This window comes from Chrysoperla carnea, chromosome X (assembly GCF_905475395.1).
Source record: "Chrysoperla carnea chromosome X, inChrCarn1.1, whole genome shotgun sequence".
NCBI lineage: Eukaryota > Metazoa > Arthropoda > Insecta > Neuroptera > Chrysopidae > Chrysoperla > Chrysoperla carnea.
The window spans coordinates 33,989,001-34,061,089 of NC_058342.1; the positions used below are offsets into that span (position 1 = coordinate 33,989,001).

Here is a 72,089-nt window from a genome sequence, read left to right on the forward strand (position 1 = left end):
AAGTACTCGAATTAAGTCAGCCTATTTAGTTTAGTAACTGTTTCAGTAACAAGAACTGAGATTTTTGTGATTAAAACTTTAAAAACACAGAAACTTTTGAAATATTTTTACAAAAAAAAAAAAAAACTATATTGAGTGAATATTTAACAGTTTATACTGATTGCATAAAACTAATTTTATTACTCATTCGAGTGACTCAAGGCAACGGAGCCAATTACTCACCCAACAAGGAATAATTGGATCATTCAACAAAATTAACTCACACATGGGAAAAATGTTTCAAATATTGAGGTAATTTTAAAATATTTTTTGTTAATTTTGTGTGATTTTCGGATCCTAAATGATTAATTTACAGTTATACAATATTGAATATTTGAATACCTGAATATCTGAATACAGAGTGATGAACTCGGAACTATACAAAACCAAATATTGTTAAAAAAAATCACATGCATACTTTTTTGCATGTACTACGATTACGCATGCGTTATAATCAATTTTATTAGAAAAATTTGTATTCATAACATAAATTTTATGTTTTAATAATATTTCAAGAAAGAATTTTTTATTGTTGTAAAAAAGAAATATAGTGAAAACCGGTTACAATGACATCGTTTATAACGACCAATCAGATATTACAATTATTTGGCAAGATGTAAAATAGATTCAAATATATCGTCAAAATATATACGGAGTGCTTTTTTTAAGTTGACATATGCTTGAAACTCATTTTTCGTTTTAAGCATTTTTTCGATAAAATTTATTTATCAAGTTTCAAGCATTTGTCAACTTAAACAAGTGAAAAGAAACAATTGACTGAGTTAATTCTTGAAATACCATGCATAGTCAGTGTTGATTTCTTTATCACATTACACATACAAACATGTGACACATACATAACTGATAATCAAGTATAGTACATATTATAAAATTTCCGCCTAATTGGCGCCCTCACGGGTAAACAGTGATGTTTACGAAAAAATGTTTCAAACAAAAGTTGTTTAATTCTTGATAAGGAACATTTTTTACATTTAAACTTTTGTTCTATCTCTAACGGTTTACAAGATGGGTCCTACGGACCCAAGACCCAATTGACCTATGATGCTCATTTACGAACTTGACCTCACTTTTTACGTACTGAATATCTTTTTTCGTTTTTGAGTTATCGTGTCCACAGACGGACGGACGGACAAGCGGAAATGGACTAATTAGGTGATTTTATGAACACCTGTACCAAAATTATGTTCGTAGTATCAATATGTTTAAACATTACAATCTTGGGACTAAACTTTGTATACCTTGATATATTTCATATACATGGTATAAAAACAGTAGGTAATTTACTTCCCATTCATGGAATTACCCTAAAAATAAATTGGAGACAACTTTTTGGAAATTTTAACGTCTTAAAGTAATTTTAATCCCAAATTTGAGTTATACCTACGAAGAGTGATATTTTGAAGCGAACTCGGAAATACAATCTCAATTTTATTGACAAGAATAATTGCGATTAACTAATTATAAAATCATGCTAATAACGACTACTTTGTAATCGAAATCTAATTTAAAAATTAATGTAGATTTTTTGAGTAAAAAATTTAAAAATTTCACCAAAATAAAAAATAAGATTGGAATAATTTCGAAATAGATCGAAAACGAACATATAGAAAAATAGATGGAAACGGTACAGACGAATATCTAGGTAACGCGTTAGAGTGAGGGCGTGTTCGTTGGTAGCGTGGAGAGGCTCAGGCGCGTACATATCCCGGCATTGTACTTGTATATATATGGTCCCGGTTTGGACATGACTGTTGTATCTTGTATAGTGTATAGGTAATACATATATAAGACAGGGTTTAAGGGATGAGACGTCAAGGGGTGTGTTCGTTGTTATCGTAGTGAAATTGAATACAAGGGGTTGACAGAAAAATATCAGTATAGCGTCAACTTTGTCGGCACAGGTCATAACGTTTGCGTATCTATGTAGTTACACGTTGCAATATCTCTCGAAACAAAACAATGATTCTAATAAAAATATCGAATTGAATTTCTCGAAGATTCCACAAAACAAAAATATTGTTTTGATAACAACGTTCAACAATTTTAAACGTAAAACAATTTGAAACAAATTTTGATAAAATGGACTTATTACGAAAGTATGTTTTGCTATTTAATTGGATGTGTATTGTTGATGTTTTTGTAAATGTTTGGTGATATGTGCCCCCTAGTTCAACAATGGAACCAAGATTTAGAAACATAAACCTAATCAACCTTTTTACCATCCAAAATTTATGTTGTAAAGCCTGTTTAACTTTGAACCCAAACCCAACAACTCCAACACAAATTCCAACTCCAAACCTATTACTGTCAGTGTCATTTTTATTATTTATCATTTTTTCTCATAATGGAACCAATTTTTTACTGCACAGGTGGGTCCTTAATATCTCTTTAATTGTTTCTATTGATTTGGTAATTAATAATTATATTTCTTGTTTGTTAAATTATACATGAATTACCATAAAAATACTCTTACGTCGTTTTCATTTATTTTTTTTCAATATGGAGTGTGGGGGGAATGTGTGGGGCGTAACGAACGGATCTGTACGATTTTGATTAATCAGTTTTTTGTGATGACAGGATTACAGTATGAAGTTCAAAAAGAATCCTCAGGAATTACAAACGATCATACGAGGGATCATTTGCCAAGTGATAGGATTGCGTATGGTTGCGCATGCGTACATACATCACCACATATTGGTGGCGGGAATCGAGCAAATAATAAATCTGTGGAAGCGGATAATAGTACTGATAGTCCCAGTGCATGGACACAAATCTGTTTATACAGCGGTGGAGTCAATTATCCTGGCTCGGTTTGTGGTACCGGTAAGTTGAACTCGTTTTTGTTTATTTTGACTTAAGTATAATTGAAGTGATAATTTTTATGACCAATTTTAATGTTTTCGACTGAAGATCAAACAAGACTGTAAGATTCTCAAATAGACGGTCTTGTAGTATTTGCAATAGTTGTAATTAAAACCGATCGAGCACAACTAATCGCGGAAGGCGATATAAAGTGTTAGTTTGGGCAGTGTCAGTTCAGCCTTATCTTAATACACTTAGTGACTGTTTCAATATTTAACGGTAGATAGTATGAACATATTTTTCCTTCGACTAACCGAAATTGCAATAAAAGTCGATTATCTTAAAATATATAAACGTGCCACAGCAAGATTTTTCCAATTAATTGGATTATCCAAATACATCAATTTTGGTTTTGATGCAATTGCGGTTTTGGCTAGAAGAGAGGGATAAAAATATAGATGGCTATAAGAGTTATCACTTCAAAAATATGAATTCGATTTCAAAAGAATATGAAATTATTTTGTCTTTTGTTTCGAAAGTATTACCTAAAAGATTCTTATTGTAGAAGATTTAGTGGACCCCCGGTAATCCGGCCCCTGGCTAGTCCGGCGCCCCTTTAATTCGAACTATTTTTTTCTATTAAAAGATGATAAATAGATGGGTATGGGGTAGGGGTATGGAGGTTAGCGGGCTATGCTCGTGCATCGGGCCTCGAAGCAATGGTTCAGAGCACCTAGCCAAATAGATCCTTGTACTCTATCCTCGCTACGCTTTTCAGTGGCTATTATAACCAACTGATGTACTGAAACCCAGGATTTTCCTAGCGCTGAGTTTCCTAATTTCTTCTGGTTCGACTATGGCCGGACCAAACCATTTCCTTCGCTGCTGTATGAGCGCCGTGCAGTAACAGAGAAAGTAGATCGATGATAAATAAATAATGATAAATAGATACAAATTATTGAATATAACTTATGGAATCTTATCATTGGATTTGTGATTTATTCCGGACTATAAGGGGTCTTAGTCATTACTTTACAATCCGACAAATTCGGTAGTCCGACACAGCCCTGCAAAACGTTTGCCGGATTACCGGGGTCCACTGTAGTTTTAATTATTACTAATTCGATTGTCGCGTTTGTTACTTAATGGTAGTCCCTGCAAAAGTAATAGGGGTGCGTTAATTATTGTGACCTGGTTAATGAACCTCTCATCAGGGGCGTAGTTACCGCCGTATCAGCCATATCAATGATACGGGGCCCCCGAGCTACAGAGGCCCCTTGCATATGCAAGCAAAAATTAATTTTGTTTCTTTTGTGAGAAATCTTTATTTGGGCCCCCCAAATAATTTTGATACGGGGTCCCTCCAAGGCGAGCTACCCCACTGCCTCTCATATAACAATTTTGAGGGCTAAAAAGTCGAAAATTAATTATTAATCCCGTCAACAGTCACAGTGATTACTTTTTACTTTTCCTTTTTACTCTATACCACTTTGGGAATCACTTCTGTAGAGGAACAATGCACAGTGTGTAGACCAGTGTAGACGTAACTCAAAAAAATCTATAATCGTGTTTATGTCAATAAAAAGTTGGTTATAATGAAAATTTCCTGAATTTTCCAGAATTATAGAAGAACCTAATTTAATTGTATACAAATAATAATTTTATTAATTGGAATCACTACAAAAGTATGAAATAATTTGAAGGAAATTTATATAATCAATTCACTTATTGAACCATTAATCCCGTTGAAAAATTAATAATACAATATTTGTTTATGAAAACTAGTTTATTTATGCGCGTGCTATAGAGTTCTCAAGTTGGGAACTCTGCCCTGAGGAACTCTCCCCTGGGAATCTTTGCCCTGATATCCATTTCAATGTATTGTTCCCTAAAATTTGAAAATGTACGAAAAAAAATGACAAGATATGATATTAAAATTAATTATTATTCTTGCAAAACAACTTTTGTCACAAACTATGACGTCACCACGTGCTATGTTCCTCTCTTTCTATTTGTTCATTTAATTCCTCCATATTTTTATAGTTTTTGATGCTACCCAAAAATTGATTTCACACGATTTTGTGGCTAAATAACGAACGTCGATTGAGCCAATAAAAATATTTTTGAGCAAGAACCTATTCGAAGTACAAGTATTCAAAGTGAGGTGAAGAGGGTTACATTATTCCTACATTATCGATGCTTGGAAAGCTTTAAAACTTCTTGGCATCATGCAAATTTCTCTAGCCTGGAACGAAGCTGAAATAAAGCCGTGTAATATTAGTTAACTTAGCCTTAAACAGACTTTAATGTTTCAAAATAGCTTTGTGTGTTTCAGTCTAATTTGTCCTAAAATTTAGTAAGATATTTGATAAATTTTTGTATGTTTGGCCGTCGAGCATATAGCATAGAAATTCAAGAAAATTGTTTAGCCAATAAATAATATTGATTTGTAAATATTTAAAAAAAAAGAAAGAATGTTATTTTTCATTTATAATTTAATTTTCTTAAACATAATTTCATTTATCCAAAATTTCATACATATTTAGGAATCCGTAACACAAATGCATATAGGTACAGTTTTCTTGGAAATTTTCGAACATTCAGTTCATTTTCGAATAAAAATCAAAATTAAAACTATCGTGGGGTGAGTCTGCGAATCCTTGAGGTTCACACGAATAACTTCCCAGTATAAAAAACGACTTGATCGAAAATTATGTAATTTTTTTTTTGGAATCATTTCTATCTGTTATGGTTTAAAAGATGGTTTCTACGGATCCATGACACACTTAACCTATATTGCCCGTTTACGAACTCAAAGTCAGTTTTTACGTCCTGAACACGCTATAAAAAGTTCGGGTCGATAGCTGTTTTCGTTTTAACTTATCGTTACAGACTTGAGACTAAATTTAGTATACCTTGATGTATATTTCATAAACACAAAAAGAGTTTCTGCCTGAGGAAAGCTATAAGGTTGTTTGCGGCCTGCTTAAATTCGCCTCTGGTTCTTGTCGGTTGCGTATCGGTATCGATGCAGTACGAGTGCAATAAACGATGAAAATGAAATCATTGTTAACAAATGATATATTTTCCTTTATCAAAGGAAAATACATAGTCTAGAAAATTTTATCGGTTAATTGATGATCAATTTTTTTTTTCTAAGTGAGTAAACACACACCATTTAATACAATTAGTGTTTACCCAATAGATTTTCTGTATACATTTTTTTTAACTTCCATATACAGACCATACCCCAATAAATAGAGGTTATACCCCGTGTTTTAAGGACGTTCCCAAAAAGTAACGTTTTCTAAGGAACATCTTTATCTTCACGTATATGCATTCTCATTAATCCCTTAAGTACGAAAATTTTTCAATATCACTTACAATGCTCAAGTTTGCGTTTTAAATCATATAAATCATATATTAAAGTGTTTCAAAAGGGATGTTTTACTATGTAGCAAGGTTAACTTTCTTAATATTATTTTGAAAATCTAATATTCATGAGATAAAAACGTGACAAATATTTTTCTATCAAAAAAATTATAACAAGCGGCACTTGTTTTTCCATAAAATACATTTACGCTGATTGTTTCCCTACAGTATTGTAAAAAAGTCTTGGTTTATTGCACGGTACATACATATAAACCAAATACATGCTTTGTAGTCAAGTAATGTGATTTTTTTTAGCTTTAAAATACCACGCAACTACAAAAATATATAATATATTAAGTGCAAGTGATGCTTATAAATTTGATAATATAGATATCGCTCTTCAATCATCAATACTTTAACTATAGTCGTCTTTGTTCATCAAATGATGGATTATCGATGAACTCATAATTTTTTCATCATAGATTTTTTGATATAGAAATATCCAATTGAAAAGGATAACCTATATGATTCTAATAGAATCCACCTTCAAAATTTGAAACGTAAGTCGCAAGAAACGTAAAATCGAATAAATAGCGTAGCAGTAACTCAATTTAAACGCGTCAATTGAGCACAATCTTTTGTCTACAAGCGTGGTCTGTATATGGACGTTATACAGTTGATCACACCAGACTTTACATTTTAAACGTTCAAGCATGCTGCCTGCCTACTTGTAATGAGTACTAACACTAAGCTGTTACAGGTTTACTCATATTTCACATAAACTTTTTAATCGCATTAAAATCGAATTAATTTTATTGCTTTTTTAACGCCAGGCGAACCTTTTCAAAAATAATAAATACTTGAAGGTTTAAAGCATTGATATTCAAGTACATGGACGGCTAATTCCCCATATTCGATCAACAATTCTGGTAGAAGTATTAAATTTTATCATTTTTCTAGTCTGCGGTTAGCTTATAGATCGAAAACGAACCCTTAGCGAAAGAAAAAGGTTCTAAAGATTCTCTTTGTCTATTTTTTTCAAGTTTCACGATTTTAATCAAAATTTCATCATACACTCGAGATCGGTTGCAATAACTCAAGTTTTAATAGAGATATTTGAAAGAATAAAAAAGAGTCTTTAACTAGAACAAATTTGCAATTTTCTCATATATAATTATTTGGGTTTTCTTTCGCTAAGGGCTCGCTTTCGACTTATTAACTAATAACGGGCCGAAAAAATGATAAAACTGACCACTTACAATCGTGCTTGCTTCGTTACTATTCTTCGGTTTATAACAAATCCCCCCCCCTACTCTGATCGATAAGCAAGTTGAAAATTCGGATTCAGCGGCTCAAAATACGTCGAAATACACTCCATGTTCGGTAATACCTGTAAAAGCATAGGAAACCCACTGAACGCCTACACAAATAGATAAAAAGAGACAAATAGGTAAAATTTGTGTCAGTTAGAAACATTTTAAAATAGACAATTCTATATTACATCTATTATCAATGTTTTTTTAATAATATTTAAAATAATAAAGCTTTTTAATGGACCTTATTCTCATAGTCAGTGGCGGATACAAGAAAAAAAAGTCCAGGAATAGGAAATTACTTTTATTGTGCTAACAAGAAACTAAAAAAAAATATTTCTTATGAGTCACTCATACTTGACTATTCGTAAAAGCTTGAGACGCTCTGAACCATCCTGAATATTTTATAAGCGTCTCCAGCTTTTTTTTTGGTTTATTGCACGGTACATACATATAAACCAAATACATGCTTTGTACTCAAATAATGTGATTTTTTTTAGCTTTATAATACCACGCAACTACAAAAATATATAATATATTGTGTGCAAGTGATGCTTATAAATTTGATAATATAGATATCTCTCTTCAATCATTAATAAACTAACTATAATCGTCTTTGTTCAACAAATGATGGATCTTCAATGAACTAATAATTACATTAAAATTTAGATTTGATATAACCGACAGCCTTATATTTTGATGGTAATTTTTTCATCTCTCTAGATTTTTTGATATAGAAATATCCAATTGAAAAGGATAACCTATATAATTCATCACTTTTTCAGTCAACTTTGAAGGATAAAAAAATTAATAAAAAGCTCGGGATGACCTAGGAATTTTTGTGATTTTTGTAAACTTTGTTAATCAAAAAATGTATTTGTAAAGTTTTATTAAAATCCCTAGAATTATTCAATCCTTGCATATCTCCTTAAACATAGGTGAAATTAGTAAAGAAAGTTTCAAATTTTATGATATAGTTAATAGTTGGGTAGGGGCCCAAGTTGGTCTTTAATTCACCTATTATCGACCGCCACTGCCTTACTCTTTTAGTTTTCGTAATCAATCTAGTACTAGGCACTAACATAGAACATTACACTGGTACAGCTACTGAACTACAGTGGTACAGTGGTACTAAAGTACACTAATATTCACTACCAACCAGCTCCCGTTCTAAAAGTGAATATATTTAGTTTCAGTCATCAAGCATCAACCACAATAAACATAGCTGGTAGCTCAAAGCTCATCAGAATCAGAACATCACTAACACTTGCTCATCAGAATCAGAACATCAAAATATATGATTCAAACAATGTTAGCTTTTTTTTATGAACAAAGCAAATATATTGTACAGAATGTTTCAGGATGTTTTGTGCACTAAAATTTCAATTCTGTAACACTAAGTAAAGGAATGTGTGTTGAATTTGATGTTTTCATGTGAGTCAACATTCTTTGTAAATTTTGACTTGCTGAATTCGAATTTGATCCAAAAATTGGTTAATTAGATCGAGATTTGTAGAAATTTTTGAAGTTGGCTCGCTATGAATAAATGATGAGAGTGAATGTTTATGATGCGTCCGCACATGGTGACACGAAAACTACATGTTGAAATTAGTTACAATTTTTAAACACCATGAAGTTAGTCGATAAATGAAATGTCATGACAAGGATAAATAGATGACAGATTAACTTGCCAGTATTCGCTTTAACTGTTCGGTAATCTTTCTGCACATGCGTCAAATATTTCGCACGTTAAATATTATTTAACTTTGTAAATCATAACCTCTACATAATTATACCATGTATATTTGTAATATATGTCAAGGTATACTAAGTTTAAAACCAAGTTTGTAACGCTTAGAAATATTGATGCTACGAATAAAATTTTGGTATAGGTGTTCATAAAATCGCCTAATAAGTTCATTTTTGGTTGTCTGTCTGTTCGTCTGATCGTCTGTCCATCTGACAACACGATAACTCTAAAATTCAACCACATATACCGTTGGAAAGTTTTTTTTCTCACCTCCGGGCAGAAAGTGTCAACTTTCATCCCGCTTTGCAAAACAAAGTTGTCGTTTTCTGCCTCCGTCGGGGAGAAAAATAGTATACACACCACGGGAGCAAGTAAAAAAATATCTCAGATCTAATTTTTATCACCCTCGGCAATGAATAGGAGATCTGACACAATCTTTACTTTTGCTCCCTAGATGTGTTTAACGTTCATAACGCAAGTACACAATTAATTGATTTCTTCTGCATGGTTTGCGCCCGTAATCCAATTTTTCTGCCTGGCCCTGTAATTTTAAGACACTCTGTATAAAGATAATGCATTGAGTAAAGGTATACTGTACTGTGTACCATAGAAGATATTCTGTACACACAATAGTAAAAACCGTACGCTATTTGTAAGTTAGTTTTTAGAGCAGAGATTATGGGTTGAGGCGGGGGGGGTGGGTCGTATGTGTGTGTATGAGGTTCATATGGGCTACGGGCAAGTACCTATATACTATAGTAGCTCTATTTTATCACAGGTTTCACATCATGTACAAAAAAACCAACGATAAATATGAGCTTTAGCACTCGCATCAATACCTTTTAGTCATTATAAACGATATGCCATTTTATCCTATGTTGTTATAAATGATATGTTTGTATAATTGTTGTATGTTGGTAATATTGGTCGTAATAATCGATTCGTTATTGTAAACAAAGTCGCTATAACCGACTTTAATTTTACATAAAAGTTATAATAAGTGGTATGTTGGGATATGGTGTAGAAATTTAAATTACAACGTATTAATTTTACTTTAAAACAAGTGAAAACAAACAATTCACTGAGTTAATTGTTTAAATACCATGTATAGACAGTTTTGATACTACAATAGCCACACATTCATAACTGATATTCCCATATAATACATACTATAACCTTTGTACATAATTTGCACCCTCGTGGATAAACATTGATGTTTAAGCTAAAATGTTTCAAACAAAAGTTGTTTATTTTTTTATAAGGAACATTTTTTACAATTAAACTTTTGTTCTATCTCTAACGGTTTACAAGATGAGTCCTACGAACCCAAAAGATCCAATTGACTTATGTTGCTCCTTTAAGAACTCGGCGTCTCTTTTTACGTCCTAAGCATGCTATAAAAATTTCAGCTTGATATCTCTTTTCGTTTTTGAATAATCGTGATGACACACGGACAGACAGACAATGGGAAATGGACTAATTAGATGATTTTTTGAACACCTGTACCAAAATTTTGTTGATAGCATCAATATTTTTAAGCGTTTCAAACTTGAGACTAAACTTAATTTAATTTTTGAACATTGATTACAAATATTCAACAAAGAGACCCAGACCAAAGATATTTTTGTAACAAGATAGCATAAAATAGACCTTTTTGATTTTGGTTTTCTGGATGAAAACAGTATGTTTCTATCAGAAAATGGACAAAAGCAGGTAACGTTAAAAGCGTTACCTGCTTTCTACACGTTTTGCAGCGCGATCATGTATTTCATCTCTCATAACATACACATACATAATTGTTACTAAATTAATTTCATAAAATTTTACTGTTTATTTACTGTATTTTTTGTGTTTCCAATTTAATGTTATCTTTCACAAGAATATCGTGGAACACGCTGTATTGAAACACCCTCAGTAACTACTTCGAGTCACCCAATTGTTAAATGAAAAGTGATTTTTATATATTTTTTTGGATAAAATTACCTTAAAGAAAATTTTTGTGATTTCGACAAAACTCATAGACTAAGAAACGAAGCACAAAAATTGGTCAAAGTTCGGAAAATTTGAGGCGTCAGGAAATTTTCTGACCTAGTCTGATTTATAAGAAATTAAAAATATGCAATTAGAAGAATTAATATACATTTTAAATTAACCGTTAATATTAAATTCACAATTCGGTTAATAATGATGAAAACGATTTCAAATTTGTTGCACGAGGGTTTTTGTGGTCGGTAATTCTCAATTATTTCAGTTTATAGATACTCATATCAGTTTTCGTACTTATAGAGGTCATAGAAACGAATTCTAATTTAAATTCGAAATTAAAGAACAGTGGTTTTCTAGACATGAAAATCATTTTAAAAAGTTTTGGTTATGTGACTTCCATGTATTTTATAATTATATGTTTTATATATGTAATTGTTTAAAAATACGTGATCATGAGCGTATCTTTTTCTCCAAAGAACGGGGAGGGCAAAAAATAAATGAAATATAAGCTTGACCACCTAAAATTCGAATTAGGGCGCCCCATCTTTTATTTAATTAGTGAAGTACCTAATATTATTTGATCCTTGCATATATCTTTAACCAGTTTTCACTGTACTACATGAACACGATTTTTTACATTTAATTGACAGATAATTATGTGTAGGTGGGAGTAAAAAACATCAATCAATAAAAACAAAATACTTGTTTATGAAAAACACAAAGGAATAGGGTGATTATTACACCAGTCACAGGTGGCTTTTACAAAATAACAAGTGAAACCAAACAATTGACTGAGTTATTTGTTGAAATACCAGAGTTGATTACTCTGTAACATTACACATACATACATGTCACACACATATAACTGATATACCCATATAATACTACAATTTGCGCTCTCACGGGTAAACATGTTTACGTAAGAATGTTTCAAACAAAAGTTGTTTATTTTTTTTTTTACATTTAAACTTTTGTTCTGCCTCTAACTTTTTACAAGACAGGTCCTACGGACCCAAGACCCAATTGACCTATGTTGCTTATTTACAAACTCGACCTCACTTTTTACGTCCTCAGCACGCTATTCAGCTTGATATCTCTTTTCGTTTTTGAGTAATCGGGATGACAGACGGACAGACGACAGAGAGACAACCGGAAATGAACTAATTACGTGATTTTATGAACACCTATACCAAAATTTTGTTCATAGCATCAATATTTTTAAGCGTTACAAACTTAGGACAAAACTTAGTATACCTTGGTATATTTCATATACATGGTATAAAAACTCTAACTTTTGCTATTGTTAAACAAAAACAAATTTTCTTTGGCCTTCATTGATATCGAATTAAAAATTCTTTGATTAACGTAGTCCAATCATATTACTTCTTTTTAAACTTCTCTTTTTTTATGTCTAAAATGAAATGCAACTAATCCGCCGGCAATTTCAGGTCGAATAAGTATATACATTTTACAGTGAAACCTGGTTGAGTGTGACATTAAGGGACTTGCAAATTTGTTTCTCTTATAGAGGTATTCCACATACCCAGTGTCTAAAAAATCCAGGTATAAATAATTATCTGTCTCATCCAGATATACTTCCATTCCAGAGGGTTATATTAATAGAGCTCAGAATACAGGTTCTTTCAGTTATAGAGATGCGATTATTAAGATGCGACTGTGGCTCATATCGGTATGAGCCATAGACCATCAATTAGTTCAGTGTAGACAGCTGGGTATAATATATTAATAGATAATAAGTATTTATATTTATTATAATCAGATGTCTATGAATATATCTGTCAAACTTATTTGTGTTATTTCGTATAATGATACCGATATTCCGTCATCAAATTGGATGCCCACGTTTTTGACAGTTTAAAGAAGGTTTAAAATTTAAGTTTTTGACAAGAAAGTTTGTGTATTTTTCCGAAATAAATTTTTGGTGGCTTTTTATTAGCAAAATCAACATTTTGAAGTACTTTTATAAAATAGAGGAATACCCTATTCAGTGCCAAAGTGCTGGGACCACTGCATAAGTTCCAATCATGGACGTTTCTCACTTATCCAAGTCCCATTTAACCAAGTTCGATTTTTATTGATCGAGTTGTTATGAAAAACAGTTTCATTATGGGTAATAGCTGAACGACATTGCCATTGCTGTATGCTTAATAAATCTGCTACTCAAGTTTAGACGTAGCGTAGAGCGGCTAATCGGCAATCATGATAAGCGTTTGATGTAAATAATTATTAATTACAAACAATTATAATCGAATTATAAAATAAAACAAATTCTAGTCTAAACAAATCAACAGCTTATGACAGTAGGAAACAATATTTTTTTAGATTACAAAGCCCGAATAAAAATAATCAAAAATAATAATAATTAATTATTAATCTTAAATTTATCTATAATCACGATTACAAACATGCAAAACAATTTCGTTATGGGTAACAGCTGAACGCCATTATTGGACGTTTAATAAAACTACCACCCAAGTTTAGAAGTATTGCCGAATGGCTTATCGACAATCACATTTGGTTTAGTATTACCATGATAAAATAAACAATTAAATAATTATTAATTACAAACAATAATTATAATCGAACTTAAAATAAAACAAAACTCTAGTCTAAACAAATCAACAGCTTATGACAGTGGGGAACAATAATTTTTTTATATTACAAAGCCCGAATAAAAATAATCAAAAAAAAAATTAATTAATTATTAATCTTAAATGTTGAATTTATCATTAATCGCGATTATTTGTAATCTTGCATCATAAAATTATTTAAAAATAAATGTGTATGTAATGCGTAACTTATTTCTGTTCGTCAAACTAGAATAACCATTTTGGGTCACAAAGAAACTTTTTCTCAATTTTTTCATTTTCACTTATATTACGACTCGTTTTATTTATTAATTTTAACAAACCTTTATCTGATACTAGCTTGATACCCACATAACACTCGAAGGGATTGTTTTACACAGCTAAAATATATGCATAATTTTCAATTTTTTTTTAAGTCTGAAATAGTCATAATTCATTGAGTATATCAGAATAGATGGCCATGAATTTTTATAGAAATCTTTAATTTTTGGTTCAAAATGATGATAATAAATTATAGCTCACGTGTTATTCTGATGTATGAGCTGTATTGTTGTACAGTTTTATTCAAATCCATTCGGTAGTTTATGCGTTAAAGCATAACAAACAAACATACTTACTTTCACATTTATAATATATAAGGATTTCAATACTCAATCGAATTAAACTCACTAGCGGATTATTTGCAATTCGATTTTTTAATTTAAAAAGGTTCTCTCTAAAAATAAGCTTGATATATTTTCGCAAATCCACTGGTTTTTATCGTAGTATGCTTGGACTAATGTGTCAAATTACAAACAGAAGAAATACTAACACTCTTCAATTGATATTGAAAATACAAAAAAAAAACAATACGATGAACCTACGAATAAGTGGAGTGATTCCGTACCAAAAGATCAAAAACTATCCTTATATATGTTACGAAAATGTTTCTCCATTTTCTTTGTCAAACGTGTTTCTTTCCAATTTTTCCATATTGATTTTATTGAAATATCTAAAAATATCTGTATTTTATCGTAATAAATAAAAAATACTTGTAAATTTTTGGAGAGTTTAGAGCAAATTTTAACCACGCAAAATCTATCTGTTACTCCATTTCTGTCTATCCGACCTCTTGGCCATATACACGGTATGAAATTTTTTAATATGATTGTCCAATGCAAATTATTAGACCTTAAGAATTCAAAATTGTTTTTTAAAATTTTTAAACAATTGTTTTTATTAGCTAAGGCCAAATAAATTGAACTGACTTTGCGTGCTTGCAATTGCACAGCGAAACGGGTATATTTTAACATTTTGTTATTAAAAACAAGCACCTTATTTAAAATCAATAAATACTGAATCCTGAAATAAACACTTTAGAAATGAATTATATGAAAACAATAAAAGATGATTTGTTTTTTTTATATTGGCTTTACAAAGAATCATGCCAATACTATCAGACCTAACTTAATTATTATAAAATTTATTGATTTTTTTTAATTAAATCATATTTCCATAATCAAAAACATAATAAATTATTTTCATCGAAAACAGTGTGGCGTAATTTCGTATATTTTAATGATTCGTCGAAATTTTTTTACCATTTTAAAATTATTTTTTCCATCAAAATGTTACTCTGTTAATATTTTTTAGTTACGATTGTTTTTTGTTGTTGTATATTCAAAGAACAGAACAAAATTTTAACATGTTTTTTAATTAAAAAGAGAAACTGTTTTAAAGCCACAACGAACTGCTAATTAGTTTTAGTATATGCAATGACTATAACATGTAAGGCTTGCAAGTTGTTGTACAAAAAAAAAACAAAATACCTAATTACCTATTTTTTTTTTTAATAAAGTATAAGGTCACTGGTTTGAGGTATACTTGTTAAAAATATTTTTAAAGTAGAGAAAATTTTATTACAAAACTTGTACAGTCAAAATCGATTTATTTCGATACCGAAAAAATGATAATGATCCCAAAAATTTGAAATTTTATTGATCAATTAAGCATCCTATTATACGTCTTTTGTGAAAAATTCATATCGATTCTGATTTAGGGGAAATTAACTATCAAAGTTAGTGTTTTTACCGAATAAAGTTTTTCATTTGTATGCATAGTTCTCAGTTTTGGCATGATTTTAAAATATAAAACTTGAGGAATATTGATTAAAGTTTTTTATGTAAATGGTAAACCGTATTTGCCGAATATAACATTAACATGTAAAGAACTGCAAATTAGTCATAACAGCGTCCTTTATCGCCAAAATTTTCCACTGGAAGCATCGATTTTATTGTCCCTACCATGACTATGCACACAACGAATAGAGAATGGACTTGAAATGGTAACACTTTCGTTTTGGTATCGAAACTCCTTAAAACGACATAGCATAAAACCTTATATATTGGATATAGCGACTATAATGATCTGTCCTTATAACCGATTTTAGCTTTTATACTCATTAGAAAAAAATAATAAAATAGAATTTCTTTTATAATGGAGTTTCCAGTTACCACTCAATTGTTTAAAAAATATATGTTTGTTTTGTTTTTAGGTGGAGGCCTATTGGGAGCATCTGGGGCGGCTGCCGCTGCAGTGATGAGTACAGTAGCAGGAGCTGTTGGACCAACGGGAGCGAGCAGTGTGGCAGGCACAGCTGGTGCCGCCAAAACACAGCCCGCTCCCAAGAGGCCAGTGCGTCGTGGGGGCAAACCACCGCCCGATCGACCGCAAAGAGCGTTATTTTGTTTACCTCTTAAAAATCCATTACGCAAAATGTGTATCGATGTTGTAGAATGGAAGTATCCTTTTTTTTATGTGTTTACGCTTTTTCGAAGGGTTATTTAAGGAAATCGAAGGGTTTGTAAGTAGACCAATAGTGTCGTTGCTGGACTGCCATTCAAAAAGCCATTAAGTTATGAAATTTTAATTATTCATACTTGATTAATTTAAAAATTAAAATAAACAAGTGAAAACAAACAACTGACTGAGTTAATTGTTGGAATACCATTTATAGACAGTGTTGATTACTCTGTCACATTAAACAACATACATGTCACACATATATAACTGTCTTCACGGGTAAACAGCGAAAAAAAGATTCAAACAAAAGTTGGTTATTTTTTTATAAGGACAGTTATTCCAAACTTTTAAATTTTCACTTGTCTCCAGGACTGACCCCCATTTTTTATGAGGCCAATTTAAAAACCTGACATGAAAGAAAATCGACGAGTTAGTATTTTATTGATATTTTCCTTAATTCAGAAATTACCAGACCTTTTGAATTTTTAATCTTATTCACAATTTTCGCCAACTGCGTTGCCTTAGCTGTTTATACACCATTCCCTGCGGGGGATTCAAACTCAACAAACGCATATTTGGTATGATATAATTCAAATCCACAAATTTCCTTAAATTTTCCAATTTCTATAGCAAATGTTTTATTAATTTTTCAGGAAAAAATTGAATACATTTTTTTAGTAATTTTCACAGTTGAATGTGTTATGAAAATTATTGCATATGGTTTCATGATGCATCCAGGGGCGTATCTCAGAAATGGTTGGAACTTGCTAGATTTTACAATTGTAGTTATTGGTATGATTAGTACAACTTTATCAAGTATAATGAAAGATGGTTTTGATGTGAAAGCTTTGAGAGCTTTTCGAGTATTGAGACCATTGAGATTGGTATCAGGAGTTCCCAGTAAGTTTTCACTGTTTCCCTTTCAATCGGGCATGAGCAAACGGGACTTACAGAAGTCCCTCGGGCTCCTTACCTAAAATACGAGTAAGACAGAGAGACATCATTTTCATTTCTACCTGTCTCATTACTTTTAGAGAAACTGAGATAGGTAGAAGAGTAGAATACTCGTCTCGCTTCCTCCTGTATGAGCAATGTGAACTTGGATAAAGAGACACACAATAAAGTTTATGACACACAATAAAGTTATAACAATGGTGACTTCGACTTAAAATTATTCGCCCATAAAGTTTAAATAACAGATAACAGTGATTAATTTGATGTAATTCAATTTTTTTTAGGCCTTCAGGTCGTTTTAAATTCAATTCTTCGTGCCATGGTGCCTTTACTACATATTGCCCTTTTGGTTTTATTCGTCATCATTATTTATGCTATAATTGGTTTGGAATTATTCTCAGGAAAAATGCACAAAACATGTTTTAACAATGACACAGGTAATTCAAAAAAAAATTGATAGAAGAACTTTGAAATTTTGGAACCTTGAATCCAAAATCCAATTATTTATAATGTTACAGATACACCAATGGAAAATCCACATCCATGCGGTGAAAATGGTTTTAATTGTTCGAATATAAGTATGGTGTGTAAATTTTATTGGATTGGTCCAAATGACGGTATCACTAATTTTGATAATTTTGGACTTGCCATGTTAACGGTTTTCCAATGTGTTACCCTAGAAGGATGGACTGATGTACTTTATCATGTAAGTCTCCAATAAAATATTTTTTCGGCACACGCGTCAAATATTTATCGCGTTAAATCTAAATAACTTAATTCATTTTAACTAATTTTATTATATTTCTATCATAAGTTTTCTTAATTTACTAGTACGACTTATACTAAACAAACAATAGTACACGAACAGGCCCGAAGATTTCCGAAGTTAATATTTTTTGCTTACACCTTTACTCTCGTGATGAGAGAAATTCTCACAATTTCTGAAGAAGTTGAAAAAAAATATACTTTTAAATATACCATTTGAGCAAAATGATTATAACGCGAGTGCTGACGGGATGCTCATAATGCGTACTTTACCAATTAGTCGCTATAACCGATTTTGACAGAGTACAGTTAAAGACAAATAAAACGTCTTACCAAGTTGAATTTGATTCACAGATTGAAGATGCAATGGGTAACACTTGGCAATGGTTATATTTTATATCAATGGTCATCCTTGGAGCATTTTTCGTAATGAATCTAATTCTTGGTGTGTTAAGCGGGTAAATTTTCTTTTTATACAACCCTCCTTATTTTTATGCAGTGTATATAAATTTATGGAAAATGTTTTGGCTTTCAGAGAGTTTTCTAAAGAGAGAGAAAAAGCTAAAGCTCGTGGTGATTTTCATAAATTACGGGAGAAGCAACAAATTGAGGAAGATTTACGTGGATATCTTGATTGGATCACTCAAGCTGAAGATATTGAACCAGAAGGCGAAGAACAAATCAATCAAGATGGTAATTAATTTAGAATAACCTCACTTGATCAATATTATCGATATTGATTATCTGATGCGTATATTGATACAATTATATTAATTAAAAAAAGTATTAAAGACATAAAACGTCAATTTTACCTCATTCAGTCAATATTATTGAGCCAATATCGACACCGATCAATATATTGATCGTCTGATGCATATATTGATAGTCTGAAAAGGATATTGAAACAATAATATTGATAAGAAAAGTATTGAAAACAAAAAAATGTCCATTTTATCTCACTCAGTCAATATTATTGAGTGAATATCGATACTGATAAAATCAGGCGATTTAGTGTGACTTGAATTTCTAAACCATTTGTACGCTATTTTTAGGCAAATTATTAAATGAAATGGAATCTTCCAATCAATTAGAAGAAGGGGATATACCACAGGAATCTTGGTATAAAAAGAAGAAAAAGGAAATTGATCGTGTAAATCGTCGTTTGCGGCGTGCCTGTCGAAAAGCAGTAAAATCACAAGCATTTTATTGGCTCATTATTATTTTAGTGTTCTTAAATACGGGTGTACTAGCTACCGAACATTATAAACAACCAGAATGGTTAGATCAATTTCAAGGTAACCATTCAGAATTATTTTCGAACCATCTAGAAAGTACTTATTTTCTCTAAAATCGAATTTTGTTTTTCAGAAGTGACAAATGTATTTTTCGTAGCTTTATTTACAATGGAAATGATGTTAAAAATGTATAGTTTAGGATTTCAGGTAATTATTTTTTATTTTTTCAAAATTTAAGCAGAAGAAAAGGTTTCTTAAAGTTTAGAAAATATGTCTTAAAAAGCTAACTTAAATCTTAATGGCATACTTTTTACAGTGGCGTAGCGAGCGTAAGTCGCGCCCGGGACAAAATTATTTTTTTTCTTAAATCCGCCACTGTATTAGAAGATGAGCAGGACAGTGAGCTGCTTGGTCCCCTCCCCTCGGTGCGCCACTGACTTTTTACCATACTTATTTACCACAGCTACCCCTAAAAGTCAATTTCTACTCTGAAGAACCTTTTTTTCTTAAATCCACCACTGTATTAGAAGATGAGCAGGACAGTGAGCTGCTTGATCCCCCCCTCGCGGCGCCACTGACTTTTTACCATACTTATTTACCTCAGCTACCCCTAAAAGTCAATTTCTACTCTGATGAACCTTTTTTTCGTAAATCCGCCACTGTATTAAAAGATGGACGGGCAGTGAGTTGCTTGATCACATAATAATTGTAATTTTGATTGGTTTTAGGGATATTTTGTATCGTTATTTAATCGTTTCGACTGTTTCGTTGTTATTGGCAGTATTGGTGAAATGATATTAACTAATACTCATATAATGCCGCCATTAGGTGTTTCCGTGTTACGTTGTGTTCGATTACTTCGTGTTTTCAAAGTCACCAAGTGAGTATATCAGTCTTTATTAAATCTTAATCTTTCATAAAAGTTTGGAGAAAATTGGATGTCTAAAACTAAAAGTGCTAGAAATCTCTTATTGCCACTTTCAGTCAATTCTGGCCCTTACTACTCCGTTAAACCTGCAATAATGCACACTTAGGGGCTAAAATTACTAAACAATTATCTTTTTTCGAGGAAAAATGCAAGCCCGATCATCGAAATACAAGTTTAAACACGAAAGAACACTTTTTTATAGATTTGTTGAAATTGAAAATAAAAATTGTATTTCTGATTTCGAAAAGCTTATTGTATAAGGTAATTTTGTCCCAAAAAATACAAAAATCTCGGTTATTTGAAGATTGGGTCAGTAGTTTCCGAGGTATAACCTGAAATCGCTGTGAAATGATCGATTTCTTGAAAACGGAATTTTTGGACGTCCAATTTAAAGTGATGAAGTATTTATGAGTGCAAGAAGTACGTGTGAGTGCTGATGCAAGACAGAATGATGAGCTGTAGCCTGAATCAACAGTTACAAAGATAAAACATTTCTGATTCTGATTCTGATTTCTAGATATTGGCGTTCATTGTCCAACCTAGTAGCATCATTGTTGAATTCCATACAATCGATTGCATCTTTATTGTTACTGCTGTTTTTGTTTATTGTTATATTCGCACTGCTTGGAATGCAAGTATTTGGCGGTAGATTCAATTTTAATCACAAAGTAAACAAACCAAGATCAAATTTTGATAGTTTTTGGCAAAGTTTGTTAACTGTCTTTCAAGTAAGTATCCATGTTTTTGAGGTATTGCGTGTTACGCCCACTGCTAGCTACAGTCAAGTCTCCTTTCATTACATGGAAGTACTCCCTCCCCCGTACCATAACGAATAGTAACATTATAATTTGACCCCCTCCTACTCCAAAATTTATTACGTAATTTAAGTACAGCACCTTATATAATTAAACTATTTTTGTTGTTTATAGATATTAACGGGTGAAGATTGGAATGCCGTAATGTATGACGGAATTCGAGCATATGGCGGTGTTTCTTCTTTTGGAATTTTGGCGTGTATTTATTTTATTATATTGTTCATTTGTGGTAACTGTATCCTTTTTAAAAGAAACAAAAATACTGTCAAAATGATTTGTGTGGGCATGGACGTTTAAATCCAAACAGACATTTGACGCAAGCGCGATTACATATACGCTCATTTTAAAGAGATTTCAAGCTATATTCAGGAAACTATTGATCCAATCGGCAAATAAACGCGATTTTTGTATTTTTTGGGTCAAAATTACCTTATAAACTGACTTTTGTCGAAATCAGAAATCAACATTTTTTTTCCATTTTTTTCAATTTTTTTAAGGGGTACCCCTTTGAAAAAATCGAAAAAATCGAGAATAAATTTTTTTTTCCAATTTCGCCAAAACTCACTTTATAAGGTAATTTTGACCCAAAAAATCCAAAAATCGTATTTATTTTACGATTGGATGATTAGTTTTTAAGATTTCGCTCATTTCATAGCGCTTCCGGTCTATATTTCGGAAACTATTGATCCAATCGTAAAATAAATACGATTTTTGAATTTTTTGGGTCAAAATTACCTTATAAAGTGAGTTTTGTCGAAATCAGAAATCAAATTTTTTTTTCCATTTTTTACAATTTTTTGAAGGGGTACCCCTTCAAAAAAAATCGAAAAAATCGGGAAAAATTTTGTATATCCAATTTCGCCAAAACTCAGTTTATAGGGTAATTTTGACGATAGAAATTCAAAAATCCTATTCATTTTACGACTGGGCGATTAGTTTATAAGATATCGCTCATTTCATAGCGGTTCCGGGCTATATTTCGGAAACTATTGATCCAATCGGCAAATAAACGTGATTTTTGAATTTTTTGGGTCAAAATTACCTTATAAACTGAATTTTGTCCAAATCAGAAATGAAATGTTTTTATCGATTTTTTACAATTTTCTTAAGAGGTATTTCGACATATAACCTTTTTCCATAAATACGATAAAATCATTTCCAAAATAATACACAACTAAAAAATAAATTTAGTATTGACCTTAATCCAAAAATAAATAGATATCTTGTTAAACGTTTTCTTGGCCATCGCTGTCGATAATTTAGCTGATGCCGAATCTTTAACTGCAATTGAAAAGGAAGCCGAAGAAGAAGTGAGTATTTTAAGTACAAACCAACTTTCGAGAATTTACCCAAAAATTAATTTTAGGCAGAGAAACAAGGCAAGTCGCACAGTCCAACACCAGCCGAAAATGAAATTGACGATAAGGGAATGGACTCAGAGCACAGTTTAGAAGATGAAGTTGATGACGGTCAAAATTATGATACCGAAAAGTAAGCTACTAATAAAAAATTTTCCGGAAAAGTGTAGTTTAAGTGAGTCATTTCAGAAAAGCGGAACATTTTAAAGGTGTTTGCCACCATTGCTTACTCAATCGAAGGCCTATTTGGCGTACTCAAGAAGGGGGGACTTCGTGATGAGACAGAACTGATATAAGTATTCCTCCCCCCTCATTGAAGCCACATATTTAACGAGCTCATATCGACAAATTTTTTTTGACGCTACATCTCTGGCGATTTATTGGGGTCAAAGCCCCCCCCCCTTCCCCTTTTAGAACGCGTAATAGACTTACGATTAAGGTTAGGTTAGGTTAGAGTGGCTGTCCTGGAGTGGGACACACTTAGACCATAGAGTCCGTTATGATACCGAAAAAGGGTTGGTTCATCCCCGGCCACTACTCCATAAACCATTTGGAGCTGTTTAAGAACAGCAGGAGAGCTTTGACGTCGATGGACTCCAGGTCGGAGAGGTGGTCAAAAAGAGGCTGGCTCAAGTAAGTCCATCTCCTCATGACAGAGAAGATGAGACATTGTCTCCTCCTCGTCGTGATACACTGCCAGGCCCAGGCGTTCGCTTACGATTAAAGACGCAGTAAAATTTTCAACCTTTCTGAAAGAACCCACTAAAAGCACCCTTGACTGGAGACCTATAATTACCATACTTATTTTTGAATTAACAGTTCGGAACGGGATGACGAAACGGAATCACAAGCTCAAACCAATTATGAAAATGATGAAGGCTATGATGAACCATTAGGTGATCAAGATGATGGTAATTAAAGCGATTTATACGATTTATATAAAAATTCTTTAATAACTGAATCGGATCTGTGTTTCTAGAATACATGGAGGAAGAAATAGAAGGTGCTCGACCTCGCCGAATGTCCGAATTCAACACAGGATCAACAACACAACCTATCCCAGCTGGGTCCTCGTTCTTTATATTTTCCCAGACCAATAGGTAACTAAAATTTATTGAAAAGTAAGCAAAAAAAAAGGAAAAGTTTTAAAAATATTCGTTTTATTTACAGGTTTCGAGTTTTTTGTCATTGGCTTTGCAATCACGGGTATTTTGGTAACTTAATTTTAGTTTGTATCATGATATCATCCGCTATGTTAGCAGCTGAAGACCCAATCAATTCAAATTCACGTCGAAATTTAGTAAGAACATTTTCAACCAATACAGTTTCGAAAACACTGTTCTGGATTAATGACGTCAGGTCGTGAACACATTATCTATATCAAAAGTAGAATAGCCTCGAAAAATTAAAATTTTAGAAACAAAACGTACAAAACTTGGAAGCAGTTCGAAAACTGGATAAATTTGAATTTTGATTTATAATTATTATCCCAAGTTTGTTATTATGTCCCAAGTTTGTAACGCTTAAAAATATTAATGTTACGAACAAAATTTTGGTATAGATGTAGAATCAGCTAATTAGTCCATTTCCGGTTGTCTGTCCGTCAAAAACAAACAGAGATATCAAGCTGAAATTTACAGCGTATTCAAGACGGAAAAAGTGAGGTCGAGTTCGTAAATGAGCAACCGTAGGACCCATCTTGTTAAACCGTTAGAGATAGAACAAAAGTCAAATGTAAAAAATGTTCCTTATAAAAAAATCAACAATTTTTGTTTGAAACATTTTTTCGTAAACATCACTGTTTACCCTTGAGAGCGAAAATTATGCGCAAATTGTATAGTATGTATGTTATGGCTATATCAGTCATTATGTGTCACATTTAATGTGACAATCAACACTTTCTATACATGGTATTACAACAATTAACTCAGTCAATTGTTTGTTTTCACTTGTTTTTGAATAATTTAAGAAAAATTTAATTGAGAAGAAAATATGACATTCCTATTGGAAGCTCTACTGCTCACGAATTGTAGTTACTTTTAGTTATTCTAATATTTTAAAAGATGGCGTTACAGTTGTGTTCACTACCTTACGTCATCGTCATGAAAACAATATTTTGATCAGAATTATGTATTTTATAATTTTTTTCTTAAATTTAGATCCTCGAAAAGTTCGACTACTTTTTCACCAGCGTATTTACAGCGGAATTATTATTAAAAATGATTTCATACGGATTAATTTTACACGATGGTGCATTTTGTCGTTCCGCATTCAATGTATTAGATTTGGTCGTCGTTTTTGTATCATTAATATCAATTTTTATAAAGTATGTCCTATAGATACTGGTGTGTCCCAGAATTTACTGACAATCTGGTGGCTCGATTTCACTCATAATCGATCGTTTGTACCGATTTCGATTGTAAAAACAAAACAAGTATTTTGCATAACTGTTAGTTGTTTTACAAACATTCCGTTATGCAAGACAGACAGCTGAAAGATGTTTAGCGATGACCATGGACGTTGCCTAGGGGGAAGGGGGAGTAAGGGTAGCTGCTCTCCATTAAATTACCGTTTTCCTTAAAGATTTTTCTAAACTAAACCAATTAAATTTTCTAAACTAAAAAAAATCCGATTCATGAATCAGAAATTTCCAATTCAGCCAATCGGAATGAATAGGATTCAATTGTAAAAAAAGTTTTAATTCATTCCCATTGAAATCAATTAAAATTTTGAATCGAAATTTAATTGAAATGAATCGGGTTTAATTGGAAAAAAATTTCCATTTCCATTGGATTGAATTGGAATTCAAGAGGAATAAATTGAAAATTTGAATCGGAATTCAATCGGACTTTTTTATCAGGGCGAACACTCGTCATTAAATCACCTTTCAAACGAAACCAAAAAAATCGAAATCAGTTCATCCGTTTGGGCGCTACGATGACACAGGCAGACAGACAGACACACACACACACATAGCGGTCAGACTTATAACACCCATTTTTTTAGTTCGGAGGTTAATCAAAGACTAAGAAATTATTTTCAAAGAACATTCAAGAGTGTTATGCTTAGCGGAACTGTTTTGTAAAACAACTGATTCAATAATCCGTGTGTGACACATATAACAGCGTATAAAACAATATTTCGGTTATAGCAACTAACTATTGTCATGTCAGAAATCATATACTAGAATAAACTACCTTTCGATGTTTCAAACCTTAAATGATAATGATTGCCCATGAATACTGGGACACCCTGTTTTATACTATAAATTCGAATATTTTATAAATAAATGATTTTTTTGACTGTAATTACAGAACAGCCGCAATATCATTCGTAAAAATTCTTCGTGTTCTACGTGTTTTGAGGCCTTTAAGAGCAATAAACCGAGCAAAAGGCCTTAAGGTAAAACTTAAATTTTATATAATCGTCTGTAAACCACCAAAACCACAATCACTCACAAAAACAAAATTATATTATCGATATCATTGAATTTGAATTATGAACGGAGTCCGTAGACATTCACTTGTATCTTATTAAGCACCGTAGCGCGTAGCCATAAAACGTATACAATACATATCGTATAGACTTCACAGCACACAGCTTCGATAAAAGTTTAAATCGTAAACTATATCTCAATAATTTAATATAAATTATTTCTATTGATAAAAATCAATAAAATGAATCATTCATACCCCTTACGTATCCCCAGACCCCAATCAGGTCTAATGAACTCCATAAATGTTCTTCGTTCGAAACCATCAAAGTAACTGCTTATACTTTATTCCCTGTTTTGAAGAACTGTTCACAAACATCATAGAAAAGTAGTTTCAGTAAAATTGGCAAAATTTTTTTAAATAACTGTTGAAGATATCGAGATAGACGATTAAAGATATAGGTAGTCAGTAAAAGGGCAGATAAAATCTAACAGTGAGGTAGGAAAAGGAAACAATCTAAACAGTAGTCAAAAATTTATCAATTTTTTAAAGGCGAAAGGGGTCGAAGTAATCAATATATATGGATTAACCCAAGAACATATATATATAAGGACATGAAACTCCTATACCGAGCTATAAGCGCTCGTGGCTGAATTTACAGCTCCTATCTGGGCGGGGTCTAGTCATCGGTCGTTGCGTACTTTGTACTGCTCATCAGACTGTCTAAGTAATTGAAAACAATTGAAATTGTTGACAAAAATTGAATACAAGAGACAGTCTGACGCGCAGTACAAAGTACACAACAACCGAGGACTAATCCTCGCCCAGATAGGCGCCATTTTTCCTGCTACCCTCTCCACTCGAGTTTCACGTCCTTATGTGCATATATTCTTAGATCAATCATTAAAATTAGGCAAAATAGGGCCCCACACTCGTACAAAAGAAATTGAAAATGCTTCATTGCGAGAAAATTTTGATCCTCAATGACAATAGGTACTATTGATTTTTTTCGGCGCCTGCTGTCAGTTGATGAAATACTTCATACTTACAAAACAGAACCATCTAGTATCGAGTAGTTGAACTGATGATTTACAAACGACCGAAAGGAGGCCTAGAGAATTTCATTGCCTAGGGGCCCCGACATGATTAATCCAACCCTGAGAACATATATAAAAATTAGCCAACTTAACTGAAACCGAATTCCACAGCCTCATACGATTGTGCCATATTCCTTTTGAGATCACTTCAAAACCATGTTAGTTTATTGTCTACGGATTCTGACCAACATTCTAAAAAAAACAACCGTAATTACAATGCAAAACGAAACTCATTACAGTTAATTTTGATATAATTTATTCAGCATGTAGTACAATGCGTAATAGTTGCGGTTAAAACAATCGGAAACATTGTTTTGGTGACATGTCTACTACAATTCATGTTTGCAGTAATCGGAGTTCAATTGTTTAAGGTAGGAGATGATGATTTTGGAACAAAAAAAAAAACACCCCCTACCAATTTTTAATTAAATGTGTTCGTAATTTGTTTTTTTTTTCTTTTGTTTTTTTGTTTTATCTTTTTGTTTTTGTTTTTTTTTTTAATAAACAAATGCACCTTTGAGTCTCTCTCAATTTGCCCAATATGTGTACTCCCAAGTAATATTTTTATTTCCTAATGCCTCGTATCTTAAAAACCAGTGTGAGTTCAAATTTATAGGATGTCTTGTTAAAAAAACGGAGATGTAAAGATGACATCTTTTAAACTCCGATTCTTTTTGAGACATTCGCTACTATCATAGCCTCAATACTGACATATTTAAGGTTATGATAACAAAAAGGAAAACGTCTAGCGACAGTCAAATTTTTGGAACCTAAACATGATAGTTAATACTTTTACAAGTATTACTTCAGAAAAATCTGATCTGAAATTATTTTGAGGGTTCCGTCATTAAAAAAGAACTGCAAAATAGTTTAGGGGATACAATCCTAAGAAGAAGTCCATTATAGTTTTTGGATCCGATAAACTGTTAATGAGATACGGCTTCAAGTTATACTTTTTTAACTATGCAGAGATGTCGAAAATAAAATTTTTGCAGAGATCTCACCAATATTAGCAAAAAAATCAAATATATTTCTGGATGAAATCAATCTGAATTATCATTAAAAAAAATCCCTGAGCACGCTTGACTATTTTCCAAACTTGAACAGGACCATTACCCAGCTAAGCCAAGTTTGTCTATTCCTTCCATTTTTCTTCTATTTCATTGCTACTTTTGATACATGGCTGCTAATTTGCCACTGACCAAGACTACCAAACATCTCAGAATGAACGTCGGCAAAGTTTAATGTCTTGATGTGGATGCTGCGCCATCAAGACATTCCAAAAATGGCCCAGGCTCACAGACTACTCCTGAATGGAAATAGAGTCAAAAAAGGTCAATATTAAGTGAAGAGGGAAACGTATTTCTGACACTGCAAAGCACATATAGTCAAAATACAATCGAAAGTCTTCCGGAATGATTATCTCCCTGCCAAGTCTGCCTATACTCACCGCCCGAGTTCTCGCTATGAGAAGATTGATAGCATATTTTGGTCAGCCATTCTTTTACGACCTTTCGAAGGTAAAACCGTTCAACGTTAAATATGAATAGCTCTGAATGCTTCAATCGTTTTCAACTAGGAATGAATGAGATTTTCGATTCCATCAATAGAAAATTTAAGATTTTTCTAAGATCAAAATTGTGTTTAGGTACCAAATTTTTCTATCACGAGACGTTTGTAAGAAATGAACTGTTTTTTGTTTTCGTTTTCTTTTGTTTTGTTTAATTTTTTATAGTTTTTTATTTAAAACAAAGATGGCAATTCGTTAACAGTTACAGAAGAATATTAACCAATTGTGATTTGTGTGTTGTGTCATTGTGACCTTATATTTTAAAAAAACCAAAAATATGTTGGCGCCACAAGTATATCAGTAATCAGTAATCAGTATATCCATTTTGAATAAGAACCACAATTAAAAACTAATACGCATGTTTTTGGAATGTGTTTTTTATTATACCGCTAAAATCAAATTTATTGTTTTATTTTCTGGCATTTTTTTTAATTTTGTTTACCGTAGACGAATTCATTCGTATCAATGGAGGGGAGATTACCTAATAATATAAACTTTCTCCCCTTGCACCTTTTAAGTAATATATAGATGTTTAAATGGATATGCGCACACTCAAGCCTATTCTACAATTGAATATGTATGTCGTTTGATGAGTGCGCAATATAAACGCATGCGCAATATAAACTATATTTGACATTTGAGTAATATGGCGTAGGTACCGAAATATAAACCATCATACTGTCCATCAGGGCTATGTCTTTGTCATTCGTATATTAAAGACATAGCCCTGATGGACAGTATGAATGTTTGGTGGCTTGTATTTAGGATCAGATCTATTTGCTACAATTAAAATATGTTTTATACAGCACATGCGTTCTACACACCCATAGAGCTACATACGACTTGTAGAATAGGCTTCAACAAGCGAAAAAAAAACACACACTTTTTAATTTTGAATGTGCCTGATCACATAAAAAACATTTTTGGTAATTTTAGGACAATGATACAATTTTCCAAGGTACAACTCATATTTTCATAATAATATTTTTCTCGCATTCATAACGATATAAAAAAAATTTAATATCTCATTTATCACATAACGAAATCAAAATTGATTGGCTTATAGGACTCTCTTAATGGCGAAAATGCTATTTTGGTGTTCGGCATCAATTAGTAGCTTTGGTTTTTTTTTTCCTTTTTTAAGTAAGCTACTAGTTTCAAAATCGTTATTATTTTTTTTATAAATATTTTTTTATTTAAAGCCATTAGGCAACTCAGGGGTGCATTTGATTTAATTAAAATAATAAAATCGCTGATCATCAAAATAGTTGAAAAAGAATCCGATTACTGACAAAAATCTAAACAATTTTACTATCATTCTCTCAAATCACGGCTTTTTTAACACTCAAAAATTCATTTATATTTCTCAGACATCTGGTGATAAAATATTTAACTAAATATACTTAAGAATGACCTGGTCACCTGGTGCTTAAATTTTACTCTATAATAAAAGCAATTCTAAATTGGTATTAGATAAGTAGTTTTTATGAAAGTAGGTTAAAGTTCTTCATTTCTAGACTTTTAGAGCATAAAAACTTCACTTTAAAATAAATTTAACCTCACATAATGGCTGCATCCAACCGAAGTCAATCATACTGAGTGGAAAGATAGTACTGGCACCTTATGTATCTAAAAACTAGAATTGGCATATTTAGGGGTGCCGGTACTACCTTTTCTTAGTCAGCGCTCAATAAATCAACTAAGCGATCACTTCAGCTAAGCGCAGCCACTATAGGAACAATATATATTCACAGATAAATCTAACATTACTGATCGCACAAACAGGAGTGGATTTAAAAATTTCACAGGCATAATATTCTAAAAACTCGGATTTTGTTAAAGGGATTGTAAAATTTTAAATATAGGCAGTAAAACCTGCCTTCAGGAGTATAAATCTGGCATTATTGTGCCTGAGAATAAAGTCACTATTCCCACCTCATTCTTAAAAAAAAAAATCAGAGTTTTTAGGATTTTGTAAAGAATATTCCTGAAAAATTTCATCTGCTTTAGCTCTGAATATTTAGTGAAGTATTCGAAGGTTAAAAATGAATGTGTTAATAAAAAGTCACCAAAATTACAATTTTTATGTGGACCATCCGATTTGAAAAAATAAAATTAAAAAACACATAATATTTCGTCTGAAATTTTCCAGTATGTTGTGAAGTGTGTCATTGTCGCAATCAAAACCATTGGCAATATTATGTTAGTTACATATCTGCTACAGTTTATGTTCGCAGTTATTGGAGTACAACTGTTCAAGGTAAAAACTAAACTCATTTTTAAAAACTCAACTAAAAATTATGTAAATTAAAAAAAAAATTCTATTTCTAAAATTTATCAAAACACAATTTCACAATATTTCTTTTTTTTTCTAGACGTATCTTTTCTTAGTCTTCAATTCGCATGTGTTATATTTTTATGTACAGAAATATATTTTATTGGAAAATGTTCAATATATAAAATTTTCGAGGGAATTTAATATAAATATGTATTTTTAAAGACATTCAAATCCAGGCTCTTGTTACAGAATGAAGAAGAGGAAAAAACGATCTTCTCTCTCTCTTCTCTGTCATTTCCAGCTCTTTCTATAAGGAGATGGGCTTAAGCCAGTCTATCTTTGGCAACCTCTCTGACACTTAAGTCCGCTGACGTCAAGGCACTCCTCTTATTCTTAAGTAGCTGCAAATGGTTCATGGAGTAACGACCGGGAGTGGGTCAAACTTTTTTCGAATATCACAACGGACTCGCCGGTCTAAGGTTCCCCACTCCAGGACAACCACTCTAAACTTACAAGGACAAGTATTTAGCAACTTATAGCATAGAATAAGCAAGCACATATGATTTCGTAAAGCCAACAATAGTGGCGCTGTTATCGTTGCGTTGTTAGTTCATCTAATTTGAACTATAATGCCTTAAAAAGGAAATTAAGGAGGTTCCCCTGTGTGACAGCCCAGGAATTGTTTTTGACAAAGATCTCCTTACATAAATTGCAACTAAATTCATTCTGTAAGCATAGATATTAGCAGCCGTGTTATTAGAATGTGGTTCCGGGAATGTGGTTTCTCTGTGAAACGAACTTCACAAAGAGTCTCAAATCTCACTCCAGTGGAGGGATGTCGCTAGCGGATAATAGAATTTCACGAGTCTCTCTCATCTTGATTTTAATGTCTTTATAAAATTACAAACTTAAAAGGGAAAAATAATGGTGGTATAAATAAATAAATGAAGGGAGAGAGAGAGGTGGGGGGGGGGTTATTAAATGTCAAAATCACAATGTATATAACAAAAAGGCTTATTTTTCGTTTTAGTAAAAATTTTGATAAACTTTTGTCATAACATAGTTTTTAGTTACAACTTTTTAGAAGCTAAGGCATAAAAAAAAATTGTATCATTTTCAAATTTTAAGGCACATTCTTACTATATATATTATTTTTGTTTATGGTTCGGGGTAGTTTTGGTATGATATCGTAATCGTATGGCATGGTCCATGGTCTATGGTCCCCACCCATGACCCACCATGGTAAATCAAAAGTGTATCGAATCAAATTATATTATTGTGACACCTGACCCCAAAAAAATAATCTTGGATTTTGGATTCAAAGCATGACTAGCCATTGCATGTGATTTTTAATCCCAATTTTATGGATAAAACATATTTATTCACACACACGCCAAGCATGAACTCTCATCACACCTTTTGTTTTGTTTTTTTTTTTCTTTTTTGGACGTATTTTTGAACGAAATTTTCGAATACTTTGGGTATTGTTATTGAAATAAATACCACGATACTCGAAATAAAATTGTATATTAAGAAATTCTATTTAAAAAATACAATTAAAAAATATACAACAGACTGTCGCTAAATATCGATATTTCGATTGCAACGCAATCATCGTCAGTAGCTAAATTTACTCATATAACACATTACAAATATTTTGCAAAAAATTAGTGGGTTTGAAAAATTCTTTTATCGCTGTCAATTTATCTAAAGGTCGCTATCATTTGTGAAATGGGTGCGTCCAAGTTCGCTATAACCGACGAGAATTGTTTTATAGGTTGACTTTTAATAGTTGTCCATTTTATCAATTCAGAGTCAGGTATAGGACCTTCATTCCAGTTCAAAGTGTTATTGCCTGCCTTGTGGATTAAAATACTTTCGTAAGCATCTTGTTGTATTAATTTTATTTCGAGTATCGTGGTATTTATTTCAATAACTATATCTCAACTCGAAGTCAACAAAAATTCATCTTAAACTTTTTTTATATTCGAAATGATCTTTCAAAAATATTCAAAAGTTTTTAACTTTTTTTTATTTCCCGATTTAAAAAATAAAAGCAGGTCATGAACCCTGTTAATTGCCAGAAAATATGACAAATATGTCCAAGTTTTAATCCATGTTTGGAAACATGTTACAATTCTAATATCAATTTTCGATAATATTTTCAAATCAATCACTATAAGTTGATTTTTTCAGGGGAAATTTTTTACATGTAACGATGGATCGAAAATGACGGAAGAGGAATGCCAGTAAGTGATTACTGAAAAAGTTTAGTTTGATGCATTTCATGGAAGGTAGTTCTCAAGAAAATATGTTTTTAAGAAATGTGATTTTGAAAACGCTGTAAAAAAATCCCACAATTTTTTTTCAATTACTCTTTTATTATCAGACCAAATAAAAAAAGTATTTAAATTAAGTCTCCGTGCCCTAGACAAGCAATTTTGGTAAACCAAGTATGTAATCCTACTAAATTAAGGTCATACTTTTCAAATTTGTCATCAAAATTAACCTAGCTCTAATAAGTTTCAAGAATGTGCGGTCTGGTCCTGGAATTAAGCACATAAGTGATAGCTAGCGAAAAACTGACATCACAACTGAAAAGACTGACCCAAAAATAGTGGGTTTCAAAAAAAATTCCAATAAGATCGGATAAAATTTGCCTGTGTTATCAAAATAATTAAATTTTTGAACTTGATGACGTCATCAAAATCCAAAAAATTTAATTTTGCTCTATCACATCCAAATTTTATCCAATTTTGATAAACCAAGTATGTAATTCTACTAAATTTGGGTCATAATTTTCAAATTTATGATCAAAATTAACCTAGCTCTATTAGGTTTTAAGAATGTGGAGGCATGGTCCCGGAATTAAGCATATGGGTGAAAGCTAGCGAAAAACTGACATCACAGCTGAAAAGAATGACCCAAAAATAGTGGGTTTCAAACAAAATTCCAATAAGATCGGATAAAATTTGCCTGTGTTATCAAAATAATTAAATTTTTAACTTGATGACGTCATCAGAATCCAAAAAATTTAATTTTGCTCTATCACATCCAAATTTTATCCAATTTTGATAAACCAAGTATGTAATTCTACTAAATTTGGGTCATACTTTTCAAATTTGTCATCAAAATTAAGTTAGCTCTATTAGATTTCAAAAATGTGGAGGCAGGGCGTCCCTGAATTTTGAATCGTAAATTTTTTGGGAACTACCAAGATTATAAAATGAAAATGATATTAAGATGAGATTGTATGTTTAATCTTTTAGCGGTACATATTTGGAATTTGAGAAAGGTGACGTTGACAAACCAAAAATAGAGGAACGTGAATGGACCCAAAATCGTTTCCACTTCGATGACGTGGCGAAGGCAATGTTAACCTTATTCACAGTATCAACGTTTGAAGGTTGGCCAAATCTACTGTACGTGTCGATTGATTCGAACGAAGAAGATTATGGACCAATACATAATTTTCGACCAATTGTCGCCGCATATTACATCATCTATATAATTATAATTGCCTTCTTCATGGTGAATATATTCGTCGGTTTCGTTATCGTTACATTCCAGAATGAAGGTGAACAAGAGTATCGTAACTGTGAATTGGATAAGAATCAACGTAATTGTATAGAATTTGCGCTAAAAGCGAAACCAGTACGTCGTTACATACCGAAACATCGAATCCAGTATAAAGTTTGGTGGTTTGTCACCTCCCAACCGTTTGAGTATACAATTTTTATACTTATTATGATCAATACAATTACATTGGCCATGAAATTTTATCGACAGCCAGATTTTTATACGGAAGCATTAGATGTTCTCAATATGATATTTACTGCTGTATTCGCATTGGAATTCGTATTTAAATTGGCTGCATTTAGATTTAAGGTAAACGAAAAGGTTCCAGTCCACCAAGACAAAGGAAATTGAAAAGATGCAAGCAAGACCATCATTGGTGACGTCATCCAAAACACCCCCCACTATGTCGAAGTGATTGGAATATCTAATAAAAGAGGCCGAGCTCGTCAACTTGCTATGGCCACAGGCTGGGAGGTTGCGGATTCTAATTCAGGCAGCGGTAGTGTGAATAAAAAAGCTAATGGGGCTGTAAATTGAACACACTGTTGTCGCTTGGATAAGAACGAAGTAATCGACTCCACCCACATCATAAATGTAATTGTTTATATTCAAATGGTTAAAAATGATGATGTGGGTGGCCTCTGTTAGAGACTTATATGTCCGAGGAACGGACGTAAAACCCAATTATTATTATTACAAAAAGTGATTGTGACCGAAAACCATCACTAATCATTCATGGTTATGGCTATATCGAAAACCGATATTCTTTAAAACGATGAATTGGTTCGATTATAACCATCAATCAGCCTCACTGACAACAAATTGGCCAACATAGCGACTAACCATCACTACAATAATGAACTGAACCATTATTTTAGTAATTAATATCTTTTAAATTACTTAAAATTAATTAATAAAAGTACAAATTCAGTGAGAGAATTTCAAAATTCATTTCTAAAACGAAAATCAAAATTTTTAAACGGACGTCACGTCATAGTATGTGGCCTGTCAGACTTGTTGACATACTGTACTGTATTAATTACTTATATTATCATATTTAAAAAAAATTTGATTGTGATTACGTGAAAAATACCTATTTCTCGAAGCTTATCAAACTTTTATAGATCAAAATCACTTCGCCAGAGTGATTCACATTACTAACCATTTAATCCCGTAATACCATTGAAACGTTATCGTCACCATGTGTGGTTCGAAAATTTAATAGACACGTCTATTCTCTTTACTTCGTCTTGAGTGAACCAGAACCTTTAATAATCCTAACGCCGGATTAACTATCCTATTTCATGTTGAGAGAAAAATATGGAACTTATGCTCACATCAAAAATTATCCAGTTTTTTTAGAAATTTTCATGGGTTTTTCAGAGAATCACAGCTTTTAGAAATTCATTAGATTTACAGTTAAATTAAGGTCAAATTATTAGTTGTTCTTAGATCAAATATGCATATATGTAATCGACTCACCGAGAATTTACGAAAAAAGAAACATACTCAAATCCTTTGTTTCTCGTTTACTTGCAGAAATTTCTGTATATTTCCACTTTTTTCAAAATGGCAGATGCCGATTCAATAGGCCTTTTCATCATGTCATAAGCGCAAGTGCAGAGTTTATTTTTTCGTACTGACAGCAATAAGTAGGACTAAGATAGAAGATATTTGTTATTCATTTTATCACATTGGTTATAAATCATTTAGTACGAAACAAATGTGAATCGTGATTTTAAAATGAAAAGCCCTATCGACAAGCAAATTCCATTACCCAGAAAACATAGAAAATGGACAACTGAACATTAGGATAGTTCAATAAACCGCGAGTCTACCTGTGAACACTTAAACCTAATCCAATCCATCTGAACCTTTTGAACCAAACGGGATCTAAAGAAGTCCCTCGGATTCCTTACCTAAATTACGAGTAAGATAGTGACAACCTAACATACGAGTAAGACAGAGAGACAACATTTTTTTTCTACCTATCTCATTATTATTAGAGAAACTGAGATAGGTAGAAGAGTTGTATACCCGTCTTGCTTCCTCCTCTATGAGTAATGCGGACTTGAATAAAGAGACATACAATAAAGTTATAACAATGGTGACTTCGACTTAAAATAACTCGCCCATACCTGGATTTGGCAACGCTATAGAATCGAAAGTAATATTTCACTCACATTTCACATGATTGCCACAAAATTAATCTTAAATTTCGTTTCAATACTTAGCGCGGATAAAAATGAGTATAAGTTCTTTATTTAGAAAAACAAAATTTTTAACTAACACAACTAACCTTCTTTTTCTTTGATTGGCTGGAAGCGAATGATATCCAACAACAAAATTCTGGCGTTAAGATTGACTTAGTTTCGTTCAAAAATTAAAACAATTTCTCTTTTAGAATTATTTCGGCGATGCATGGAACGTATTCGATTTTATCATTGTTTTGGGAAGTTTTATTGATATTGTTTACTCGGAGGTGAACGTAAGTACTGGGGAAACTGTAAGTATCGTCAGCAACACCCAACTTATTGTTAACTATGAATTTATCTCCAATTTTAATGCTTACCAATAGCCTGGATCAAATTTCATTTCTATAAACTTTTTTCGATTGTTTCGTGTGATGAGATTGGTTAAATTGCTGAGTCGAGGGGAAGGTATTCGCACACTTCTATGGACGTTTATCAAATCATTTCAAGCGCTGCCATATGTAGCTTTATTAATAGTAATGCTATTTTTTATCTACGCCGTAATTGGAATGCAGGTATTCGTATTGCGTCTTTATTTATCCAAAAACAATATTTATCCGTATTTTTCTTATTCACGTTTTTCTATTCTATTTGCAAAGGTATTCGGAAGAATAACTCTGGATCCAGAAACTGCCATTCATAGAAATAATAATTTTCAAACGTTTCCACAAGCTGTTCTCATTTTGTTCCGATCTGCCACAGGTATTCAATTTATTTTATATGTACAATACTAAACCGATTTGAATTTGACTATAAAACTACAAAAATATATAATATATTGTGTGCAAGTGATGCTTATAAATTTGATAATATAGATGTCGCTCTTCAATCATCAATACTCTAACATCTCGGGTTTTGATCCTGATAATCAGGAACTTTAAAAATATCAGAACTCCAAAATACTTCTATATAATATATATTCGGAGATGACCCTTCCCATTTGGGATTAATCGATCACATTTTGAAATGATTCTAGGAGAAGCATGGCAAGACATCATGTTAGATTGTTCAGCTCGTGACGAAGTAAAATGTGATCCTAGATCAGATGATAAATCTTCCACCTGTGGATCGGATATTGCCTTTCCATATTTCATTTCATTTTATGTTTTATGCTCATTTTTGGTAAGTAATTTCTCTATTTGGCAAACGCTCACACGGATAATTATTTAAAAATTTGTGATTGGTTATGTTTCAGATTATCAATTTATTCGTAGCGGTTATTATGGATAACTTCGATTATTTAACAAGAGATTGGTCTATTTTGGGGCCACATCATTTAGATGAATTCATTCGATTGTGGAGTGAATATGATCCAGACGCCAAAGGACGTATCAAACATCTAGATGTTGTAACACTCTTACGTAAAATATCACCACCTCTAGGGTTCGGTAAACTATGTCCTCATCGCGTCGCTTGTAAACGTTTAGTTTCGATGAACATGCCTTTAAATAGTGACGGTACTGTATTGTTTAATGCAACGCTTTTCGCAGTCGTAAGAACATCGTTACGTATCAAAACTGAGGGTAACATCGACGATGCAAATGCTGAGTTACGTGCAGTTATCAAAAAAATATGGAAACGTACAAGTCCAAAACTTTTGGATCAAGTTGTTCCACCACCGGGAGTGGATGATGAAGTGACTGTTGGTAAATTTTATGCAACATTTTTAATTCAAGACTACTTCAGACGATTTAAGAAACGCAAGGAGCAAGAAATGAAGGATGGGGCACAAGAACATAACACAGTGACGTTACAAGCTGGCTTACGTACTCTACATGAAGCGGGTCCCGAATTAAAACGTGCTATTTCGGGTAATTTAGAAGAATTGATTGATGATAATCCAGAACCATCGCATAGGCGAAATCATTCACTATTCGGTAGTGTATGGTCTTCAATGAGACGTGGGCATGCTAATTTTAATCGTGGCCGATCGTTACAAGTAAATGCAGCTAGGAATCAAATGAAACCATCTCCAGCAAACAGTGTGGAATATATGCCTTACAATTCACTTCAAAGAGCTGTTACTGAAGGTAAGACCTGAATCAAATGTTTCCTACTGTATTCGTTATTTATTCCTGTATCTGTACTCTCTTGCAGGAATGAATCATATAACTTCAATGACAAAAAATGTTATTGGACAAACTAGAAATAGTTCGATGTCATTGCAGGATGGTATGAAAGTTCGAAGTGAAGAGGCGATTCCCTTGCATTCTTTAAATGTTTACAACAAAGACGTCGATAGAAATTATCAGGTTCTCGAGTAAGTTCACCATTCAGAATATTTTTTAAACTACAGTCAAAATCGATCATAACAACATCGATTATAACTTACAATACCGTTCTTACGACCAATTGGGGAGGATGAACATTATTAAATCAGTTATGGTCCGGGAGTTATAACCGGGTAATTTTCACGTGAAATTAAAATTTTCAATCTACCTTTTCAAGAAATTGTAGTTTGACTGTTTATCTTGGGCGATAAAGTCTGATAACTCTTACTTTTGTTGTTATTTTTTGGGGTACTTGACTCACATGGTAACCGGGTAATTTTCACGTGAAATTATAGCTTTCAACATACCCGTGCGCAAGGAAGGTATTTTGGGGGTCAAAATCCCTCCCATTGAGAATCTGTCCACATAAATTTTGAATCTACAATATGAGAACGAGATCAGATAACCATTCGCTCGTCAAAAAATTCGAAATGAGGCCCAATTTATGCTCCAACTTGTCTTTTGACTGATGGGCTTTCAGTTTTCGATTCAGAAGAACGATTTTTAATGTTCTACTAATGATATTTATCTCAAAAGGGAAATGATAACGATCTGGAATACTTCTTATTCCAGATCGTTTGTGGATGGCTTCAATGTGGTTATAGCCGGTTTTGACTGTATTTAAAATTCATTCGGCATATTTTTGAAACTATTTTAAAATAATTAAAGCAAATCAAATTTTTTTAAAGTCGACTTCTGTTTTCATCTAACGAATACTTTATAACTTGTTTTTTTGTTTTAAAATTTCTTATATAATTTACTCAACTTTCTCTATTGGTGCTTTAAAATGTTTTGGATCAATTCAATCAATGATCATATTTATTCAGTTTGACTTATAAAAACAATTTCAGAAACGCTGGTGCCAGTAATTATTTACATCCGAACTACATGGGTAAGATATCAAAACAAACTTGACTTTACAAGTGTTCTCAGAGTGTACTTTATACATACCACTGCTAGTACTAGTACTACTTGACTTCCCCTCCAAAATCAACTAATAACTCTGTATAATGTTTTTAGTGGTTTGAATTAACAAAACATAAAAAATAAAAAAATAAAAAAAACTTCATCAAAAATCAACTCAAATCTTTATCTTAAAGCACCACAAGGACAAATAAGATACAAAATCAACCAATCAAACGCTTTGTTTTCTTGAAATCTTTAAAATACATTTTTTCAGTTAATACTTAAGCACGTTTCGACGTATGAGAATTCAAAAAATTTTCTAACCAAATTTATCCTATTAATCTTCTAGAAGGTTCATCGAAGTAGAAAGTTCATTTCGTTTACTCGAATTATTTGTATCTGTAAAACCCTACAAAAATTCAGATATAGTAGATTCGAGTGCGAAATTTTGAACCAATTCAGATTGAGACAAGCCCAAGGAGAGATCAGGGATTAGGTGGAAATTAAAGAGATATCAGAAAGTCAGGAATGATGAAAGAGGGGTGCAAGATTGGCTACATTTTATATAAGATGTTTTGAAGTAATTCGATGAGCCTTTTTTTAATTTTGATAGAAAATTTTTTGGTAGTCAATTCGATACGCGAAACGATAGATGCTGTACTATAAAGTTTTTCAGTTCTCTGGCTATGTGCTCTGTGTTTTTTGTGTTATTTTGTTTTCGCAATTGTTGCATGCTTGGATCTCCTCCCGTAGGCTACAAGGAGATTGCTACTCAGAGTTGATGCCACCCACACCGCCTCCAAGACGAGTTGTGCTTCGAGGTGGTGATAGTCCATCCCCCACAAATACTGCTGCTGTGCCCGTCACCAATGCGAATACAGTTGCAGTTGGACAGACGGGCACAGGAACAAATGGTAATGGGGCAAACAGCTTCACTAGAATTGCAAGTGGGTTGAAAATAGCACAAGCGCAAGCAATGGCTGTTGCTGGCCTTTTTCCTGAGACTGTGGACGCTCTTGTATTACAACCACATGCTAACAAAATATTGGGCAGGCATGGTATATGCTCATTTTTAAGCCATAGAGCCTCTTTTCATGGAAAAGGTTTGCTATATTCAAAATCTACATCCGTCAAACACAATCCTTCATTTGTTTTCTCTTGAATCTAGGTGCAACGGGTAATGAACCGAATGGTAATCTAGGTATTGAAAGGTTAACGCATTCATTGCCGGGCAGTCCAGCTGATCGGAAACCAATTCCATTTGAAGTGGTTGGTTCTGCAGAAAGTTTAGTTGGACGAGTAAGTACATCCAGTTTTGTAATAATTTCACATTTAGGTCACCCCTTCCACTATGTATTTTTTATGAATCGATTATAATAAGTAGGTTAATTATCTCGAGTTATAATCGAGTAGGATAATTATCTCGTAAATTAGGCCTCAGATCCAAAGAACATTTTCGTCTTTTTTTTTATCAACTTATTCAGGAAGCGAAAGTTCTACAGTCAATAATAGAACAACCTGTATAAATACGGTATTCTAAAGGCATACAGAATTTGTAAAATCTAAGTAATCAATGTTGTTTAATTTTAGGTGCTGGCAGAACAAGGTTTGGGTAAATATTGTGATCCAGATTTTGTGAAATATACCTCCCGTGAAATGCAGGAAGCCTTGGACATGACTCAAGAAGAAATGGATCAAGCTGCTCATCAGTTATTGTTGCGTGAACGGCAACGGCGTGCATTGCAACAAGGTGTCCCAGCCTTAGCAGCACCACCCGATTTAATCAACACAAAAGATTCGTCACGTTTATAGCATAACCCAAAGTCTTTAATTCAAGTTGCATAAAGATAAGACTTAGTGTCTCACGAGTGTTTAAAAATATTTTTTAAAAATTTTGTGAAAGAAAATTTTTGAGCGTCCATAATCATTATTTTTTAAGTGATATAAACATTAATGAGAACTTTAGGTATATGAAATCAAATTTCATCGTCTCCATTCCTAGATCAATTCTTCTATTATAAATACACATTTCAACTGCAATGTAGTCATGCGAATTATCGATACGAATTATCTACACTTCGATATACTTCTTAGCAAATTCGATAACATTTTAAAAAACATCCACTTTTGTTGATTATTAGGTTAGGTTAGGTTAGAGTAGCTGTCCTAGGGTGGAACACGCTAAGACCATGGGGTCCGTTGTGATATCGAGAAAGGGTTGGCCCATCCCCGGCCACTACTCCATGAACTATTTTGAGCTGTTTAAAAACAGCAGGAGTGCTTTGACGTCAATTGACTTTAGCGCAAAAAGAGGCTGGTTCTAATAACTCTATCTCCTCATGGAAAGAGTTGGATAGTGACAGAGAAGATGAGACATCATCTCCTAACCCTCCACATTGTGTGAGCTCCTGCAATAGTCGTTCAGCATGCCTGCTGCCTAGCCAGTGGAATGTAATTGCCGTAACAATTTTGCTAATAGAGGCACTTGGAAGGGATATTAAATCTTCGGAACACCTAAGATTGTACTCAGATTAAAATCGATCCGCTTTTTAGGCGACATTTCCGAAATTACTTGCTCAATCATTAAACAAGCGAAAGTTTTGAATTTTTTTGGAACAAAATTACTTGATTTTATCGAAGTAGGAAATAAAATGACTACATTTTAGTTTAAAAGAAAAAAAGTATTTATAAAATAAAAATCGATCTAAGAATTGGTATGAAAATTGAAATTTTATAATATAAATATATAAGTATAAGTGACTCAAACTCAAATTTTTTTGAGACGTCTCATATTGTCAGTGTAAAAGTGTTTGTGTTAAATTTAATGACTTTAAAATGATAAATCCACAAATATTTCAAATTTAGAAACATTTTTAAAAATATTCTCAAACTCTTATTTAATTCAAATATTAACAAACAAAAAATTTAAAATAACAAATACTACTCAAAATGAAAATCAACTCAAATCAACAAAAATCATTATTACGATTACCTGACTAATTTTATATAAGAAGCATTTTTTTGTACAATGCTCATCTCTAGACTCGTTAACTTAAACTAGTGGCGGATTTAAGCAGATTATCAGACGGTTCTTATTCCTCACAGATCTTCAACTCTTTATCTTTAAGAATTACCAGTAAAATCATCCTTTTCTGAGGAAAAATCAAAAAGAAAACTTGAAACACCAAGAGGTTAGATTGGAGCGTCCCAAATCAACCCTTGATCAGGAAAAAATATTCCAAAGCGATCCTGTAGTGTCTCGCCATATTTTTTACCCTCACAGAGAGTCTGTACAGTCAATATTTATCCCAAAAACTGGTTGCCCCGTAGAAATTTCCCCATAAGTCTTATTTTCCTAAATCCGTCACTGGCTTATCTGTAGTGTCGTTAACTCAAACTTTAAAAATTTGTACATAAACTTTTACAAAAAAAAAGGACCAATCTTGGCAATGATTAAAATCGTTTCAAAAAAAACATCCACATTTTTTTATTTGCTACGCCAGTAGAAATACATCTTTCAAAGTATTCGTTTCCATTCGACATCGATCGTTGACAAGAACATTGCTCACAAATCTTGAGACTAAATAAATCAAGAAATTATCAAAATTACCGAAGCTTTGATCCAAAAACTACAAAGGAAAGTTTTAGAGCACTCTGTATTGTAAAATCTAGTCATTTTCTTCGTGTCAGTTCGTGGAAATTATTCAAAAAATATCGAGAACATTGGGATACGAGTTTTTTTATTTGTTTATTATAATTCAGAATTCATTTTAAGCAATATTTAATGACAATACAATCAAAGAAAGTGGAGGAAAAATCGAAAAGTTGTCGAAAAGTCAATATATATTATTTAGGAATTTTGTTCGAACCAATTCGCTTTAATTAGGAGAAGTGGAAAAGTTCTATTTCCATTGGCGAAAAGACATGGAAAAAGATACTTAGATAATCAAAGCCACATAACTTTCTATAAATTAAGTACTAATTATCCGCGAAATCGATTCCAGAAGTACAAACATCTTCTCAGATTTCCATTCCGTCACGAATATCAACAAATAATTATCTCGATTCTACTGAATTGGTTTTTCTGTCAAGTTTTAGTTTCTGCCATTGAAAAATTAAGAAGGTCCATTAAGACAGAACAGAATTGGTTAACCTTAATATGAATGAATTGCAATACATGTGCTCTAAAAACCCTTTTGCCCAAATACTCTTAGCTAAATATTGGCTATCTAAATTCTTCCAAAAAAATTCCTTTTTTTTCGTATTAGGGGCCATAAATAAATTACGTCACACGTTATGAGAAGGGAGAAATCAACGAAATGTAACTGTATATTCAATCTGTCATTTATTTCCCGAAATTGAATTCTTCGATCTCCAGGAAATTTGGTACCAACAAGTCTTGCCATACAGCACAATGAACCATGGGTTGCGTGGAAAATTTGGTTAACAGTTAATTTTGCACTTTGGAAGGGTGAATTGTCCGCTTTTGATATCACATCCTTTCCAAAAGTCTTTATGAATAAGCCACGTACATTACTCGCGTTATTCGCCAGTTACCACTCGAAATGCTCGAACGTATTATCGAAAATTGGAACTACAGAATTGGAACGTTACACTTGGGAGAGGGATTACACAAATGTGAAAAGAACGGGGAGTGGCTCAAAAAAACTTATTTGTGTGACGTACTTTATGGCTGCCTTGACCCTAAACTTGAAGAATTACTTAAAAAGATGTAGAAAAACAATTTTTGTTTAATTTTACGGTAGTAAAGTAAAGTTTTGTACGAACTCACCCATAATTGTTCAAATGGTGGAGAGTGGCAACCATTTTGACCATACCCAAGATAGCTCTGAAACAAAATGTTATATACCTTCATTATTTCGAAAGCAAACTATTCAAATGCAAACATAAACAAACATATACATAAAAAACATTGTTGATTTCAAAAAGTGTCTATTCTAAATATACAGATACACAAATACAGATACAGATACAGGCACTCCACTCTTTTTTAGTTTTTAGTTTTACTTCAAATTCCCCCCACTACCACACCAGAAAACAAACAATTATTTTCTGATCAAAAATATTTAAAATTAGTGTGTCCAAGTACATCAATTAGCCTTTTCTTGCATTGCACTACAAAAATAATTCCCATTTGGAGAAAACAAACCCACTTTTCATGAAAATGAAGTATGAGTATCGGTTAATCGATGTACAAAGACGCTGTGAATAAGAGACGACTTTATTTTGCCTTAAAAATGACACAAGTTCTTTTATAAACCTCAGAAACTGTTAATTAAAATGCCTTTTAAAAGAAAAACTTCCAAAATGAAAGCAAAACACCAAAAGATATGATATGTACTCCAAATTTAAGGCAAATAAAGTTCCAAAAAAAATAAAACGATGATTATATTGAATGCGCAGGCTTCCTGATAATTCCCCCGTGCCAATAATTATATTCTGACCAAAAATAAATTTATATTATGTATGTATTTACAAGTAAAATAAAACAATGCGTGCGCATCCAACATTTATAGTACTACTTAAATTAGTCCATGTAGATTGAATTTGAATTGGTAAACAAATTTGTGTTGAATACAAATTCACAGTACACAACATTATATAATATTTAAAAAAAAAAGTAAAATTTGTTTTTCCAAACATGCTCAATTCCCCCAGATTTAGTTATTATTTATAAAATTTCCCTAATATAAAATTGCGACTTCGAAACGCCGACTGGAAATATATCTATTCATTTTCGATCAGCAAAACTTCCTCCTAAATTGATTCGGTTTTACTAATGGATACTTAGGCGGGTCATCTTATTTGCCGAACCAAGAAATTTAGAAATACGCCTCTGTATTTTATTTTGTTAAACCTTTTGGAAAAATGCAATTAATCTGAGGAAAATATTACCCAAAAACGCTAAAAACGCGATATTATCGACTTTCCTTTCCACAAGTCATTGTCTGTCACAGTTTTCTACATCTCTCACACGTCACGCCACGTATTCACCCCCCCCCTCTTCACTCCGGTACGCTATATTCTCATTTGCTCCTTTTTACCGAGTCTACATTAATCGAAAGTGAAAATTAGCAAAATACAGCTAAAACTGGGTAAAAGGACCCACAATTATGGCAATTAAAGCCCGGTAAATCCTGTCAGTCAGTGACGGATTAACCATAAGGTGAATTAGGCAACTGCCTAAGGACAGGGGAATTTTGACCGGAGAAAAAGACTTTGTACAAAAAGAGCGCCATAAAGACTGTATTTTGAATTGGTTGGGACTTTTGAACTAGTGATGTTTGGAAAAGCAAAAAAAAAAAAAAAAATTTAATTGTAAACCTACACAGAACATAAATATATTTCTATAACCAAGTGCCTCGTTTAATTCTTCTGGTCCAAAGAAGACGTTTGTATGAAAATAAAATAATATTAAAAAAATCATATTATTAAAAAAATATTTGATTGAATTTTTAAATAAAATTTAAAATATTAGTCATTTAAAAAATTAATTATTTACCTATTTAAAAAAAAAAAAAAAACAAAAATCAAAAAAAACTGTTCAATTGAGAGGGGGCGGATTAAGTCGATTACAAATATGAATTTGAATCCTACCAGAAAAGGAGTTACTTGCAACAGTTCCTAATCTAACTTAATTCATTTTGTTAACGATATATTTTTTATACATAAATCATACTTTCTTGTGCCAATTTTTTTATATATTTCCCATTTTTACGACCGATAACATTACGGCCTTAGCATTCAACATTCAAGTAACGCTAAAAAAAATACATTAAAAAATTTATTTCGCAAAAGTATTTCGGAGGAGAGAGTGTCATCAATGTATTCACAAATAGAAAAATGATTAACCCTTCAGACCAGTCGTATCACAATCATTACTGTTGTGATTAGAAAAATCGCACACTATTGCGCAAGCGCTAAAAACACAGTGTATCTACGAAGATAGCCGAAGTATAACGAAGCCATCCGAGTTTTTTTACCGATTTTACTGAAGTGAAGTGAAGTCCGCATTGTTCATAAAGGAGGAAGCGAGACGGGTATACGACTCTTCTTCCTATCTCAGTTTCTCTAATAGTAATGAGATAAAAAATTTCCAGAAAAAGTGTGACGTCCTTTATGGACAACCCTTTATAATCAAACCCAAAACAAGATCTCGAATACTCATTTCTAAATTTTCTAGATTGCGGGGTGAGGGGCTGTTTAATAAACGTATAATTTTTGAATATGTATTTTTTTTTGTTACTTTGAATATAATTATCGACGACTATTTGTATTTATACGATGTAGGCATAGTTGAAAAAGCATCAAAATATGTTATCAATGGAAAAGTTCCCCAATTTGTAAATCGACCTTAATCCGTCACCTAAAAATAAAATGTTCTGTTCAAGAATGGATTGTTTAAATTGTTACACAAAAAAAAAAATTATTTTAAAAAATAAAATCCCACTAAACAGGGTGTTTAAACTAAATAAATTATTTAAATAAATTTGAATATTCAAAGAAAAAAAATCTAAATTACATGGCCGCGTAGAAATCATTTGTACATCAAAATATTTTTCAAAATTATAAATTTTTTTTGACATTTAATACTCCTATATGAACAGTTAGCATGGGAAAGAATGTCCCAAAATCTATTCTCTCTCTCCTCCGTGACACATTGTCCATGCTGCGCATGCTATATCGCTCGAAGGATAGAAAGCATGAGTTATTATCTCGGAATAGCTTTCATTTACAGAAACTGTCCATGTAAGAGTATTACGTATACGATTTTCGAACGATCAACAACTAACATGTCTCTTCATCGTCTTAACGAAAACTCAAAAGCCGCTTTGCCGCTTCTGACTAAAGTTAGCCTCAAACGGTTAATATTATTGAACCAATATCGATATTTGACAATATTTTGATCGCCTGAGGAGTATATTGATACAATAATATTGATTAAAAAACCACTTAAGTGCGAAGACGAAAAGATCCGTAGGATACAGATTAAGGAAAATGAAATAAATCGCTCACCTTTTGTTTAAATCTAGTGGAATGTGGGTCTTAAATGTCAAATGTCATTCGTAAACCATGAGTTTTTGCGTAAAAGTTTCTATTTGCTAATAAACAATTAATTGTTAATTAAATGAAACCGAACATGTAAAAGTTAACTTATAAAATTAATAAACTTGCAACTTATTACATATACAGCATGTTCTGTTATTGACTGCAGAACTTTCGCTTCCTGAAAAAGCTGAGAAAAACAGAAGAAAATTTTCTTTACCAAATTTTAAAGGATAATTATCTCATAAATTAGGCCTCAGATCCAAATTTGGTAAAGAACATTTTCTTTTCTTTTTTTCTCAGATTTTTCAAGAAGCGAAATTTCTGCAATCAATAATAGAACACCATGTATAAGATTGTGTTTTTCATGACTAAGTATTTGTCCAATAATCGAAAAAGTATAACATATACGTAATACAAGTGAACACAACTCATAATTACTAGAATAATATTCAAAATAGTAAAGGTTGGTCACTATAACCGATATGTTGTTTTATCCAATGTTGTTATAAATGAAATATTCACATTATATTGAATTTAGTTTGTATATTAAGCAATTTTGACTATATTTGAATGACTTAAAAGTGGTTACGAATAAATTTTGAATTGATTTTCAATTATCCAATGAATTTTTTGGGTTAAAAAATATCCTCTAACAAAACTTGGCATACAAATCTTGTTGATTTAATGATTGAACTACTCTGAAATGTGGAGCGGATTCAAATATTTGAAAAAGAATAAAAATGCACAAATGATTTCTCAAAATGAATATTGAAAACAAAGGAAGTGACGCTGCCTTAAAAACAAAAGAAGAATGATGTAGAATAGCTTTATTTAAAAAAAAAAACACAAAAACGTTTTGTAAAAAATAAAAAAATTGTGTCAAAACTAAAAATTAATTGTGTGTAAAATCACATTAAAAATAGTGGTATTTCTGAATATAATCTATTGTTTGATTGTCAAAGGTTTATTATTCTTATTCTTATTATTTTAATTTATTTTATTTCGTTTTATTTATTTTATTTAATTCTTTAATAAAGTAGCTAGTTATAATTCATTACACCGTCCTCTTTTTATTCAACATGCACTTTTTTTGTCAAGTTATACTTCTTTAGGCACTGATGAGAGTCAATTTTTATAATGCGCGCGCAGAAGGTGACACGAAAACTACATGATGAAGATAGATACAATTGTTTATCACCATGAAGTTAGCATAGAGATATGACAGATAGAGGAAGCTAGCCTATAAGTGGGATGCTATATGCGAAGCGAGAGAGAAGATTGCCAGTGAGTTCCTCTGTGTCCTTGTCTAATACATATAATAAGTAAATATGTACATAACTGAGAGGGGAACTCACTGAGAGTCTTACAGGCTAGCAGACCTCTAGCGTGCTCTAACTGTATTTGAGATATTCTCTATGAAAGTTAGTCGATAAGTAGAATGTTACTTTCAATAAACAAGGATAGATAGATGACAGATTAAAAGTAATCAAGGAACGTATATATTATCGGTTTACACTATTTATAAATTATTATATTTGTTATTACCGAAGAAGTATAACTTCAAGTTAAGAAGTATAAAATACCTACTTGACTGGATAATAAAAAAAGCTACGTTCCATCCTAGAAAAGAGGGGGGTCAGGGATCAAAGTCTATGGAAGAGTACATCGAGGAGGGAGGGGAGTTTCTAAAGTAGCTGGATTTGAGTGACATAGTTTATGAACCCAAGAACAGGTAAGTTGAGATTGTCTTACAAGAACTTACAAGAACAGGTAAGTTGCCATTGTCACCTTGAACGTTGGTAAGTATTATGCCTTCTTTAAGGCTAGCCTCACATTTACAATATGATTGACTCAATATTATAGACCAAAACTAATGGTCGGCCATGGTAATTCACTCATGGCCGTACTAATTGAATAAATCAAAAAATTATAAATACCAATATGGTATAATTATTGACGATGTAATAATGAGGTTTAACCTCCGTTTCTCTGACATATACGCCTATAACAGAGACCACCCACATCATTGTTTGTTAATCTTTATTTATTTAATTACAAACATATTTACAATTACATTTTGATGTGGGTGGATTCGGTTACTTCGTTCTTACCCAAGCGACGATAATGTGATCAATTCTGCACCCCCCATTAATTATAAATTGTTCACACTGCCGCTGCCTGGATTCGAACCCGCAACCTAAGTCTAAGTGGGCAAACAGACAAAGACAAACGCCTTAGATCGCTCGGCCATTTAGGCTCTGTTTTTGTACAATTAACATTATTGTAAGGTCTTCCATGAAGTATTGTGTTAAAAATCACAATTTTAAAAATGAAATAATTCAAAATTTGGCCCCCCAAGAGGCCCCAAAACTGTGTTTTATTGTGATCAAGGGACTTTGAACAATCATTTATCGCCAAAAAAATGAACATTTACCGTACTTGCTTAAACAGCCGAACCATTTTAAGTGACCAGATGAAAAATTATCGGAAAACATAACATGTCTATGGTGAAAACGCATCACACGTTACACATTCTGTACACGTTTATCAATTTTAGTACACGAAATCGTCACTCGCATACGCTAGTATCGCTTATTATTTATTACACACAAAAAAGGAAATAAGGAAGTTGAGAAATAGAAAATCTGTATTCAGGATACTTTCAGAGATTTGAAAAGATGTTCCCATATCATTGAAAATTAAAAAATTGAAAACCCTGATAAATTTTACTCATTTCAAAATTCAATTTTTCAAATTTTAGGGAAATTGTATAAAAAAATTTTTTTTTTAATTTCTAAATCAGGGTTTTTCAATATTTGCAAATAGTGACTGCCCAATTTCTTTTCCACAATGTTTTGTCTTTTCTCAATTTGATCTCAGCATCTCTTTGATTCATTTTCGATTCATTCAAAATTGATCGGATCATAATTTCAACACCAATAGAAATATTTTTGTCGGAAACAAAGGGACTTGAAAAAATAAAAATATATAGTGGTCAACCCTAGTTATTAGAAAATTATGGTAAAATTTATTATCTAAATAATGAAAAAAACGTATATGTATATATATATATGTACAGGATGTTCGGTAATTTGATTGTCAACTCAAATATTTTCATCAGGTTTTTTATCGAAATCCTCAAAAGTCAACGACAATTTTTAAAAACGATACAATCTTTTTTATTTTCAACGTAAAAAATGGGGAAGTTTCCGTTTCATGCAAAGTTTTATTCCCTATTTTATCCCTTTGAAGAAATAATTTTCTTTAAAAAAATGAACAGCAGTCATTAAAAAAATGCTCATATACAATTTTTATATTTTTAACCTCATGAATAGTTCGAATGGAGGCTTTTAAGCTACCTAATTTTAATTCTACAATCTTATTTGATAGCCACACTGATGAAGAATAAAATAATACGTTGCATTTTTTAAACTAACAAATGACTGAGTTAATTGTTGAAATACCATGTATAGACAGTGTTGATTACGGAATCTGTTTGTTTTTTCACGTCATGTAGGTAAAGAAAGAAAGCCGGCCATACTAATTTGAGTCAACAGTGAAAAATGTTTCAAGCAAAAGTTGTTTATTTTTTGATAAGGAACTTTTTTTACATTTTAACTTTTGTTCTATCTCTAACGGTTTACAAAATGGATCCTACGGACCCAAGACCCAATTGACCTATGATGCTCATTTACGAACTCGACCTGACTTTTTATGTCCTGAGTACGCTGTAAAAATTTCAGCTCGTTTTTGAGTTATCGTAACGGACGGACGGACAACCGGAAATGGACTAATTAGGTGATTTTATGAACACCTATAGCAAAATTTTGTGCGTGGCATCAATATTTTTAAGCGTTACAAACTTGGGACTAAACTTAGTACACCTTGCATATTACACATATGCAAGGTATAAATATACTTAAATATTCTGATTCAGAGTCATAAAAGCACATTTTTATTTTCTAATATTAAAATTAAAAATCGTAATTTTTAAACTGTATATCACGTGACCTAAAACTCGGGTAAGCCCTGCTGTGATGTCATAGCGGTATGAGTCATAGACCATCAGTTACTTGTAGTGTAGACAGCTGAGTATAATATATCCATAGATAATAAGTATTTATATTTATTATAATCAGATGTCTATGAATACATCTGTCAAACTTATTTGTGTTATTTCGTATAGTGATACCGATATTACGTCATCAAATTGGATGCCCGTGTTTTTGACAGTTTAAAAAAGGCTTAAAATTTAAGTTTTTGGCAAAAAAGTTTGTGTATTGTTCCGAAATAAATTTTTGGTGGCTTTTTATTAGCAAAATCAACATTTTGAAGTACTTTTTCAAAAATAGTAGAATACCCTATTATGAAACACCCTGTGACTATATTGGGTGAACAGAGTGAACTGAACAGGGCCTTTGTAGCTTAATAATTTGAATTGAATGTTGAATGGTGAATGGTATGGTACGAATATGTATTGGTCAGTGTCATTTTGTGTGAAAGTGAAAACTTGAAGACAGAAATGCATATAGATTTTAAACAAAGATGGGTACATTGTACTCTTGTTACATGCGTTCCACACCAAACGTTTGGACTTGGAGGGTTGAGGGTTGAACAAGTGCGTATAACGTATATAAAGTATAACGTTCTAAATGTGTTGGTGTGTGTACCATTCGACTTGTAAAAATAACAAGTCAAAGCCGTCTTTTATTAAAAAAGGACAAAGATGCATGTCTTGTTTTAAAATATATGAATTTAGAAAGTGATAGATATACATTAAAGTCGAAACAGCATAAAAATCATTGGCGTCATTCACGACGTGAAAATCGTTTCCGGGTTCTAAGAAAAATCTATCATACATTTCAAACTCGATCGATGCGAATACCTAAACAAGGGAAAACGACAAGAATGGAAATTAAGGGGCTACATTCGTTTCACAGCTTCCGAATCTCGAGAATATTATCATCCTAAATTTTCAAATCGATCCGAATAAAAGTTTCGAAGATACAACCCTGAGGGTTGCTTTTTTTCCAGTTTTATTGTTAATCAAAACTTTAAACTCGTTTTTCTCGAAACTATGTTTTCAAAGTCGGTTGTCAAAAGTTCTCGAAAACTACTCAACCGATTTTGATGAAATTTTACACAGATCTTCGAGATACAATTCACGAGGACTTGGGCAAAGGATTTTTTTTTTCAATCACAACTTTAGAAAAAAAATATTAAGCAAATTTTATCAAATATATTCTTCGCTTCTCAAATGCTTTCGATAAATTCGTGCGTGGATTTATTCTCCAGTTTCTTACATAATCGATAGTCGAAGTATATATATTTCGGTTTACTCATAAGAAATTTCAACCTTCTCGAATTTGCGATTTCTTGGATAAAATCTACAAAATTCTACGAAAAATCCATGTCTTAATATGGATATAATTTATTTTCATCACATTTAAAAGGGAAGAACTTCCTCCCTCCTAAAACTTTATTGGTAATGTTTTCGAAAAAATAAGTAAATAATTTTGCTTATAAATGATTACCAAAACCCTTTCACATTTCTATTTCGAAAAAAAAAAATTAACCATTAATAAATTCGAATAGACGCCATTGATATATATGTTTGTGACGTCATGACGTTGGTAACGGTGGCAGCGACGTCCCTGTGACCACTCGAGCTCGCGGGGGTTGTTCTGGAGGTGGTCGGAAGGGCAACTCGGACCGGTCAGTCTTTACATCCGCACCCGTGTAGTTTGTTTTGTGTGTACAAATCAGTAAAAGTGAAAATGGCCGTGCTTTCCTTTTCAAAATTATCAAAAAATATATTTATCAATTTACAAACCTCAATGTAAGTTTTCAATTTTTTTATATGAAAATTTCATACTATATTTTAATATTTTTTATTGTATTTTTGTCTATATTTATTTATTGTTTTTATTTTTCAATTTTCCTTTTATGAAAATTTATGTATGTATGTATGTGTATGTGTAATCATTCCGTATGATTTTTCCATATTAGTTTTTTTAAAAGTGATTATTTACAATATTGTCAAGCAAAACAAACTCTTGTTTATATTCTTGAAAACACTTTTAAATTCGATACAAAAATTTATTAAAAAAAATATTATAATCTAATTCAATTAGAATTGTCTTCGATTTAAAATTCAAATCAATTTAAAATTAAATGAAAAAATAATTTTAAAGCAATTTAAATTTAAAAATTTTTTTAATAAAAATATTATTAAATCATTTTTTGTGAAATAAATTCAAACTAAAGTTTAATTTGAAACAAAAAAATTATTTGAATCCTTTTTTCAATAATTATTTTAGAAATTGTATTTAAAAATCACCAGAAGAACAAAATATATAATTTTTGTATTATTTTATCATAAAAATTCAACTAAAAATTATTTTAAAGTTATTAAAAAAAGAAAAATAATATTTTTTCATAAATTTTAATTATATTAAAAAGTAAGAGAATTAAAATCTAACGTCAATTAATTTTAATTAAAATCCTTGAACTTTTTAAATAATTAATTATCTTCGATAATCAATCAATAAAAAAAAAATGTAATTAAAATTTTTAATAAAAATTACAACAATCAAATCCAAAAAAAGATATCTACATTATCGATATTTTATTTAAAAAAAAAATCAAAATCTATATTATCGACAAAAAAATTTTTTTTAAATATCTCCCCAAAAAATAAATATAGAATAAAAACGCATGTATATATATGCAATCACAATAACTTTAATGTATAGCAAGTTATCTGATATATAGTTGCTAGCCGAAACCATGTGCCACGTGCAGATTTGCGTGGAAGCATAACATAATACCAATGTGCATGCAAAAATCCTAAATAAACGAAGCGCCGGCGCATCGTCGGTCAATGTTCTTAAAAAACACTTATTATCCTGTGTGTACGTAAACATTACAACAAAAAAAAAAAAATTTTAAGGATTATTCAAGGAAGTGGTACTCCTTACCAACTGATCTATTTTAATAAAAAGTTACAGGACTTAGATAACAGATGGCATCAATTAAAAGTTTAAATTTTTAAAGTTTGACCACGATCAATTAAGATTTGATATAACAGGGTATGGACCCAGGGAGGTCCAGGATGTGTATGCTTTGTATTTATTTAGAGTTTGGGGTGGCTAATAAATATTTTTGTTTAATTTTAAGTACAAGACATGTTTCTCTAGTGCTTGGCTATGTAAGATAAATAGTAATTTGTCTGCGTCAGATTGAAGTGAGCCGGCTCAGAAATCAATATTTTCTGTTATATACTACAAATTCAATGGTTACTGTCATACCGAAAAGCAGCAGGCTACAAATTCGACTGCCACCGCATTTCGAAAATTAATTAATTTTTAAACAAGCTTTCTTTATCGCTACTACCGTTATTACAATGCGTCTTTTTCATTTTATTTAGTTTCACTCTTACCATGAAAATATATATAAATATATATATATTTATATATATTTGAGTGCGTATGTGTGTGCTTATATATATTATGACAGTGGACATTTTCTTATTTACGAAAAAGAAAAAAAAAAAAGAGAAATAAGGGCACGTAATTTATCCAGATCTCATAATATGCTTTAGAAAAATTTATATAAACATATTTCATATTTTCTAGGAAAATTAATTTTTCTATATATTTATACTTCAATATTTTCGTGTATATTTTTCCTTCATACATTTGTTGATATTATTATATTTTTCTTTATTCTCATCAACGAAATTTTCATCTTTTTTTTTTTATTCTTGAAACAATTTATCAATTATTTTTCTTACTTGATTTTTGTTTTTCCGTAATTTAGAAAAATTTTACTTAGGATTTTTGTTTTTTTTCTATATTATATTTTTCTGAAAGGTTTCAATTGATTTTTCCACGAAATCAATTCTATATTCTAATATTATTATCGGTTTTATGTTGCTTTTCAAAGCTAAATCGCTTACGAAATTGATTTTGATGAAATTTTGCAAGACATTTAGGTTGAAACTAAACCATGGCCCATGGTCGTACTCTACTACCCAGTTTTCGGGTCAAAGAGGGAACATAAATTTTTACCCTTGGAACATCCATAAACAATGTGGTCTGACCAAAGGGGGCGGGAATACTTGATAATCTTGATTTAAAAAAAAAAACACACTCCATACGGAGGAAGGATCATAGTAAAGAGTGCAACAGGCTATAGGAAGGGTGGGATGGTTGTCAAGAGTCTGGAATTAAGCCACATAGTTTACGGAGAGGAGAAAATCAGAAAATTTTGCCCCAGTTTCATTGATTCAACAGTATTTTGACATAAATGTATACATAGCTAGCTAAACTAACTGTGAATTCAAAGGGGGGGGGGGGGGGGTGCTAGCTTGACATGCCCTCCTCAGTAGGCATTTGTTCACTCCATAATATACCATAATAATATATGTTGGGTGAAGGAAACTCGCTCGGTAACAGAGCCGAGGAGATCTTGAAACTAAACAGAGCTGATATTAGAGTCATCGTAGAGTTACTCACAAGGCATGATAACCTGAACAAGTTCCAACATCAGATTGGAAAAAGACAATCTACCGCGTGTGACAGATGCGGAGAAAATTCAGAAGAAACATCGATCCACTTTCTCTGTTACTGCCCGGCGCTCATACAGCAGCGAAGGAAATGGTTTGGTCCGGCCATAGTCGAACCAGAAGAAATTAGGAAACTCAGCGCTAGGCAAATCCTGGGTTTCAGTACATCAGTTGGTTATAACAGCCACTGAAAAGTGTAGCGGGGATAGAGTACAAGGGTCTATTTGGCTAGGTGTTCTGAACCATTGCTTCCAGGCGCGAGGCTCGAATTGGATAATTAATTGTCGAAATGTCTTCTTGATTTGATAATAAAAAACTACGTTCCACTTGGAGGGAGAGGGCCATAACAAAGACTACGATATTTTACATGGAAGAAGGTAGCCACACAGTTTATGGACGTTCCATTAAAAAATGCGCCGGCTTCATAGAACGATGAAATACTAGCTTACAGGAGAATACAGTAAGTGCAATTCATGCGCCAGTCTCTATTATTTATGAGTGACATTTCCTCAAATACTTTGTAGTTTTGGAAAAGCAATTTCCAACTCATCACCTAAAATTATATCGAAATTCGTCAAATTGTGAAATGATTTCGATTTTTTTCGATGTGGGTGTCCCAATCTAAATCCCTGATACAATTCTTTTACCGTTTTACTTTTCTTTGTCGAAGGGTAATTTTTTTCCCGAGTAACATTTCTCTTTTAATGGTGATTATCCCATGATCAAAGATGTATAAAGTATTATTGGTCGTGAACAGTCGTCGAATATCTAAAGACGACCCTGTACAGTTCACAACATTTGTTTTATAACGGTTGTCATAAATAATGAAAAATAATTTCCAAAGACAGCATTTCCATCTTACAAGACAATATTTACCTAAACTTGTCAAAAACAGAACTTAAGTGACTTACATAACACGTGAATTCGGCACACGTTTTAAGGTTGTTAAGGTTGTTGAAACGTTACAGAAAAAAAAAATCAAAAATAAAAATTTAATAATTAACTTACAATTTTGAGAAATTTTTTTTAAACATGTTAGGTTAGGTTATATTGGCTGTCCACGAAGGGCACACTTAGGCTATAGAGAACCTTTGTGATACCATATATGTGTTGTACCAGCTTTCCGCTGATAATTTCATTTATCAGTTCCTCAATTTCAGAGGCTGAGTGCACCTCCTTCATGCATATATCATGCACTACACCAACCCATCACAACTATTAATTAAATTAATTTTGTTGAGCGGCGGGAATCGAACCCGCTACCCTAAGCATACCGAGACAGAATTCGTTACGCCTTAACTAACTGAGCTAATAGGGTGAAATTTTAATTGTAATTTTCAGTAAAGCTTAAAAATTTATTAGCACCAAGCCAATTTGACATAAAATTTTGATTTTTGAAGTTGGATTAAGTCTAAATCAATTCTGAAAATTTTGGGGGGATTGCCTGATTATTTAAATAAATAAATGACTTCAAAAGTAGGCATATTTAACATTAGTCTTATGGGAAAACGATAGATGGATGATATGTTTTCACATAGATTTTTCCGAAACTAGTCGATAGAAATTTAAAAAAAAAAAACTATTTAAATTAAAGTTAAAATCTTAATAAATTATTGAAAACAAAAAAAGCCCATTGTGTCCGACTAATTAAGGATGTATGAGCACGGTAGTGGGGACACAAATTAAAAAATATATATATTTTCGATTTTGATGGTGAATTGTGTTATAACTTGACGATATAAGACGATTTTTCATTTTTTGGCGTAATTTTCAAAATATCGAAAATAGAAAATTTTGTTTAATTATTTAGCTTTCAATATCTCGAAAACCAAGACAAATCAAAATTTTATTTTAATTTTTCGAACTAAATTCATCAAAATAAGGTACCTAAACTACCTTAAGAATACTTTCTCAAAATTTTTACTTAATGTTTCTTTTTCTGTATTGCCTCAACAACCTTAAACAATTTAAGTCAGCACAGCAATGACAACGAATTTTTTATTGTATGCCATTATCAAAGTGCGTATCGAATTGGTCACTTAAATTGAATCAGAGAAAAAAAAAATATATAGATTTCCAAATTTATGATAAAAAGGAAAAAAAAAATCGGTGGACAATTGAATATTTGAGAGCGACTAGTGTTTTTGTGTGCGTATAGTGATGTGTGAGTTATATAGGGGTGTTGAATTTAAGGGCTGAGGGGTGCGCGCGTCTGTCTATGTCCACTAACAATGTAGATTTTTTTTTGTAGAAATAGTGGATATTTACCATTTTTCGAAATATCGTGTTATTATAGACTTGTATATATATTTGATTCACCCCCCTACGAAATCAACCATTGTCGATCATAATAAACAGTGCGAGCGAGCGAGCGCTTGTCTCCGTTCAGAGTGATTCAGTTTTATCATGTTTTCACCTTTATTTCCACGTCGATGATTCAACAATCAAATCATTCCTTGTTTTTCACAACAATTAAAAATTTTTATGTTTGTTTATTTACTATTGTTGAATGAGTGTTTTTTTTTTTTGTAACTTTTTTTGGTGTTTGTGATTTGTGATTTTTGTTAAATGTGCGCCCAAATTTTTTTTATTTTTAAAAATAAATTAATTCACTCAAAAAGGTAAATCTATTTATTTATTTTTTTTTTTTCGAAATTTCCATAAAATGAAAAACTATGTCGAGCCATTTTATGGAAATTGTTTTGTAAATAATTTTTTATTTCATATTTTGCCTAGACATTCTATATAAATGCCAAACGCACGTTGCCAATGTTTATGGTGGGATGATTAGTAAACAAACATGTTGATGAGGCCAGGTTCGTCTTAAGATATCCGGCGCTCGTGGGCTACCAACAATCATGCGCTTTTTTTCATATCAAAGTACAGAGTGGCTTTTTTAAGTTGACATATGCTTGAAACTAAATAAGTATTGGGTGTGTAGGCTCACATCTAACTTGACTTAGGTTTTCAAGCTCAATGATCAAAGCTCACTCTATTTTATAACTGTTAATAGATAGATGAACACTTGAAATAAGAAATTTTTTATTGATTAACAATGTAACGTTTTTTGTTCGAAACATTTATCCGCAAACCGTACAGTTTAAAGCAAAAACGGGCTGAAAAGTTTTATTAAAAATTTATTTAAAATTATTTTTTCATATAAAAACTGTTATTTCTTATAGTTTTTTCTACGAATTCTAGGCAGTCTTCGAAAAAAAATCCAATAAAAGTTGAATTTCTTCATAGAAAAGCTTAATTTTTTCTATGAATTACTGTCTCAACTATTCGGCTTACAAAAAAAAGTTTAGAATAAGAATTGTTTGCGTATTTATAAAGAACAACTTTCTAATTTAAAGCGTTCATCAAATGTTTGTCAGTTATGAATCAGAGTGAGGTTTAAATTAAGCCAGAAAACTTCGAATCAAATTAAGTCAGAAAAGATCGAATTCGATGCCCGTATAAGATGTGTGCCTTTGAAACTTACATTTTTCGTTTTTCGCATTTCCCTAGATTAACATTATTTCTCGAAATTCAAGCATATGTCATCTTAAAAAAGACACCGTGTATATTATAAAATATACATTAAATTCAAGTTCAAAATTAATTTATCATCAAATTACAATGTATATTACATTAAATGTTAAATTTATAGTTCCTAGCCTAAACTTTACCTATAATACATCATTTATAATTCAAATATATTGAGATTTATAAACGTTTTACATCGTTCTTAAATGGAAAATTTAATAAAAACCATTAAAATCATGGTAGGCAATGAAAATGTTCGCCCTAATATGGCTGACACTGCAATTAGTCATAGCCTTTTAGTCAAGGACTGTAAATTATATTTCGATCTACAATGTTCAATCATCAGTACGAATCAATTGTCAAAATAATTGTATTCTTTAGAGAGAAATTTTGGCAGTAACTAATTTTGTGACTTTTTCACTAAAAACTTAAAGAAAACCCGGCCATAAAAACTAGTATATCAAAAAAAGTTAAATGTCGACGGTTCTAAAGAAAAGTTTTTCAGCGTAAGCTAATTCTGTTGATAACATTTATAAAGTAAATGTATGAAACTCGATTATGCTCCAATAAGAAAATCAGTCAATACAAATAACTAGTGTCCGACTGAAGCTTCGGCTTCGGCCACCTTCGGCCAAAAAAAACACCTTCGGTCAAACATTCGGCTTCGGCCTGAATTCAGGCCGAATTCGAAGCTTTGGCCAAAGGTTCTTAGCAAACGTCGGAATTGAACGAATTGTTCTAAATGTTATTATTTTGAAATAAATTTCAAGGTAATTTTTCATCATCTTTAGATTGACTTCTAGATCAATTTCTCAAGATCATAACCTCTAAATCAACTTCTAGACATCAACTTTAATATTAAAGTTTTAAAATCATGTTTTTAAACCTTCGGCTTCGGCTTCGGCCGAAGGTTGTGGCGATAGCCGATTAATCGGCTTCGGCTTCGGCCAAAAATCGACCTTGGGTCGGACACTACAAATAACTCAACCTAATTTACTTCAACCCTGCATATTTGATCCACATATAACTTCCCAAATTATGCTGGGTCTAATTAAATTTAATTGAGAATTCGCACTCTACTTTATTTTTTGACTGAATGCAGTGCTAACTTTACCCGATCTAAGATTACATTTCAAATTTTCGGTAGAACCTAATTTACAATCATTTTTCGAAATACAAAATAGTTTTACGGCTCGGATTCAAGAAGCAATATTTTCTAACCGAAAATATGTGGGTAGTATTTTTGTTATGCACTAGAAACAAAAGGCGTTTAACTAAAATCGATTTTAACAGAATTACATAGAAACTTTTGAGTTCACTTGATGAATGGCATTTTGAAGGATTCTTAGACATTATATTACACAGAATGTCTGAATTATACAGGGTGTTAAAGAATTGATTCTGAAAAACTCTACCTCGAGATTAAGAGACATCAAGTCGAACGTTTGTCTCGGAAATTGCACTTAATTGATTAGCTTAATCTCGTAGTAAAGTTTTCTAGGGTCAATTAAAGAACACTTTATATACTTTTACAGGGTATATCATAACCAAAAATCACGTCAGATATATGGAGAATGTGAATTGTGAAAATACCATTCATGTGACCGTGAATTATGATGCACCCTGTAAGTGCATGGCAGTGTACATGAAATTTGGATATATTATGAGTTGTTGTGGATAAAAACCTGTTTCTTTATTTCTTTATTACAGGTGATTCATATCGGATCGTATGAAGACGTTCAAACAATTGAAAGCCCAACAAAATGATGGCGCACGCGTCTGCAATGACGTATACGCCGTCCGTAAGCAGTGGCGGGAAGAATGCAACAGATACCGAAACGGATTCAAGCACACATCAATCTTGTGAAAATGAATTGCTTGCGTTAGATATATCTGGTTCTGGCGAAAATGGTACTACAAATCGTAGTGCATCGAACAACAAACGTTCATACTATGATCGTGCGTATTTGAGTTTTCCTGGTGACAGTGAATCGCCGAAGAAACGTCGAAAACAATCTACACCTGTTAAAATACCAACAACAAACCCAGAAAATGAAAGTGAACAAGCTCAAGGGAACGCGAACAACACGACCTCGACCACGACAGCATCACAAGAAGGTAAGCTAGAAACACATAATTCATCTTCTAGCCCTGCTCTGGCGAATTCCACCACTCCCTCACCGGACGTATTCAAGGCAACGGGTGAAGAGGGTCCAAGTACCAGTCCAACTACAAGTAATCCCCCTTTAGCCCAAAATATGCACTCGGATCTATTTAAAATTGATTTTGGAGCACCGTCATGGTTACCAGATATCCAAAGTAAGACATCTGAAGATTGGTTAGGTACACCTCCCCCACTCCATAGTGTTCCATTTTCATTTCCATCATCATCGTTACAATCGCCTGTATTGCCAGGACAAGTAGTCACACAATTCCCTAGTATAATGGATGCAAATCAACAATCTGGGTCCGGCCATGGACTATTAACCAGACCCATGAGTCAAGGTCCACGCATTAGAATTTTTAATCCAGATGCTTATTGTGAATTATGTAATAAGGAATTTTGTAATAAATATTTTTTAAAAACTCATAAAGCAAATAAACATGGAATTTACACGGATTTGCAACCAAACGATTTACAATATCAAACATCAGGTCCACCAGGTCCAGGTCCGACTACACCAGGCCCCTTGGGACCATCTTCATCGACCTCTGCGACAACTACTGCTACTGCTTGCATTGTTACCGCCAACAATCATACAAACACCATCAAACCACTCACATTACCTCAATCAATTCCAGAACTACCGGCAAAGATCGGATCCGAGTCGACATCAAGTCCAAAAATCGCATCAAATCTACTAACAGCGTCGTGTGATATATGCCAAAAAAAATTTTGTAATAAGAATCTTGTGAAACGGCATAAAGTGAAAGTGCATGGCATTACGGACGATACCCAATCAAACGATGATAACTCTAATTTGGATCCAAATATATCGGATTCAAATTCTGAAACACCTGTCCAAATACAAAGTCCAAATAGCTCCAATAATTATTATCAAGAAGGCTTACCAGAATGTTTGAAACCATTCTTAGATACGGATTTCGATTCGGATAACTTACAACAATATCGTTGGCAACAATCAAACGTTAGTCAACAAGTTCGAGAGGCAATACATCGACCCCGTGGTTTGGGTATCATCAATCCTGAAGCATTCTGTGAAATATGTTGCAAGGAGTACTGTAACAAGTATTTCCTACGAACGCATAAATTAAAACGGCATGGTATTGCCATACCAGATGACCCCCCGACTCCAAGAGATGCTAACAGTGTTCCACCCACAAGCACTTCTGATAATACTCGAACTGTCCAAACCAGTCCACTAAATTTAATTAAATCAGAACAAACCACAAGCAGCTCTGAATCGTATTCTGATAAGAAAGATTCTGAAATTATGATGTGCGGAATTTGTGGGGTTCATGTTGCCCAAAAATATATGAAAGCTCATTACGAAGCTTGCCATATAGCGAAGAATCCAAGTGATAACAATCCAACGGCGTCTACTGCCACAAGTAGTCCAATGTCGACGTCAGGACGTCAACTAGACTTAAATGACGAGTTAAATACCTCAGAAACGGCAAGTAACGATAAGCCACCGACTGAAGAAAATATTAACGAAGATCTTAAAAAATTACAAACTATGATTTTACAATTAAATAATCTTAATGTTTGCCAAATTGTTAGCTGTAACGTCTGTTGCAAAGAATTCGAGAACAAATTTTATTTGCAAGCCCATATGATGAGCGATCATGGTCAATTGTACATGAAAATCACAGACGAGAAAATTAGCATTCAAAACACAACAAATATTATAACCACACCGACTCAAAACTCAAATGAAGGAATTCCTACTCCAGTTCCAACCGCATCTATAAAAGTTGTGCCATCAGAATCCTTAACTAGTTCAAAAATGTTTCCATCAAATAGCGACATACCAGCCACGGAACGATTAACACCATCGGATAATTATAACCCGCAAACATCGTCACGTAACACAACTCCAACAATTCAAGCGCCTGTAGAACGACGCTCCTCAATATCATTAGCTCCCACAAATAGTTATTGCGAAATTTGTAACAAAGAACTGTGCAATAAATATTTCATGAAAACTCATATGCAAAGAATGCATGGTATTGAAATTGAAAATGGCGCCCAAATTGGTGGCGTTGTCTGTAACATTTGTAACAAAGAGCTATGTAGCAAATACTTTTTACGGGTTCATAAGCACAATACTCATGGAATTGTGGAAGACGGAATGCCATTACCACAATCAAGACAAACAAACGAAGATTCAAGTCAACCGCCTCCAACAACTAGTAGCAGTGGAGGGGCACTGCCACCAACAAGTACTGCCACAATACCTCCAACGTCAGCTTCGGCGCCGCCTATTGAAGCACCCACACAATTTCAAGTGCAACCAATACCCCCTCCATCGGATGCATCGCTAAAACCAAACGAGTTAGGTGATTTAAACCATAGATATTTCGCACATTTTACCGAAGTTTGTCCAATATGTAGTCGACGTTTTCGCAGTACAAAATGGTTAAAAGCACATTTAGTCACTGATCACGGTAAATCCGAACACGATAAATGGGAAGAATTAGAATTGTTATATCAAAAACAAGCAGCCAAAATGAATGATCCAACAAATTTCAAACTGCATGACGAAATTAAAGTACCAAATGGAGCTGGTAGTGGTATTGGGATTTTAGAACATGATACCGATAAAGTTGGTATCCAGAATTTAATATCAAATATATTTGGACAAGATGAATTACATTCAAAAAAATATTATTGTTCATTTTGTAATTTTTCTACACCGGTCCTAGCGTTTTTATTTGTACACGAACGCTCACACGGACAACCCTCGCACACAAACATTTACCAGTGTCCAATATGTACACAATCCTATCAAACTGGCGAACAATTACAACAACATTTAATTGTACAACACTCAAATATAACCTCACAAAAATTATTCAAAACTACAGTGTCTTCAAGTAGTAACGTTACACCAACACCACCCGATAACTGTAGTAATACTTCGATGCCAGCGAATAACAATAACGCTGAAACCGATACAAAACCGGATGATAATAATACCGATACAAACACAAATGGTAATGATATCAAACCGAAGATATACGATCTTCGACGCATTTTCCATACTGATAATTTAGTGGAAATGGCTCAACAAATGCAAATTCCAACAACGTACGCGTTACCACAAGGTCACGGCTTAGAAATGAAGAATTCAGACGACGAAGATATTGTTGATAAAAAATACATGATGCAACCTTTTTTGATTGAGGAATATCATGAAAAAACGACGATGGGCATACAATTACGATTAGTTCCTTCACTTGTATTTTTACCTGTACGAGAACGTGTGACATCACCCTTAACTACCTCAATCAAATTCACTCCAACTTAGCTAGTTCCTAATATCCATTATACGCATGCTCCTCAGACACTCTCAGACTGTCATTTGTCACTGAGAATATAAATGCATTCAACATGTATAATGGATAATTTATTTAATAATTAAATAAATTAAAAAACTTTTAAAAAATCCAAAAAAATATATATATAAACAATTTTAAAAATATAACGGTTCAATGGTTCCTAAAGAAATCAGGTATCTAATTAAGTAGATATATTTAATGAATTATATTTAATAAAATTAATTAAGAAGTAAAATAAAAGTAGGATATAATATATTAAAAAACAAACACATTATATTATATTAATAATTATATTTGTATATTTTGAATGCATATTAATTATGGATATCGTTTTAAAAATTAACGGCCAAAAACATAAAAAAGTCAAAAAAAACTCTTAGGATTATTTATCATTTATTTTTAATGTGTCTTTAAAAAAAAAAATGGCGAACAGCTACACCTGTGATTTTTTATTTGTTCTTTGCATATAAATCAAATTTTTCAATGTAAAAATTATAAAAAATATAATAAATAAATGTAATTTTCTAAAATTTAATATCGAAAATGCATTGAGAAGAAAGACACAAATTTTCTTTTTTGCTAACTTCAAGGACGTACATTAATATTGTTAAATAAAACACAGGACCAAATTTTTTGTACTCCTTGTAAAAAAAATAAAAACATACGTTTTTTATTTTGAAAAACGGTTTTGTTTTTCCTTAAATTATTTGTATGGTACATAGAATCGATTTTGGCCATTTGGACAAGCTTTGCGAGAGAGAAGATTACGCAAACCAAAAGAATGCACCCTTGGAAAAAATCGAAAAAAACGAAAAAAATTTATCTCTCCGATTTCGATAAAATTCAGTTTATAGGGTCATTTTGCCCCAAAAATTTCAAAAATCGTATTAATTTTACGATTAGACGATTAGTTTTTGAGATATTGCTCATTTTAAAGTGATTTCAAGCTATATCTCGGAAAATACTCACCCAACTGTAAATTAAACTCGATTTTTGAATTTTTCGGGTCAAAATTACCTTAAATATCAAGTTTCATCAAAAACGAGAATAAAAAAAATTTCGCGATTTTTTGCAATTTTTTGAAGGGGTACCCCTTAGAAAAAATCGAGAAAAATGAAAAAAAATTGATCTCTCCGATTTCGATAAAATTCAGTTTATAGGGTCATTTTGACCCAAAAATTACAAAAATCGTATTAATTTTACGATTAGGCGATTAGTTTTCAAGATATCGCTCATTTCAAAGTGATTTTTGGCAATATCTCGAAAACTACTCATCTAACTGTTAAATAAACGCGATTTTTGAATTTTTCGGGTCAAAATTACCTAATATATCAAGTTTCATCAAAATCGGGAATAAAAAAAATTTCGCGATTTTTTGCAATTTTTTGAAGGGGTACCCCTTCAAAAAAATCGAGAAAAGCGAAAAAAAAATTATCTCTCCAATTTGGATAAAATTCAGTTTATAGGGTCATTTTGACTCAAAAATTACAAAAATCGTATTGATTTTACGATTAGGCGATTAGTTTTTGAGGTATCGGAAAATTTCAAAGTAATTTTTGGATAAATCTCGGAAACTACTCATCCAGCTGTCAAATAAACAACGCGATTTTTGAATATTGCAATTTCCTATATCTTATTATCGACGTTCTTGCCTGTGGTTAAAGCGTTTTTAGTATACATACAATTAATTTAAAGAAAATTCTAGTCATAATCAACTCAGGTATATCACCAGAAATGTACAAAAATTAAAGCCTAGCCTACAAAAATAGTTAACCTATTACAAAGTTCACCAAGTGACAATCTAAACTATAAACTATATTTAAAAAAATATTTCTATTAATACATATTTTTTAAAACCATAAAGTTATATATTTAATTCTTATTCGTATCGCAACCGTATCCGTGAGTGTTTAAAAGAACTTTTTAAATAATTGTATAGTTAAATTCATGAGTCATCACATCATATCAATATTTAACTGTATAATTTTTATATCTGTATCAGTGTTTAAAAAAATAAACTGCCAAATTTTTATAGTTTTTAAGTTTTTAGTTCTGAACTGGGACAATATCAGTACGATTGCTTCAATTTTGGATTCGTCATTTTATGTTTTTCAAATTTCCATACAACCAAACTTTATAGAATCACCTCTAGCTAATTTTAAATTCAAATTTTGTCTAAAAATAACTTGTTCGAAACATTCTTCCGCAAACCGTACAGTTTAGGAAAAAACGTGCTGAAAATTGTTACCCAAACTGTAAGACGCGTATCGTTTGAAGAATTTTTCTCGATTAAACTTATTTCTCGAGTTTCAAGCATAATAAGAAACTGATGCCGGTGTAACCACAAAATATTCTTAAATTAAAAAATTTCCTTACAAATATAAAAAAATTTTGACATAAAATGACAAATCTAAATGTTAGTCTCAACGAGGACCTGGTCTTATGGTTAGGGCCTCAATAAATTTTTTTTTAAATTATTCTTTCTTACGCGAAGTGTACACAATTTATAGCGAAAGACAAATAGCTCCTACCGGATGTCCCATGATACCTTTCGCTCTTTTTTATAAATAAAAGCAACCCGGGACCTATTTATATCTTCCCCCACTCCCCAGATTGATTTTTAAATATGTATGTGTATTAATAAATAACAAATGAAATCTAGTCTCATTTTAAATATAATCTAGTCATTTTTCAGGAAACAAATGCATTTTCGATATTCGTAAATAATAATATAAAAAAAATTCTATATTATACATGAGACATGCGCAATGCTCGACGCGCATTATTTAAATTAAATAATATGTAATTCGTAAAATATTTAAACATGTTTTTTTTTCTTTTATTAATTTTTAATTATAAATCACAAATCTTTTAATGAGAAAAAACCAAAAAAAAAATACTAATTACTAAAGAAAATTAACGGAAAAGACTGAGTGAAAATATATAGGTCCGTTAAAATTAATTAATAAAAAAACAAAACAAAATGATTTAGAAATTTTAATTAATACTATGTTAATTACAGCAAAATATATAAACAAATGAAAATATATATTATATATGCTTTGTAAATAGGAGAAAAATTTTTTAATTGTAAAATCGGGGAAATATTATAATTATTACACCATTTTCCAAGAAAAAAAAAACAAGTAAAAACAGTTCCTATTATTATTTTTAATGTCTTAGATAAATTTTTTAATTGTGGTATCCAAAAGTGAGACAAGTTTTCCATACTTTTGGCCGTCTATTTATATTTTTTTTTTTTTAATAGCGTAGTAATGTTGTCACCAAGCCTAACTTTTAAAAGCTAATTCAAAGTAGATTTTCGTAGAAATCGTCCTTTTCTTTTAAATAAATACGTATTTCGATCTGAAGTATCTTTTCACTAATTTGGGGAAAATATTTATAATATTAGACCATATGGAACTTAAATAACTCAATGATTTTATTGGGAAAAATACAAATTCGAATCAATTGAACCAATAACTCAGAAAGTAACGCATGAAAGCCTATGAGGGGAAAGTTGAATTTAATTTATATTTACAGTGTGTCACATTTAAGATAAAGACACCCTCATCCAAGTAATTAGGATCACATTTTTGAAGATATTTAACCGAAATCTGAACTTTAAACTCAACCTACTAGAAATTAACAAATAGGTCCGATTCTTAAACAACAAAATATTTTTTTCAGTATTCGCTACCCAATTTAATCAATTTACAATCAATTATTGTTTTATGATAGTCCCCTCTGTATTATCTAAGTGACACCTACTAATTTAATGAGGTTAATTATTAAAATCTTTCTGTTTTCCCATAGCCATAACTCCCTAATTAGGCCTCTGATCGAAATTTGGTAAAGAGCTTTTCCATTTGTTTTGATTGGCTTAATTTACTTGTATAATTTTCTGCTATCAATAACAGAACACCCTGTATATGTAACTATGAAGACTAAATTTTAGTCGAAATACGTATTTATGCGTACCCATATAAATTCAAATATTGAAAAAAATTTTCAATTTTAAGCAAAGAATTTCTCATCAGCAAACTAATTTTAAAATTAGCAAATTTAGAAAAGGTGGCAACACTACTACGCAAAAAAATTTGTCTCACCGCGTGTGTTATGGTAGTAAAATACTGGCTTGCTCAAAAATTATTTTTTGTTAAGTTGCAAAGAAATTTAGTGTTTTAAAAAATCGATTCAGTTCCAATAGGTCTTTGATTAAAACTCGATCGGACATAAAGTCAAAAACGCACATACTTTTTGATCGAGAGTTCTACCTAAAACCTTTAAAAGTACAAAAAAAAAAATTCAAGCACAAAATAGCATTTAGGAAAATTTGTTCCTTAAAGAAAATATATAAAAACTATATATTTGTGATGAAAAATGTTTTTCGTTATGAAAACTACCTCAAAATGAAAATCAATATACGTAAATTAATTTTTCAAAGTTCTATTTCCAAATATTAAAAAATATATAAAAATATTGACCCCCTCTCGTTCAGTGGCGTGCATTAAATGTAGACAGAAATACACTTCCTACCCTACATAATTTAGACAAATTTATCTACGAGTACTTTCAATAAACACAAAATCTTAACGGGTATCATCTATAATTCTATACGGCATACATTGAGTTTTAAGTAACTTCGCATTGTGCTGCTGAGTGCCTCCAGGCCAGGCAAAGACACAAACTATTAATGTCTTAAATGTTTACATGTATGTGTGTACTAATAGTCATACGTGTACTTTGTGCGTTTGTATAATTACAATAAAATGCCACACATAAGAACGCATAGGAAGACAGTGTCTTTTACAACACGACAAATTACGACATTTACCGAAGTAGTTAAAATACACCTACACTACAAGTATTTGATCGATCAGTTGTGAGTTGATCTTCATAATTCATAACGATTTAGCATTATTGCTTTTATTCTGAGTCGAGTCGAATATTGATTGTTTTGGATTGTTTGTTTAACGTTGATAATAGAGAAAAATGGATAATATTCACTGCCAAAACTTGTTCAGAAGGTGTATAGAAAAAAAAATTCTGCGATTTCAAAACTAACAATGACAAAAAACGAGTGATAGGTCGTTGTACACCAGATTTGCAATTCATATAAACTAAAAATAAAGCCACAGCAGGTAGCAAACCCTAAATCGGTTGTTTTGTTTCCCTTGACTACTATTTTCCAACAATAAAACAATCTGAAAAACACTCAGAAGCCTTTGGAAAATACTCTCACCACCATCTTTTTACTGCTATTATTTAATTCTTATCTTTAAAGACCGGCCAATCTTTGGATATTTGTAGTTAGGTTAGGTTAGAGTGGCTGTCCTGAGGTGGGACACACTTAGACCATAGGATCTGTTGTGATACCGTAAAAGTTTTGGCCCATCCCAGGCCACTACTCCATGAATCATTTGAAGCTGTTTAAGAACAGCAGGAGGGCTTTGACGTCGACTGACTTTAGGTCGGAGAGGTCGTCAAAGAGAGGCTGGTTCATGTAAGTCCATCTCCTCATGACAAGAGCTGGGTAGTGACAGAGAAGATGAGACATTGTCTCCTACTCGTCATCACTGTGACAGCTCCTGCAATAGTCGTGATACATTACCAGGCCAAATACCTAGATCATTATTTACTCTCACCATGACGATTAACTCAAACCAACAAGCAGTATTTTTGATTATATAGTAGCTTTTAAAAATTTTTGCCTACCCTGTCTAAAAACTCTGTGCACGCCACTGTAGTCTCGTTGCAAAAAATATTCCCTTTTATTAAATGATGTGTTATGTTTTGTAATATTTTTTGTAACGATTGATTTTCCTTTTTTGTTTTTTTCTTTCTTTTTTTGAAAAACAAAAAAACTTGACTGTGTTTTTCCAGTATTGTTATATTTTAGAGAGAAGTGAAAACACCATTTTTTTGAGTATAAAAAAATTATTATTACCTCGATAAAAATATAAAATTTAAAAAAAAAATCATTCAATTTTAATGGAAAATTAGTCTATTGGATGTGCCAAAGGGTTTACGATTGTTTCCAAATGAAAATCAACACATTTTACAAAAAAATTTGATTTTCGTTATGTTTTCATGTTGGGACTTTGTGATTCAAGTTTTTTCCGTTCGCCACATTTAAATATAGTACAAATTTTTCCTTCTAAAGAAAATGTTCCTTAAGTACAAATTTTTTCATGGTATATATTTTTACGGGTAAAAGTTTAAATTAGTTTTCAGCACATATGCAATTCTTATGCGTATCAGTATTACACATTGCATATC

General features: G+C 31.9%; 2 protein-coding genes across 2 annotated transcripts; both read left to right on the forward strand.

Moving 5' to 3' along the window:
* The first annotated feature begins 268 nt into the window (after window positions 1-268).
* LOC123302580 (muscle calcium channel subunit alpha-1) lies at window positions 269-42,786 on the forward strand. The gene is made up of 33 exons (XM_044885561.1): window positions 269-291; window positions 2,638-2,883; window positions 16,426-16,672; window positions 17,146-17,251; window positions 17,327-17,573; window positions 17,912-18,064; window positions 18,146-18,333; window positions 18,747-18,850; window positions 18,928-19,085; window positions 19,445-19,687; window positions 19,761-19,834; window positions 20,356-20,507; window positions 21,073-21,283; window positions 21,485-21,605; window positions 22,589-22,680; window positions 22,737-22,861; window positions 23,548-23,639; window positions 23,708-23,828; window positions 23,899-24,028; window positions 24,888-25,054; window positions 26,043-26,130; window positions 27,523-27,630; window positions 33,304-33,356; window positions 34,377-34,995; window positions 37,091-37,192; window positions 37,265-37,453; window positions 37,538-37,640; window positions 37,915-38,060; window positions 38,134-38,968; window positions 39,036-39,198; window positions 40,868-41,217; window positions 41,283-41,413; window positions 41,705-42,786. The coding sequence occupies exons 3-33, from the start codon at window positions 16,470-16,472 to the stop codon at window positions 41,924-41,926; spliced, it is 5,796 nt and encodes a 1,931-aa protein (XP_044741496.1). The 5' UTR covers window positions 269-291; window positions 2,638-2,883; window positions 16,426-16,469; the 3' UTR covers window positions 41,927-42,786.
* Window positions 42,787-62,044: 19,258 nt separating this feature from the next.
* On the forward strand, window positions 62,045-65,776 carry LOC123303074. Its single transcript, XM_044886174.1, has 3 exons — window positions 62,045-62,940; window positions 63,025-64,593; window positions 64,714-65,776. The coding sequence occupies exons 1-3, from the start codon at window positions 62,045-62,047 to the stop codon at window positions 65,774-65,776; spliced, it is 3,528 nt and encodes a 1,175-aa protein (XP_044742109.1).
* The last annotated feature ends 6,313 nt before the right edge of the window (window positions 65,777-72,089 follow it).

Excerpts from the sequence above, each read along its gene's own strand:
- LOC123303074 (XM_044886174.1), top strand. The coding sequence starts at position 62,045 with ATGATGGCGCACGCGTCTGCAATGACGTATACGCCGTCCGTAAGCAGT. Across the intron at positions 62,941-63,024 it reads CAATATCAAACATCAGGTCC|TACCGCCAACAATCATACAA; the intron begins ACCAGGTCCAGG and ends TGCTTGCATTGT. Across the intron at positions 64,594-64,713 it reads ACTCATGGAATTGTGGAAGA|AGCTTCGGCGCCGCCTATTG; the intron begins CGGAATGCCATT and ends ACCTCCAACGTC.
- LOC123302580 (XM_044885561.1), top strand. The coding sequence starts at position 16,470 with ATGAGTACAGTAGCAGGAGCTGTTGGACCAACGGGAGCGAGCAGTGTG. Across the intron at positions 22,862-23,547 it reads CAAAATTATGATACCGAAAA|TTCGGAACGGGATGACGAAA; the intron begins GTAAGCTACTAA and ends TTGAATTAACAG. Across the intron at positions 26,131-27,522 it reads ACCGAGCAAAAGGCCTTAAG|CATGTAGTACAATGCGTAAT; the intron begins GTAAAACTTAAA and ends TAATTTATTCAG.